The 72,089-nt window shown below is 48.6% G+C and overlaps 1 protein-coding gene across 1 annotated transcript; it reads left to right on the forward strand.

The window, feature by feature from the left end:
- The first annotated feature begins 44,379 nt into the window (after positions 1-44,379).
- Positions 44,380-45,759, forward strand: LOC138354647 (uncharacterized). Its single transcript, XM_069309004.1, has one exon. The coding sequence runs from the start codon at positions 44,380-44,382 to the stop codon at positions 45,757-45,759; it is 1,380 nt and encodes a 459-aa protein (XP_069165105.1).
- The last annotated feature ends 26,330 nt before the right edge of the window (positions 45,760-72,089 follow it).

Here is a 72,089-nt window from a genome sequence, read left to right on the forward strand (position 1 = left end):
ATGCAGGTTGAGGTAGGCTTATGGAGGCTTACTGGAGCTTACTGGCGGGAGCCCTCGTCCAGCCTGTGTGGTGGTTGACGCTTCATTATTTACCCTCAACACTATTGTGACTATATAAGTGTTGCTGCCTCTGGTGTAGTGTTGCTGCCTCTGGTGTAGTGTGTTGCTGTCTCTGGTGTAGTGTGTTGCTGCCTCTGGTGTAGTGTAAGTGTTGCTGCCTCTGGTGTAGTGTAAGTGTTGCTGCCTCTGGTGTAGTGTAAGTGTTGCTGCCTCTGGTGTAGTGTAAGTGTTGCTGCCTCTGGTGTTGTGTAAGTGTTGCTGCCTCTGGTGTAGTGTTGCTGCCTCTGGTGTAAGTGTTGCTGCCTCTGGTGTAGTGTAAGTGTTGCTGCCTCTGGTGTAGTGTAAGTGTTGCTGCCTCTGGTGTAGTGTAAGTGTTGCTGCCTCTGGTGTAGTGTAAGTGTTGCTGCCTCTGGTGTAGTGTAAGTGTTGCTGCCTCTGGTGTTGTGTAAGTGTTGCTGCCTCTGGTGTTGTGTAAGTGTTGCTGCCTCTGGTGTAGTGTAAGTGTTGCTGCCTCTGGTGTTGTGTAAGTGTTGCTGCCTCTGGTGTAGTGTAAGTGTTGCTGCCTCTGGTGTAGTGTAAGTGTTGCTGCCTCTGGTGTAGTGTTGCTGCCTCTGGTGTAGTGTAAGTGTTGCTGCCTCTGGTGTTGTGTAAGTGTTGCTGCCTCTGGTGTAGTGTTGCTGCCTCTGGTGTAAGTGTTGCTGCCTCTGGTGTAGTGTAAGTGTTGCTGCCTCTGGTGTAGTGTAAGTGTTGCTGCCTCTGGTGTAGTGTAAGTGTTGCTGCCTCTGGTGCAGTGTTGCTGCCTCTGGTGTTGTGTAAGTGTTGCTGCCTCTGGTGTAGTGTAAGTGTTGCTGCCTCTGATGTAAGTGTTGCTGCCTCTGGTGCAGTGTTGCTGCCTCTGGTGTAGTGTAAGTGTTGCTGCCTCTGGTGTAGTGTTGCTGCCTCTGGTGTAGTGTTGCTGCCTCTGGTGTAGTGTTGCTGCCTCTGGTGTTGTGTAAGTGTTGCTGCCTCTGGTGTAAGTGTTGCTGCCTCTGGTGCAGTGTTGCTGCCTCTGGTGTAGTGTAAGTGTTGCTGCCTCTGGTGTAGTGTAAGTGTTGCTGCCTCTGGTGTAGTGTTGCTGCCTCTGGTGTAGTGTAAATGTTGCTGCCTCTGGTGCAGTGTAAGTGTTGCTGCCTCTGGTGTAGTGTTGCTGCCTCTGGTGTAGTGTAAGTGTTGCTGCCTCTGGTGTTGTGTTGCTGCCTCTGGTGTAGTGTAAGTGTTGCTGCCTCTGGTGTAGTGTTGCTGCCTCTGGTGTTGTGTTGCTGCCTCTGGTGTTGTGTTGCTGCCTCTGGTGTAGTGTAAGTGTTGCTGCCTCTGGTGTAAGTGTTGCTGCCTCTGGTGTAGTGTAAGTGTTGCTGCCTCTGGTGTAGTGTAAGTGTTGCTGCCTCTGGTGTAGTGTTGCTGCCTCTGGTGTTGTGTTGCTGCCTCTGGTGTTGTGTAAGTGTTGCTGCCTCTGGTGTTGTGTAAGTGTTGCTGCCTCTGGTGTTGTGTAAGTGTTGCTGCCTCTGGTGTAGTGTTGCTGCCTCTGGTGTAGTGTAAGTGTTGCTGCCTCTGGTGTAGTGTTGCTGCCTCTGGTGTAGTGTTGCTGCCTCTGGTGTAGTGTAAGTGTTGCTGCCTCTGGTGTTGTGTTGCTGCCTCTGGTGTAGTGTAAGTGTTGCTGCCTCTGGTGTAGTGTTGCTGCCTCTGGTGTTGTGTTGCTGCCTCTGGTGTAGTGTAAGTGTTGCTGCCTCTGGTGTAGTGTAAGTGTTGCTGCCTCTGGTGTTGTGTAAGTGTTGCTGCCTCTGGTGTTGTGTAAGTGTTGCTGCCTCTGGTGTAGTGTAAGTGTTGCTGCCTCTGGTGTAGTGTTGCTGCCTCTGGTGTAGTGTAAGTGTTGCTGCCTCTGGTGTAGTGTAAGTGTTGCTGCCTCTGGTGTAGTGTTGCTGCCTCTGGTGTAGTGTTGCTGCCTCTGGTGTAGTGTAAGTGTTGCTGCCTCTGGTGTTGTGTAAGTGTTGCTGCCTCTGGTGTTGTGTAAGTGTTGCTGCCTCTGGTGTAGTGTAAGTGTTGCTGCCTCTGGTGTAGTGTAAGTGTTGCTGCCTCTGGTGTTGTGTAAGTGTTGCTGCCTCTGGTGTTGTGTAAGTGTTGCTGCCTCTGGTGTTGTGTAAGTGTTGCTGCCTCTGGTGTTGTGTAAGTGTTGCTGCCTCGGGTGTTGTGTAAGTGTTGCTGCCTCTGGTGTTGTGTAAGTGTTGCTGCCTCTGGTGTTGTGTAAGTGTTGCTGCCTCTGGTGTTGTGTAAGTGTTGCTGCCTCTGGTGTTGTGTAAGTGTTGCTGCCTCTGGTGTAGTGTAAGTGTTGCTGCCTCTGGTGTAGTGTAAGTGTTGCTGCCTCTGGTGTTGTGTAAGTGTTGCTGCCTCTGGTGTTGTGTAAGTGTTGCTGCCTCTGGTGTAGTGTTGCTGCCTCTGGTGTAGTGTTGCTGCCTCTGGTGTAGTGTAAGTGTTGCTGCCTCTGGTGTAGTGTAAGTGTTGCTGCCTCTGTAGTGTTGCTGCCTCTGGTGTAGTGTAAGTGTTGCTGCCTCTGGTGTAGTGTTGCTGCCTCTGGTGTAGTGTAAGTGTTGCTGCCTCTGGTGTTGTGTAAGTGTTGCTGCCTCTGGTGTTGTGTAAGTGTTGCTGCCTCTGGTGTAGTGTTGCTGCCTCTGGTGTAGTGTAAGTGTTGCTGCCTCTGGTGTAGTGTTGCTGCCTCTGGTGTAGTGTAAGTGTTGCTGCCTCTGGTGTAGTGTAAGTGTTGCTGCCTCTGGTGTAGTGTTGCTGCCTCTGGTGTAGTGTAAGTGTTGCTGCCTCTGGTGTAGTGTTGCTGCCTCTGGTGTAGTGTAAGTGTTGCTGCCTCTGGTGTTGTGTAAGTGTTGCTGCCTCTGGTGTTGTGTAAGTGTTGCTGCCTCTGGTGTAGTGTAAGTGTTGCTGCCTCTGGTGTAGTGTAAGTGTTGCTGCCTCTGGTGTTGTGTAAGTGTTGCTGCCTCTGGTGTAGTGTTGCTGCCTCTGGTGTAGTGTAAGTGTTGCTGCCTCTGGTGTAGTGTAAGTGTTGCTGCCTCTGGTGTAGTGTTGCTGCCTCTGGTGTTGTGTAAGTGTTGCTGCCTCTGGTGTTGTGTAAGTGTTGCTGCCTCTGGTGTAGTGTAAGTGTTGCTGCCTCTGGTGTTGTGTAAGTGTTGCTGCCTCTGGTGTAGTGTTGCTGCCTCTGGTGTTGTGTAAGTGTTGCTGCCTCTGGTGTTGTGTAAGTGTTGCTGCCTCTGGTGTAGTGTAAGTGTTGCTGCCTCTGGTGTAGTGTAAGTGTTGCTGCCTCTGGTGTTGTGTAAGTGTTGCTGCCTCTGGTGTTGTGTAAGTGTTGCTGCCTCTGGTGTAGTGTAAGTGTTGCTGCCTCTGGTGTTGTGTAAGTGTTGCTGCCTCTGGTGTAGTGTTGCTGCCTCTGGTGTAGTGTAAGTGTTGCTGCCTCTGGTGTTGTGTAAGTGTTGCTGCCTCTGGTGTAGTGTAAGTGTTGCTGCCTCTGGTGTAGTGTAAGTGTTGTTGCCTCTGGTGTAGTGTAAGTGTTGCTGCCTCTGGTGTAGTGTAAGTGTTGCTGCCTCTGGTGTTGTGTAAGTGTTGCTGCCTCTGGTGTAGTGTTGCTGCCTCTGGTGTAGTATAATTGTACGCGGCCTTGACAAGCAGCATACTCTACAACAGCGGCCTTGACAAGCAGCATACTCTACCACCGCGGCCTTGACAAGCAGCATACTTTACCACCGCGGCCTTGACAAGCAGCATACTCTACCACCGCGGCCTTGACAAGCAGCATACTCTACCACCGCGGCCTTGACAAGCAGCATACTCTACCACCGCGGCCTTGACAAGCAGCATACTCTACCACCGCGGCCTTGACAAGCAGCATACTCTACCACCGCGGCCTTGACAAGCAGCATACTCTACCACCGCGGCCTTGACAAGCAGCATACTCTACCACCGCGGCCTTGACAAGCACAATACTCTACCACCGCGGCCTTGACAAGCACAATACTCTACCACCGCGGCCTTGACAAGCACAATACTCTACCACCGCGGCCTTGACAAGCAGCATACTCTACCACCGCGGCCTTGACAAGCAGCTTACTCTACCACCGCGGCCTTGACAAACAGCATACTCTACCACCGCGGCCTTGACAAACAGCATACTCTACCACCGCAGCCTTGACAAGCAGCATACTCTACCACCGCGGTCTTGACAAGCAGCATACTCTACCACCGCTGCCTTGACAAGCAGCATACTCCACCACCGCGGCCTTGACAAGCACAATACTCTACCACCGCGACCTTGACAAGCAGCATACTCTACCACCGCGGCCTTGACAAGCAGCATACTCTACCACCGCGGCCTTGACAAGCAGCATACTCTACCACCGCGACCTTGACAAGCAGCCTACTCTACCACCGCGACCTTGACAAGCAGCCTACTCTACCACCGCGGCCTTGACAAGCAGCATACTCTACCACCGCGGCCTTGACAAGCAGCATACTCTACCACCGCGGCCTTGACAAGCAGCATACTCTACCACCGCGGCCTTGACAAGCAGCATACTCTACCACCGCGACCTTGACAAGCAGCATACTCTACCACCGCGACCTTGACAAGCAGCATACTCTACCACCGCGGCCTAGACAAGCAGCATACTCTACTACCGCGGCCTAGACAAGCAGCATACTCTACCACCGCGGCCTTGACAAGCAGCATACTCTACCACCGCGGCCTTGACAAGCAGCATACTCTACCACCGCGGCCTAGACAAGCAGCATACTCTACCACCGCGGCCTTGACAAGCCGCATACTCTACCACCGCGGCCCTGCCAAGCCGCATACTCTACCACCGCGGCCTTGACAAGCCGCATACTCTACCACCGCGGCCTTGACAAGCCGCATACTCTACCACCGCGGCCTTGACAAGCCGCATACTCTACCACCGCGGCCCTGCCAAGCCGCATACTCTACCACCGCGGCCTAGACAAGCAGCATTCTCTACCACCGCGGCCTGCCAAGCCGCATACTCTACCACCGCGGCCCTGCCAAACCGCATACTCTACCACCGCGGCCTAGACAAGCAGCATACTCTACCACTGCGGCCTTGACAAGCAGCATACTCTACCACCGCGGCCTTGACAAGCCGCATACTCTACCACCGCGGCCTAGACAAGCAGCATACTCTACCACCGCGGCCTAGACAAGCAGCATACTCTACCACCGCGGCCTAGACAAGCAGCATACTCTACCACCGCGGCCTAGACAAGCAGCATACTCTACCACCGCGGCCTAGACAAGCAGCATACTCTACCACCGCGGCCTTGACAAGCCGCATACTCTACCACCGCGGCCTTGACAAGCCGCATACTCTACCACCGCGGCCTTGACAAGCAGCATACTCTACCACCGCTTGCCTTGACAAGCCGCATACTCTACCACCGCGGCCCTGCCAAGCCGCATACTCTACCACCGCGGCCTTGACAAGCCGCATACTCTACCACCGCGGCCTAGACAAGCAGCATACTCTACCACCGCGGCCTTGACAAGCAGCATACTCTACCACCGCGGCCTTGACAAGCCGCATACTCTACCACCGCGGCCTTGACAAGCCGCATACTCTACCACCGCGGCCTTGACAAGCCGCATACTCTACCACTGTAACACCCAGGACCTCCCCCCCCCTTAGAGTTCACACCCAGGGAAGCCTTCTCCAAGAGGTCAGCCCAGATGACCTCCGGTTTATCTTGTATATTGATTAAAAATTCCTGGGTTAGTCTTAGTCAGCATAGTTTCAAGTATGTAATATTTCATGCAAGGAAATTAGACTCCAGATTCTTATGTGTAAACATCCCTGGATCTCCCCCTTTTGGCCAGGTCAGAGGTTAGCCACACACGTAATTAATAACTCCTCTCTTGAAGAGTGTATGGTGAATGTCAAACAAGCTTTTTGAAATATTTCTTGAGTGTTTGTACACTCTTGGTGGGTAGCAACAGCAGATCTCCCCCTCCCCCCTGTGGGGGTTGTATATAGAGGGCCTGTAGGAACATAGGAAGGGGAGAGTGTGGTACACCGGGATCGAAAGCGGGGCTGTGAAGAACATCTCAGCCCGGGAGAGAGATAGCTTAAGGTAATGTGTGTGATCTCTGAGTTTTTGTTCCATGTCCAAATTTCTTAACTTTTTGCCAGTGTTAGTGTAGCATGTATAAGTAGTGATTGACATAATTTTGGTCTCAATAAACTCGTTAAATTTCCCGTCTGTGTCAATTGTTGAATCCTCTTAGCCTTTTGGATATAGTGGCTGACAACCGTTTTCAAAATTAATGACAGTCATAGAAAGTACTCTCCAAGTCAAGCAATGTTTCTTGCCTCGTTGCTTGATATAGTTTCAATGGTCAAAGGCAGATGGTGGCAGCGTATTTAATCTCTGTGTTAGCATTTCCTTATTGGCAGTGTACCTTTGGTTCCGGTGTAACCATCATATGTCAGCTCATAACAGTGTTATCAAGTGCAACCGATGAGGAAGTGTTACTCAGGATAGTTTAGTGTTCCATTATAGTGGTGTTCCATGATAGTGGTACATTTTAGTGGTGTTACAATAGGGCGGTGTTACACCACCGCGGCCTAGACAAGCCGCATACTCTACCACCGCGGCCTAGACAAGCCGCATACTCTACCACCGCGGCCTAGACAAGCCGCATACTCTACCACCGCGGCCTAGACAAGCCGCATACTCTACCACCGCGGCCTTGACAAGCCGCATACTCTACCACCGCGGCCTTGACAAGCCGCATACTCTACCACCGCGGCCTTGACAAGCCGCATACTCTACCACCGCGGCCCTGCCAAGCCGCATACTCTACCACCGCGGCCTTGACAAGCCGCATACTCTACCACCGCGGCCCTGCCAAGCCGCATACTCTACCACCGGTGACCTGTAGGTCATACAGGAGACAGAGGTCAGCTGTGGTCACAGACCCGCCATTTAGTAGCGGTATATGTATACATACATATAACGTTAATTTGATTTGTGTGTGTTTACTATAGTGGTATATAGCGGGAAGTTACATAACTTTCATTCACTTGGTCCCAACGGGTCTCGAACCAGCGACCCCAAGAGCGGGAGACATTAGCTCTTATCAACCACGCTATGAACGGCCACAATAAGGTAGTATTGTAGGAGCAACTAACTGCTGCCCAACTGGAACTTTTAAGCCTTCCTAAGGCTGCCGCTAGAACATGGAGTGGCAGCCCTGAGGAAGGCTCGAGGCTCTGGTTGGGCAGCGTTAGTTGCTTGTGGAGTCCTTCCTGATTGTGGCAGTTCATAGTGTGGCTGATAGAGCTACCGTCCCCCGCTCTTGCTGGACTAATTGTTGCTAATGGCCTCGTCACGATATTTCATCAATGCAAGTTTTAGGACAATTATGCGAGTGTTGACTAGAGGTTCATCAACCACATTATATGAGCCAGGTTGGAGAGCGTCTTGAGAGATACATTCACTGTTGTTCAGTGTTTACCCACACACACAACACGCCCATTTCCTCCCCACCTTCATAATAAACAAAACTGAAAACAAACTTTTTATATGAAAAAATTAGACAATTGGAAAACAGAGTTGATCACAGGAAATGGATTACAGACTTAACTTGAGCACATTGGAACTATATATGTGGGACCAGCGTGAACCCTTAGCCTGAAGCATGACACGAGCCCATATATATATATATCCTGAGAGCCTCAGTTTCATTGCTTCTTAATAACACATTCTGATAGCTGGGGGAGAGGGTGGATGGGGGAGAAGATGGGGGGAGGACACATGGAGCGGACGAGGGGGGGAGAGGGGGGACATGGTGTGGGGAAGAGGAGGAAAGGGCGGAAACAGAGAGACCCGGGTGCAGCCGGGTAGTCCTTCTATATATAACATTGGAAATGTCTGTTAGATGTTGCGAGAGAGAAGAGGATGATGGGGAGGAGGGGGGGGGGGGAAGGGGAGATGGGGGGGCCTTGAGAGAGAAGAGCGAGAGAGGAGAGGGGGCAGCAAAGTGGGGAACATGAGGGGGGGGGATGTGGGTAGAACGGGAAAGAGAGGGGTGGAATGGGGGGTTGTGGGGCGAGAGACTACCCCGGGCACCGTTGGGTGTCCTCAGAGTAATCTGTAAGACAGAATATGTCAGAGGTTGGAGGCCAGATGCTTACTGCTAGTCTCGGTAAACTTTCCAGGATTAAATGTGATTGTATTGGGAGTGTCAGGGGGAGGGGTCGGTCCAGACCGGGGGGGGTGGGGACCCGGTCCTAAAGCCCGTCCTTACGAAGTCTGTGGATATGAAATATTCAGCCTCGAGTCCATAGACTTTAACCATACTAGAGAGAATAATGCAAGTTAACACTACCTTTTGCCTTAAAGTCATGAGAAATCCTAAATCTCCTGCATTGCTCAGAGACAAATTATTTAGTGCTGTTAACACCCTTTTGACTAATGCCGACATACCAACTCGCTCCTTTTATGATAATTGGCTGAGAAACAATGCTTACAATCTCATTAAACTTAACATTCCTTTTAAGTGCAATCTACCTGTCTCTGATATTCCTCTTTATCTATGCCCCACCATTCAAGTATCATACACACCTGTCACCAAGAAAGATAATGAGAATCTTTCTCTACTCAAAGCTGTCACTCTTGAAACAATTGCCTCCTCCATCGAGAGTCTAAGATCTCACGAGCACTGTGTCTACACCGACGGCTCAGTCCAGTCTTCTACTGGACGGACTGCAGCGGCATGTAGGTTTTATAGAAATAATATTTGCACAAAGACTGTCAGTGTCAGGTTAAACAACTGGCTGACCTCCACACAAGCAGAACTAGCAGCATTACATTTAGCAACCAGCACATTAAAAAACATTGGAGGAGGAATAATATTCTGCGATTCAAAGTCTGCTCTTCAAGCAATCGAAAACTTCTCTTGGAAGATCGACAGCAAGAACCTCATACTCCCAATTATAAATGACCTAATTGATGCACAGAGTAAAGGGTCTCGAATCTCCTTTGTATGGATACCTTCACACATAAATATAACCCATCATAATGAGACAGACATTGCAGCCAAATTAGCGTGTAACAAGTTTGAAGTTGAATTAGATCTAGGTATCCCCATCTCTGCTGTCAAAACTGTATTGATCCAAACATTCAGATCTGATAGGAAAGAACTTACTGACTCCCAACGACCTGAAAGTACTAGTATAAAAAGCTATGATTTGTTCAGATCTGAAACCTACATTCTATGGACAGCACAAAACGTCCACTAGACTGTGCGACACAGTGGTTGCAAGGATCAGGTTGGGTTACCGTTACCTGTGGCAGGTGGCTGCAGGTGACGGGTCTCCCAATCCTGAGCACTCCAGTTGCAAACTCTGTGAGCAGGAACTACGGCATGATCTCCCGCACTACATCACTGAATGCCCAGTTATTAGACCTTTCAGACCAGTTGGCATGAGGTACCTGGAGCTTTGAAATTACTTTATTCACTCTCGTATTCTTGAAGATATCCTCACAGTATACCCAAAATTTGCCAGTGCAGGCTATTAAACACATGGCTCTGTATGACTAACCATCCTGCGAGATGGGGACTTGTATTACCACTGCTACCTTATTCAATCTTGTGGTGTTGATATTCTCAAAATGCATCCGGAGTCTGCCAGTGCAGACTGCTTATCACATGCCTCTGTATGACTAACCATCCTGTGTGATGGGGATTTTTTAGCATCACCTAGTTAGCTTTTTTGACACACGGTACTCGACTTCATATAGTGTAGGGTAGCTGCACTAATGCACATGTACCTCAGGTATTAATAAATAAAAAAGACAAATTTATGTTCTAGGGGGCAGCCATCTGGTTACAGTGATTGAGATAATGTATAGGGAAATGGGTCACTGTGATGGAGATGGGGAGAGAGATGGGCTGGGTGTGGAGAGGGAGGAGGTGGAGAGGGAGGGGGGGGGGGTGTGGAGAGGGGAGGGAGATTTGGGTAATTAGATTGAAGGTCTGTCTAATTACCTAAAGCTAGCAAAATCTACCCAAAGTTACCCAAATCTACTCAAATCTACCCAAAGCCTCCTAGCATTACGTAAATAATGAAAACTGTGATATATTTACTCACTATAATGTTGGTGCTGAATGTTGAACATGAAAAAAGTTATTTTTACTCCGAAATATCATTTTTATAACAAAATTAGAGGGAACTAATTGGGAGGAGGCGCCACAGGAAGTCGACGCTCCGAGCGACAGTGTTGTGGCTGCGGGTAATTAGATGGATCCAATTTCGTTATAACATAATATTGTTTCAGAGTAAAGATATGTTTTTTCATGTTGTACATTCAGTACCAACATTATATGAGCAAATACATCACAGTTGTTTATTACTTACGTAATGCAAGGAGGCTTTGGGTAGATTTTGGTAATTAGACAGAGCCTTATCAACCTGCGTGAAAGAAGAGGGTTTGCCGCAGCAGCAACAGCCTGTTGGACCATGCTTGGGGAGAAGAAGAATGCCCAGAACCCCCATTCAGGTACAGACATATATAAGATGAGAGCAGGTAGGCTCTACACCAGGGGTCTCCAAACTTCTCAATGTAAGCGCCACATTATATACTTCCCATATTTATGCGGGCCGGAGGAATAAAAAATGAAAAAAAACAAAAAACAAATCAGTGCCAGTAATTTAATTTCCTCAAATATTAAAGTATAAACATGGAAAAATTAAAACATATCTTTTTGGAAAAAATCAGGGTAAACTAAATAGATTCCTGCCTTTAGTTTTATGCAACCAAATTAGTGTGACGAATGATACTGTCGTTTTGACTTCAAAATTTCATTAAAATCAGGTTCCAGATTAGATGAGCCAATTGTAAGAATTGATTTCAAGTGATCATCAGACAAATTTGCTCGATACTTAGATTTCACATACTTCATTTTGGAAACAGTTTGTTCACACAAGTATGTTGAACCAAAAATGGACACAAAACTACAAGCAAACTTTATCAAATTTGGAAACTGATCTGGCTGCAGGCATTTATAAAACTCAATCAGATTTCCTTCTCTATACTTATCTTTCAGTCTGTCATCTGCCTGGAGATCAATAATTTCCATTTGAAATTGAGTTGGAAGATTTTCAGCATTGCAGTCAAATGGATTATGAAAGAGCCTGATTTCACTTGCTTTGGCATCAAGGTCAGCAAATCGCTTCTGAAACTGTTTTTTCAAATCTGAAATTATTTCATTTGCAAATGAAAAAGGAAATTCAACTTTACTTTCTGCATGAAATTTTTCACAACATTTTCATACCTCTCCTGCTGCTTCCACTATACACTCTTTTATGATACTACCATCAGTGAAAGGTTTTCCTTTTTTAGCCAACACATAGGCAACTTTGTAACTGGCTCTAGTTGAATTTTCATTTTCTGATTTTTTCTTACTGAAAACAGCTTGTTGAGAATGCAGACTGTGCTGAAATGATTCAAACTTTTTAGTGCGTTCTGCTCCTGTGATGTGAGAATAACTTGAGCCATGTTTAGATTCATAGTGCCGACGAATATTGTATTCCTTCAGAACAGCAACACTGTCTCTACATATTATGCATAAAGCTTTATCATTTGCTATCACAAAAAAGTACTTTATCTTCCATTCGTCATTGAACCGACGGCACTCACTGTCCACTTTTCTTTTCTTTATCTTTTCCATATCTGAAAACATAAGGGTAAAATAAATGAAATAAATTCTACAGGAAAAAAACAGCTTGTATGTGGTGTTAAAAAGCATAGCATATTATTATAAAGTGGTAAATATTATGGCAACAGCTTTCGTTGATAAACTTAATGGTTACCATTTTAACTATTTTAAACATGCAATATTTTTGGCTACAATAGTATTATTGCTATTTTGTATAACTAAGATAAAGGCATTGTCAAAGTACAGAGAAAAGAATATTGTACAGTGTTTGTGCTCCCTGAAACGGAAGCAGCGAAGCCCCACTCGCCCTCCATCCCCACAACATAGTTATACACAACTGATTGGTTGTAATGCACAACACATACCTACCAGTATTAGTATCTGTGCGTCACACTATCGAGAGAGAGGAAAACTGACTCGGGTTGAGCGCCACCAGTCAGCAGCCCCAGCTTTGAATAATTCTGCGATGCCATTCGTACGATAATTATTTTTTCAAGGCCACCACACAGGGATTTGTTTGGAGGGCCGGATGAAATTATGTGGCGGGCCGGATGTGGCCCGCGGGCCATAGTTTGGAGACCCCTGCTCTAGGGAGCCGGTCGGCCGAGCGGACAGCACGCTGGACTTGTGATCCTGTGGTCCTGGGTTCGATCCCAGGCGCCGGCGAGAAACAATGGGCAGAGTTTCTTTCACCCTATGCCCCTGTTACCTAGCAGTATAATAGGTACCTGGGAGTTAGTCAGCTGTCACGGGCTGCTTCCTGGGGGTGGAGGCCTGGTCGAGGACCGGGCCGCGGGGACACTAAAAGCCCCGAAATCATCTCAAGATAACCTCAAGATAGGCTGTAGGCTATTCTTACCACCACCACAAGGTGAGGAGCAGGTAAGAACAAAAAAAGATGTAAGAAAGGTTGACCATAACGGTATGCGTGCTAGTCTGTACAAGAATATAAGAACGCTTGTGTATAAAATAAAATAAAAGAACAAGAGGAAGATAAGAATAAGAAAAGGGGTAGGAATAAGCAAAAAGCTCAAAGCTCAAGTCAGGTCACGTTTGTTAAGAAGGTTGGAACATGCGAGTATGTACTGTGAAAGGCAAGAGTCAACAGCAACAAAGCCTGGACTCAAGTTCATGTTGGGTATCAGAGCAGAGTCAACAAGACGGCGTCTGCGTAGAGTAGAGGCAGGAAAGATTATTTTAGAGGAAGACCAATCAATAGGGTGATTAAGAGTCCCTAACATGACAGAAGAGAACATTGTTTGTATCTGCACACTTGCAGACTCCTGAAACCTTTTTAGTTTCTCACACACCTCTTTGTCGTTTTCTGTAAGACTTCCCCTTGCCTCCTTAGCCTTATCACGTGGTCTCTAGCTGTTGTTTTTCTCCTTATATGGCTATAAAAGATCTAAAGCTAAAAGATCTTTAGCTTTTGCTGCTTTATCATTTTCAAACTGTCTCTCGGCTTCCCTCCAGACACCTGTGTTATCATTTCTGACTCTCTTAGTGCATCTCTATTTTCCTCTGATCCTCGCTCTCTATTTTGTCCTTGCTTTCTTGTTCTTGTCTTTTGCTTCTCTGCGCTGACTCTTACACCAAGGGTTAACTTTGCCTTCTCCTCCACCTCCTCCTTGAGTGGGATGTACAGGCTCCGTTGCATCTGTACATTTCTGAGCAATAACTTCCACCATTTCATTTGTCGTCTTCCTTTGCAGTTCCCTCTCCCACTGGACTTGACTCAGAAAATCCTTCACCTTACTGTAGTCTCCACGTCTGTAGTCTCTTGTATTCCTGAGAGTGTTTCTTGGTCTATCCAGTTCCTTTAGCTGCATTATGTACTGCAGCACGATAATGCAGTGATGCCTTGTTCCTCGGGACAGCTCATACTCTATCTTCACCACATCTGACTCATGTTGGGTGAACACCAAATGTATAGTGTTGATGGTGGATCATCTCCCCTTACTCTTGCTGGCTCTGTAATATGTGGTTTCAAGAAATGCTTATCTGCTGTATCTATCAATTTTGTTCTCCATGTCTCATCATCTCTGTGAGGGTCCTTACTTATCCAGTCTGTTTCTCTGTGATTAAAATCCCCAAGTATTAGCATTGTTGCTCTCGCTACCCTTGACACTGTGGCTGCTTTTTATATTACCTTTAGGCAAGTCTCAGTGAGTTTGTCATATTCTTCCCTAGGCTTTCTGTTGTTTAGTGGGGGATTGTATCACCGCTACCACCTTCATGTCCCCCAAACCTTGCTATTCCTAGTGTGTACTCTTGCTGATCAGGTTCCTCCAACACTTTCACTTGTACCAGATGGTAGCCTAGCTGGTACATATAGCAGCCTAGCTGGTACATATAGCAGATTAGCTGGTACATATAGCAGCCTGGTAGCCTAGCTCGTACATATAGCAGCCTAGCTGGTTACATATAGCAGCCTAGCTGGTACATATAGCAGATTAGCTGGTACATATAGCAGCCTGGTAGCCTAGCTGGTACATATAGCAGCCTAGCTGGTACATATAGCAGCCTAGCTGGTACATATAGCAGCCTAGCTGGTACATATAGCAGCCTAGCTGGTACATATAGCAGCCTAGCTGGTACATATAGCAGCCTAGCTGGTACATATAGCAGCCTAGCTGGTACATATAGCAGCCTAGCTGGTACATATAGCAGCCTAGCTGGTACATATAGCAGCCTAGCTGGTACATATAGCAGCCTAGCTGGTACATATAGCAGCCTAGCTGGTACATATAGCAGCCTAGCTGGTACATATAGCAGCCTAGCTGGTACATATAGCAGCCTAGCTGGTACATATAGCAGCCTAGCTGGTACATATAGCAGCCTAGCTGGTACATATAGCAGCCTAGCTGGTACATATAGCAGCCTAGCTGGTACATATAGCAGCCTAGCTGGTACATATAGCAGCCTGGTAGCCTAGCTGGTACATTTAGCAGTCTAGCTGGTACATATAGCAGCCTGGTAGCCTAGCTGGTACATATAGCAGCCTAGCTGGTACATATAGCAGCCTGGTAGCCTAGCTGGTACATATAACAGCCTAGCTGGTACATATAGCAGCCTAGCTAGGCTGCTATATGTACCACCTAGGCTGCCATTTGTACCAGCTAGGTTACCAGGCTGCTATATGTAACATTTGGTTGTCATCATGTATCAGTTGGCTGCTATATTGCCAACCTGTCCTCTTAAATAACGTCGCTTTTGGCCGTTTGCCCGTATGGCCGAAAGTGGACGTAATTTGAAAATGAAAATAAATTTAGGATTTTTTTTTTTTAACAATAAGTTAATGGTCCTCTGATAGGTTAGGTGGGCAGGAAATTCTCATAAAGTTTCATAACGTTATGAAAAACGTTAATTGAAAGTTTCCTCTTCTCACCTTACGGAGTAAGCCGGACGACTCAAACAGAAAACGGGACAATACGTCACTTTTGTGAGTCAATTTCATTTCAACTTGCGTCCAAATTTGGCCATAGTGAACATACGAGCCAAAAGTGACGTTATTTTTAAGAGGACGGGTTGAGCTGGTACATATAGCAGACATGAACTAGGTATTGAACGTCTGGTATTGATCAGGACGGGTGAACATATTCGCTGCTGTCATAATGTGTTCCCGACTCGGATAGACATTTACAACTGTCAGAAGATTGCCTGACGTAGTGTAATGCTGAAACATGTATGGTTCTAACCCTGGGAGGTTATATCAGTAGCCTCGTATCAACTGGACAATTCTGAATTAGTGATTCTAGATGCGGGAGATCTGAGTCGTCGTTAGTTGGAATTTTGAGGCAAATGGGTTTTGTTATTTAAAATAGGGTCCTTGGATTCATATCTATAAGCCTTATGTAAAATACAAGTACAGTATATATTTATTCATATTTATCTTGTTAGTTTCGGTCACCAAGTGTATAGTTATAATCATACCGAAGAATGATTATAACTTGATGAGTGTTGATGGGTGGGTGGGGGAGACGGCCCCAACACGGGCCAGGCGGCCAGGCACACCAGGGGACTCGCTCACCTACAAACTGTAGGGGAGGTCACCTTTAACACCCCCCTCCCCCCCACCCCCACCTCCGTGACGCGGGGGGGAGGGCCCATGACCCTCCCCCCCCCCACCTGCCAGCCTGGCGCACTCTGGCAATGATGAGGCTCACAAGTGAATGGCTGTATGTACTCGCCTAGTTGTGCTTGCGGGGGGTTAAGCTCTGGCTCTTTGGTCCCGCCTCTCAACTGTCAATCAACTGGTGTACAGGTTCCTGAGCCTGCTGGGCTCTATCATATCTACATTTGGAACTGTGTATGGGGTCAACCTCCACCACATCACTGCCTAATGCATTCCATCTGTTAACTACTCTGGTACTGAAAAAATTCTTTCTAATGTCCCTGTGGCTCATGTGGGTACTCAGGGGACCTGTGTCCCCTTGTTCACCTACCACCAGTGTTAAACAGTTTATCCTTATCTACCTTGTCAATTCCTCTGAGAATTTTGTAGGTCGTGACCATGTCACCTCTTACTCTTCTGTCTTCCAGGGTCGTGAGGCGCATCTCACGCAGCCTGTCCTCGTAACTCATGCCTCTTAGTTCTGGGACCAGTCTAGTGGCATACCTCTGAACTTTTTCCAGCTTCGTCTTGTGCTTGACAAGGTACGGGCTCCATGCTGGGGCCGCATACTACAGGAATGGTCTTAAAAGATTCTGTGGTATACAAGATTCTGAATGCTTCCTTACACAGGTTCCTGAAGGCAGTTCTGATGTTAGCCAGCTTCGCATACGCCGCAGTTGTCATTCTTTTGATGTTGGCTTCAGGAGACAGGTTTGGTGTGATATCAACTCCTAGATCTCTCTGTCCGTTTCATCAAGTACTTCATCTCCTATTCTGTATCCTGTGTCTGGCCTGTTGTCTCCGCCGCCTTGTTTCATTACCTTACATTTACTCTGGGTTGAACTTTAGTAGCAGTTTGGTGGACCATTCATTCATGTAACAAATACATGTCCTTACCTTGTGTTACTGCCACACCTCAGCTGATGGTCACCCCTTCCTCCCACGCCCTCCCCCTTCCTTCCACGCCCTCCCCCCTTCCTTCCACGCCCTCCCCCTTCCTTCCACGCCCTCCCCCCCTTCCTCCCACGCCCTCCCCCCTTCCTCCCACGCCCTCCCCCTTCCTTCCACGCCCTCCCCCTTCCTTCCACGCCCTCCCCCCTTCCTTCCACGCCCTCCCCCTTCCTTCCACGCCCTCCCCCCCTTCCTCCCACGCCCTCCCCCTTCCTTCCACGCCCTCCCCCCCTTCCTTCCACGCCCTCCCCCCCTTCCTCCCACGCCCTCCCCCTTCCTTCCACGCCCTCCCCCCTTCCTTCCGCGCCCTCCCCCCCTTCCTCCTACGCCCTTCCCCTTCCTTCCACGCCCTCCCCCCTTCCTTCCACGCCCTCCCCCCTTCCTTCCACGCCCTCCCCCCTTCCTTCCGCGCCCTCCCCCCTTCCTCCCACGCCCTTCCCCTTTCCTCCCACGCCCTTCCCCTTCCTCCCACGCCCTCCCACGCCCTCCCCCCCTTCCTCCCACGCCCTCCCCCTTCCTTCCACGCCCTACCCCCTTCCTTCCGCGCCCTCCCCCCCTTCCTCCCACGCCCTTCCCCTTCCTCCCACGCCCTCCCCCCTTCCTCCCACGCCCTCCCACGACCTCCCCCCTTCCTCCCACGCCCTCCCCCTTCCTTCCACGCCCTCCCCCCTTCCTTCCGCGCCCTCCCCCCCTTCCTCCCGCGCCCTTCCCCTTCCTCCCACGCCCTCCCACGCCCTCCCCCCTTCCTCCCACGCTCTCCCCCCTTCCTCCCACGCCCTCCCCCTTTCCTCCCACGCCCTCCCCCCTTCCACGCCCTCCCACGCCCTCCCCCTTCCTCCCACGCCCGCCCCCCTTCCTCCCACGCCCTTCCCCCTTCCTCCCACGCCCTCCCCCTTCCTCCCACGCCCTCCCACGCCCTCCCCCCTTCCTCCCACGCCCTCCCCCTTCCTTCCACGCCATCCCACGCCCTCTCCCCTTCCTCCCACGCCCTCTCCCTTCCTCCCACGCCCTCCCACGCCCTCTCCCCTTCCTCCCACGCCCTCCCCCCCTTCCTTCCACGCCCTCTCCCCTTCCTCCCACGCCCTCTCCCTTCCTCCACGCCCTCCCACGCCCTATCCCCTTCCTCCCACGCCCTCTCCCCTTCCTCCCACGTTCTCCCACGCCCTCTCCCCTTCCTCCCACGCCCTCTCCCCTTCCTCCCACGCCCTCCCCCTTCCTCCCACGCCCTCTCCCCTTCCTCCCACGCCCTCTCCCCTTCCTCCCACGCCCTCCCACGCCCTCCCCCCTTCCACGCCCTCCTCCCACGCCCTCCCCCCTTCCACGCCCTCCTCCCACGCCCTCCCCCTTCCTCCCACGCCCTTTCCCCTTCCTCCCACGTTCTCCCACGCCCTCTCCCCTTCCTCCCACGCCCTCCCACGCCCTCTCCCCTTCCTCCCACGCCCTCCCACGCCCTCCCCCTTCCTCCCACGCCCTCCCCCTTCCTCCCACGCCCTCTCCCCTTTCTCCCACGCCCTCCCCCTTCCTCCCACGCCCTCCCCCTTCCTCCCACGCCCTCTCCCCTTCCTCCCACGCCCTCCCCCTTCCTTCCACGCCCTCCTCCCACGCCCTCCCCCTTCCTCCCACGCCCTCTCCCCTTCCTCCCACGCCCTCCCACGCCCTCCCCCCTTCCTTCCACGCCCTCCTCCCACGCCCTCCCCCTTCCTCCCACGCCCTCCCCCTTCCTCCCACGCCCTCTCCCCTTCCTCCCACGCCCTCCCACGCCCTCCCCCCTTCCACGCCCTCCTCCCACGCCCTCCCCCTTCCTCCCACGCCCTCTCCCCTTCCTCCCACGCCCTCCCACGCCCTCCCCCCTTCCTTCCACGCCCTCCTCCCACGCCCTCCCCCTTCCTCCCACGCCCTCCCCCTTCCTCCCACGCCCTCTCCCCTTCCTCCCACGCCCTCCCACGCCCTCCCCCTTCCTTCCACGCCCTCCTCCCGCGCCCTCCCCCTTCCTCCCGCGCCCTCCCCCCCCCTTCCTCCCGCACCCTCCCCCCCTTCCTCCCGCACCCTCCCCCCCTTCCTCCCGCACCCTCCCCCCCTTCCTCCCGCACCCTCCCCCCCTTCCTCCCGCACCCTCCCCCCCTTCCTCCCACGCCCTCCCCCCCTTCCTCCCACGCCCTCCCCCCTTCCTCCCGCACCCTCCCCCCCTTCCTCCCGCACCCTCCCCCCCTTCCTCCCGCACCCTCCCCCCCTTCCTCCCGCACCCTCCCCCCCTTCCTCCCGCACCCTCCCCCCCTTCCTCCCGCACCCTCCCCCCCTTCCTCCCGCACCCTCCCCCCCTTCCTCCCGCACCCTCCCCCCTTCCTCCCACGCCCTCCCCCCCTTCCCACGCCCTCCCCCCCTTCCTCCCACGCCCTCCCCCCCTTCCTCCCACGCCCTCCCCCCCTTCCTCCCGCACCCTCCCCCCCTTCCTCCCACGCCCTCCCCCCCTTCCTCCCGCACCCTCCCCCCTTCCTCCCGCACCCTCCCCCCCTTCCTCCCACGCCCTCCCCCCCTTCCTCCCGCGCCCTCCCCCCTTCCTCCCACGCCCTCCCCCCCTTCCTCCCACGCCCTCCCCCCCTTTCCTCCCGCGAAAAAGTTTTTCACCCTGATGCCTCTGTTACCTAGCAGTAAATAGGTACCCGGGAGTTAGACAGCTGCCACGGGCTGCTTCCTGGGGGTGTGTAACGAAAAGGAGGCCTGGTCGAGGACCGGGCCGCGGGGACGCTAAGCCCCGAAATAATCTCAAGATAATGTGAAGATAGTGACGGGCCATGAGGAACACCACACGGGTAGTGACGGGATTTAGTTGATATCACACTGAACCTGTCTCCTGAAGCCCACATCAAAATGATATCATGAGCGTCGCATGCAAGGCTTCTTGACATCACAACTGTCTTTAGAAATTTGAGTAAGGAGTCATTTAGAACCTTGTGTACCACATATGTCAGACCAATCCTGGAGAATGCAGCTCCAGCATAGCGTCCATACCTTGTCAAACACAAGGCGAAGTTGGAGAAGGTTCAAAGCTATGCCATCAGGCTAGTTCCAGAACTAAGAGGCAGGAGTTACGAGGAAAGGCCGCGCCATACTGGAGTGAACGATATGGAAGAAAATGCAGAATAGAACCAGTGAAGAGCAGAGGTGCCATAGCCACAATCAGAGAACACTGTATAAACATCAGAGGTCCGCGGTTGTTCAACGTCCTCCCAGCGAGCATAAGAAATATTGCCGGAACAACCGTGGACATCTTCCCAGCTTAAAGATTATGCATCTTGAACATTTCGACCCCGTGAAATATATATAATATTACTGGTGTAGTGATGACACTAACGCCAGATGTGAGGTTATCCCCCCTGGTGCAATACATATGTCAGTCACTGGTGTAGTGATGACACTAACGCCAGATGTGAGGTTATCCCCCCTGGTGCAATACATATATCAGTCACTGGTGTAGTGATGACACTAACGCCAGATGTGAGGTTATCCCCCCTGGTGCAATACATATATCAGTCACTGGTGTAGTGATGACACTAACGCCAGATGTGAGGTTATCCCCCCTGGTGCAATACATATGTCAGTCACTGGTGTAGTGAGGACACTAACGCCAGATGTGAGGTTATCCCCCCTGGTGCAATACATATGTCAGTCACTGGTGTAGTGATGACACTAACGCCAGATGTGAGGTTATCCCCCCTGGTGCAATACATACATCAATCACTGGTGTAGTGATGACACTAACGCCAGATGTGAGGTTATCCCCCCTGGTGCAATACATATGTCAGTCACTGGTGTAGTGATGACACTAACGCCAGATGTGAGGTTATCCCCCCTGGTGCAATACATATATCAGTCACTGGTGTAGTGATGACACTAACGCCAGATGTGAGGTTATCCCCCCTGGTGCAATACATACATCAATCACTGGTGTAGTGATGACACTAACGCCAGATGTGAGGTTATCCCCCCTGGTGCAATACATATATCAGTCACTGGTGTAGTGATGACACTAACGCCAGATGTGAGGTTATCCCCCCTGGTGCAATACATACATCAATCACTGGTGTAGTGATGACACTAACGCCAGATGTGAGGTTATCCCCCCTGGTGCAATACATATATCAATCACTGGTGTAGTGAGGACACTTACAAGTGACCTCGCTCAGAAAGGACGGCACTAGCAACAGACAAGTGCTGTAATGACAGCTTATTACTTAAGACTGCGCAAGGAGGCGGAGAGCCGCCGCCTGAGTCCAAATCCTTGGCATTCCTGATCCCCTGGGTGGTGGAGCTTCCGTAACTACTGAAGGCAGTTGTCAAAGTGGCACGATGGTGTCTCACACCTAATATTTATATTGGTGTGTGTGTGTGTGTGTGTGTGTGTGTGTGTGTGTGTGTGTGTGTGTGGCTATGAAATTAGTCCAAGTATCCAGAGTAACGCGAAATATCACTTTAAGCATAATGGCAGAGTTAATAAATGGTACGAGGGTCTTAGAAGGTGTAAAGGGAAAGGCAGTTGTAGTTTCAACAATAACAATTTATTCAACAAACTTAATAGTAGCAATACAAGGCAATAATAGTTTAATGTTACGTTAATGTCCGTGGTGGCGCTGTCAACACTAGACAGGCCGGAAGAAACACTCCCAGTAGAGGCTGCTCGCGGTGCCAACACAACACAGTGGTCGACCACTCCAGACACAAGTGGCAGCTCGTCACGACGACAACCAGACAGACCAGTCCTCTGTGCAACACACCATTAATTACGTTAAGGCTCGTTTCTCAAGACCACAGTCAAACAATCAATTACCTTATAACACACAGACTGACCGATGACATTTGATCTAATCAATTTCAATGAAGCATGATTCGTGCCCGTGGGAGCACGAACCCTGTGAGGTTCAGTCTCACACGAACAACTAAACACTCCAACAAGAGTGAAAAAATGAGCATCTCTGGAAATTACTAAAGTCGTCTGGAAGGAATTAGACGGCAGTGATGGCGGGGCTGGAGCAGCACTGTACTTAGGACTAACGTCTTTCAGGTCCATAATTAAGAAAGCTGGTGTTGAGAACTTCGTCTCTTCATTGCAACAAGAGCTAACAGCCATTGTTGGTGTGTTAGGGGCCCTGACAGCTGAGTGGATAGCGCTTCGGATTCGTAGTCATGAGGTTCCGGGTTCAATCCCCGGAAAACAAATGGGCAGAGTTTCTTTCACCCTGATGCCACTGTTACCTAGCAGTAAATTGGTATGTACCTGGAAGTTAGACAGCTGCTACAGGCTGCTTCCCGGGTGTGGGAACCTCACGTCCCTGGAAAACAGAAGAATAAGGGGAGACATGATAACTACCTACAAAATTCTCGGGGGAATTGACAGAGTGGACAAAGACAAACTCTTCAGCACGGGAGGAACACGAACAAGAAAACACAGGTGGAAACTGAGTACCCACATGAGCCACAGGGACGTTAGAAAGAACTTTTTCAATACCAGAGTAGTTAACAAAAGGAATGCATTAGGCAGTGATGTGGTGGAGGCTGACTCCATACACAGTTTACAATGTTGATATGATAGTGCCCAATAGGCTCAGGGATCTGTACACCAGTTGATTGACGGTTGAGAGGCGGGACCAAAGAACCAGAGCTCAACCTCCGCAAGCACAACTAGGCGAGTAAGACTAGGTGAGTACACACCCACGTTCTGTGAAGAGTAGTGAAGAAGGGTAAAGAGGCACATGAAGGACTCGGGAACTGAACCCCAAAATTGGCTTAGCTAAAGGAGTAAGTCTTCATAAGCCAGTTAGACAGCTTAATGGGTCCATATCGACCGCAAGCTGACTTAATAAGCAAAGCAGCTTACAAAATGCAGCAGCTAGTTTCATGATTTGATTTGCTTATCATAGCAGTGATAAGGGTTTAAGTCGCTGGCATATACGACCTGGCCTTCATAAACGCGGTACTTAAATTTCTGGTACATCATTTTGAATTAAAATGGGAGACGCTGCCCAATACTGTCACTATGGCGGTGTGTCCACTCACAGGATGAGTGACGCTGCCCAATACTGTCACTATGGCGGTGTGTCCACTCACAGGATGAGTGACGCTGCCCAATACTGTCACTATGGCGATGTGTCCACTCACAGGATGAGTGGCGCTGCCCAATACTGTCACTATGGCGGTGTGTCCACTCACAGGATGAGTGGCGCTGCCCAATACTGTCACTATGGCGGTGTGTCCACTCACAGGATGAGTGACGCTGCCCAATACTGTCACTATGGCGGTGTGTCCACTCACAGGATGAGTGACGCTGCCCAATACTGTCACTATGGCGGTGTGTACACTCACAGGATGAGTGGCGCTGCCCAATACTGTCACTATGGCGGTGTGTCCACTCACAGGATGAGTGACGCTGCCCAATACTGTCACTATGGCGGTGTGTCCACTCACAGGATGAGTGACGCTGCCCAATACTGTCACTATGGCGGTGTGTCCACTCACAGGATGAGTGGCGCTGCCCAATACTGTCACTATGGCGGTGTGTCCACTCACAGGATGAGTGGCGCTGCCCAATACTGTCACTATGGCGGTGTGTCCACTCACAGGATGAGTGACGCCAGCAACACCCTACTTGAGCTGGGCTTTTCTTTCGGTAGAGAGAGTAAAGAGGAAGGAGAGGCACAGGTGAAGGGAAGTATAGAAGTGGGAAATACAGTGAGAGGTATGAAAGCAGGCGGCGGGCTGTCCGCCTTGCTGACACCATGTGTGGGTGTTGGCAGCTAAGCTAAGCTGGCTCCCTCTTGTCAGGGAGCTGTGAGTGTGAGAGGTTCTTCACACGTGTTTCACCATATATGGATGTCTATAGATGAATACTGTGTAGCATTCATATATACACACATATGGATGTCCATAGATGAATACTGTGTAGCAGTCATATATACACACTCCGATGCTTCCACACATGTTGGTCTGTTTAAGGCTATTTATATATATATATATATATATATATATATATATATATATATATATATATATATATATATATATATATATATATATATATATATATATATATATATATATATGTCGTACCTAGTAGCCAGAACGCACTTTTCGGCCTACTATGGAAGGCCCGATTTGCCTAATAAGCCAAGTTTTCCTGAATTAATATATTTTCTCTAATTTTTTTCTTATGAAATGATAAAGCTACCCATTTCATTATGTATGAGGTCAATTTTTTTTATTGAAGTTAAAATTAACGTAGATATATGACCGAACCTAACCAACCTAACCTAACCTATCTTTATAGGTTAGGTTAGGTAGCCTAAAAAGTTAGGTTAGGTAGGTTAGGTTGCCGAAAAACAATTATTTCATGAAAACTTGGCTTATTAGGCAAATTGGGCCTTGCATAGTAGGCTGAGAAGGACGTTCTGGCTACTAGGTACGACATATATATATATATATATATATATATATATATATATATATATATGTCGTACCTAATAGCCAGAACGCACTTCTCAGCCTACTATTCAAGGCCCGATTTGCCTAATAAGCCAAGTTTTCCTGAATTAATGTTTTTTCGTCTACCTAACCTAACCTAACCTAGCTTTTTTTGGCTACCTAACCTAACCTTACCTATAAATATAGGTTAGGTTAGGTTAGGTAGGGTTGGGTAGGTTCGGTCATATATCTACGTTAATTTTAACTCCATTTAAAAAGAATTGACCTCATACGTAATGAAATGGGTTGCTTTATCATTTCATAAGAAAAAAATTATAGTAAATATATTAATTCAGGAAAACTTGGCTTATTAGGCAAATCTGGCCTTGAATAGTAGGCTGAGAAGTGAGTTCTGGCTACTAGGTACGACATATATATATATATATATATATATATATATATATATATATATATATATATATATATATATATATATATATATATATATATATATATATATATATATATAATATAGTGTGTGTATATATTTAACTATTTTAAAATTACATTACACAAAAAGGGTTACAACATCGGCCCGAGGCCAGGCTCGACTTGTGAGAGTTTGGTCCAACAGGCTGTTGCTTGGAGCGGTCAGCAGGCCCACATACCCACCACAGCCCGGTTGGTCCGTCACTCCTTGAAGAAAATCGTCTAGTTTTCTTTTGAAGATGTCCACGGTTGTTCCGGCAATATTTCTTACACTCGCTGGGAGGACGTTGAACAACCGCGGACCTCTGATGTTTATACAGTGTTCTCTGATTGTGCCTATGGCACCTCTGCTCTTCACTGGTTCTATTCTGCATTTTCTTCCATATCGTTCACTCCAGTACGTTGTTATTTTACTGTGTAGATTTGGGACCTGTCCCTCCAGTATTTTCCACGTGTATAATATTTGGTATCTCTCTCGTCTCCTTTCTAGTGAGTACATTTGGAGAGCTTTGAGACGATCCCAATAATTTAGGTGCTTTATCTCGTCTATGCGTGCCGTATGTGTTCTCTGTATTCCCTCCATTTCAGCAATTTTTCCTGCTCTGAAGGGGGAAGCGAGTACTGGACAACACAAGTGACTTGAAGAGTACAACCGTTGTGATGGAATCCCTGGATTTGAAAGTTCTCGTAATCCATCCTATAATTTTTCTGGCTGACGCAATATTTGCTTGGTTATGCTCCCTAAACGTTAGGTCGTCGGACATCATTATTCCTAAATCCTTTACATGCTGCTTTCCTACTAAGGGCAAATTTCAGTGTATTTTGTACCTTGTATTATGTTTAAGGTCCTCATTTTTACCGCACCTGAGTACCTGGAATTTATCACTGTTAAACATAATGTTATTTTCTGTTGCCCAGTCGAAAACTTTAATATCTGTTTGTAGTTTATCAATGTCTTCAGAAGAGGTAATTTTCATGTTGATGTTTGTGTCATCTGCAAAGGATGATACGAAGCTGTGACTTGTATTTGAGTCTATATCCGATATGAAAATAAGGAAAAGCAGTGGTGCAAGGACTGTACCCTGAGGTACTTTTAACTGCGCTTGAACTCGATTTTATATGGTTGACTGTTACTCTTTGTGTTCTGTTCGACTGAAAACTGAGTATCCAGCGTCCTACTTTACCAGTTATTCCCATTGACCTCATTTTTTTGTGCTATCACTCTATGCTCACATTTATCTAATGCCTTTGGGAAGTCCGTGTATACCACATCAGCATTCTGTTTTTTTTTTCTCATGCCTCAGTGACTGTCGTAGTGATTAAGTAGCTGTGAGAGACATGATCTTCCCGCTCCTAATCCATGTTAGCCTGGATTGTGGAGGTCATTGGTCTCCATTAAACTAGTGACCTGACTCCTGATCACTCTCTCAAATACTTTTATTATGTGCGACATTAGTGCAACTGGTCTAATTCTTGCCAATGCTTTGCTCCCTCCCTTGTGTAGAGGGGCAATGTCTGCTACTTTAAGTGCATCTGGTATCTCCCCCGTGTCCAAGCTCTTCCTCCACACTATACTGAGTGCCTGTGCTACTGGCACCTTGCATTTCTTTATAAATATTGAATTGCATGAATTTGGACCCGGAGCCGAGTGCATGGGTATGTTTTCAATTTCTCTCTAAAAATCTGCCAGGCTCGTGTTGATATCAGTTATATTTACAGGTGTTTGGCTGGAGTGTATTGATGGAGTGCATTCACCGGTAGGTTGGTTAATACATCTTATTTATCCTGCTGTTGCTCGGCGCCTTGTTCTTGAAACCTATAATTGTTTTATGGACCTCTGCAATGGTTATGTGTTTCATAAGGTGGCATTCTGGAGGAGTGGGCCGTCTTATATTGGGATAAAGGGTGAGGGGGAGGATAGAGAGGGGGGGGAGAGGGTGGTGAAGGGGGAGAAAAAGGGGGTGAGGGGATGGAGAAGGGGGAGAAAAAGGGGGTGAGGGGGTGGAGAAGGGGGAGAAAAAGGGGGTAAGGGAGGAGTGAAGAGGGGGGAGGAGGGGGGAGGGGTTAAGGGTGAGAGGAGGGAAGAGGGTGAGACAGAGGAAAGAGGGGGAGGGGGATTGGGTTCATGTGGGTGGGGTGGGGGGGGGGAGGAGAGTTGATGAGTAGGTTGTATTACTGTGAGTCATCCACCAGACACTTCCCACCCACCCACTCTCATGCCCACTCTCGTGCCCCCACTCTCGTGCCCCCCACTCTCGTGCCCCCCACTCTCGTGCCCCCCACTCTCGTGGCCCCCCCACTCTCGTGGCCCCCCCACTCTCGTGGCCCCCCCACTCTCGTGGCCCCCCCACTCTCGTGGCCCCCCCACTCTCGTGGCCCCCCCACTCTCGTGGCCCCCCCACTCTCGTGGCCCCCCCACTCTCGTGGCCCCCCCACTCTCGTGGCCCCCCCACTCTCGTGGCCCCCCCCACTCTCGTGGCCCCCCACTCTCGTGGCCCCCCCCCACTCTCGTGGCCCCCCCCACTCTCGTGCCCCCCCCCCCCCACTCGTGCCCCCCCCCCCACTCGTGGCCCCCCCCCACTCTCGTGGCCCCCCCACTCTCGTGGCCCCCCCCACTCTCGTGGCCCCCCCCCCCCACTCGTGCCCCCCCCCCCACTCTCGTGGCCCCCCCCCACTCTCGTGGCCCCCCCACTCTCGTGGCCCCCCCCACTCTCGTGGCCCCCCACTCTCGTGGCCCCCCCCACTCTCGTGGCCCCCCCCACTCTCGTGGCCCCCCCACTCTCGTGGCCCCCCCCACTCTCGTGGCCCCCCCCACTCTCGTGGCCCCCCCCACTCTCGTGGCCCCCCCCACTCTCGTGGCCCCCCCCACTCTCGTGGCCCCCCCCCACTCTCGTGGCCCCCCCCACTCTCGTGGCCCCCCCCACTCTCGTGGCCCCCCCCACTCTCGTGGCCCCCCCCACTCTCGTGGCCCCCCCCCACTCTCGTGGCCCCCCCCCACTCTCGTGGCCCCCCCCACTCTCGTGGCCCCCCCCCACTCTCGTGGCCCCCCCCCACTCTCGTGGCCCCCCCCACTCTCGTGGCCCCCCCCACTCTCGTGGCCCCCCCACTCTCGTGGCCCCCCCACTCTCGTGGCCCCCCCACTCTCGTGGCCCCCCCACTCTCGTGGCCCCCCCACTCTCGTGGCCCCCCCACTCTCGTGGCCCCCCCACTCTCGTGGCCCCTCCACTCTCTTGGCCCCCCCACTCTCGTGGCCCCCCCACTCTCGTGGCCCCCCCACTCTCGTGGCCCCCCCACTCTCGTGGCCCCCCCCACTCTCGTGGCCCCCCCCACTCTCGTGGCCCCCCCCACTCTCGTGGCCCCCCCCACTCTCGTGGCCCCCCCCCACTCTCGTGGCCCCCCCCACTCTCGTGGCCCCCCCACTCTCGTGGCCCCCCCACTCTCGTGGCCCCCCCACTCTCATGCTTGTGCAGGCTGCCTCGTCCCACACCTGCTTGATGGGGTTCTGGGAGTTGTTCTACTCCCCAAGCCCGGCTTGAGGCCAGGCTTGACTTGAGAGTTTGGTCCACCAGGCTGTTGCTTGGAGCGGCCCGCAGGCCCACATACCCACCACAGCCCGGTTGGTCCGGCACTCCTTGGAGGAAACAATCAAGTTTCCTCTTGAAGATGTCCACGGTTGTTCCGGCAATATTTCTTATGCCCGCTGGGAGGACGTTGAACAACCGTGGATCTCTAATGTTTATACAGTGTTCTCTGATTGTGCCTATGGCACCTCTGCTCTTCACTGGTTCGCAGTTTTGCAGTTTCAAGACCATGGGACTGCTAAGTCGGGAAGAGAAGGCTGGGGGAGGATGCAGAAATCCTGAGCTAGGAGCTGGAGACAAGTCGAAGAGGGGGGGACAAAAGCGGTGGCCCAACCACCGTTGGTGAGAATTGCAGCTGGTACTGTGGTTTGGTGGTAGGGTGGAATATCCATGGTTGCTCGCTGATGAGTCTTGCAGGAGGCCGGTCTTCTCGTTGTGGTGTTCTTTACTGCATATCGTCGGAGTTCTTCTGCTTACCTGATTTTCTCAGGCGCAGATCGTCGGTGTCGTTCTTCTTCCCCGGTTTTCTGGCCGGTCTGTCGATCTTGCTTCGTGTTGACATGGCTACGCTGTCGTTGTAGGTCATGTTCAGCAGGAAATCTTCAGTTGTGTAGGGGTGCTTCCGTGGAGGTGTTGGTGTTCCAACCGAGACGTCCTCATCCGATGAGTCGGCTGACTCAGAAGCAGAGGCGGTGGATCTTGAGGGGATGAGTCCTTGCACGTTGAGTCTCCATGGGCCCTGCCGCCGATGTAGATCGCTCAAATGGTTCGCACGCGAGAGGTGGAACTGTTGCAGTTGTCATCGGAGGCGGCGTCGGCGTCTGGGTGGCTTATGATGCTGTTGCAGGAGCAGCAGGCATTGTAGCTGTTGACAGTAGATCTGTCAGCACGGCGGCGTTCACAGTGATGTCAGGGACCGGATCCGGATCGTGAGAACTTGAGGGTGAAGTGGTAGTGTTGCAAACTTCCTCAGGAACGTTGAAAGTTGGAAGACCATTTGCCTTGTAGAGAATATTTAGAATCCTAACATATTCTCGGGGGGGGGGGGGGGGCCAGCTGTCATACTGGCCGCCGATGTCAATGCTTGTACAGTGCTGTACAGTGAGTGGTCGAGGTGGGCTGGAGTTGGCGCCGGCTGGCTTGATGCGTTGCTGGTTGGTTGGGAGCTGGGCCCCCAGTGACTAGCAGTAGCAGTTGTTTGTACTCCCGGAATCTCCCTGAAAATGGTGGCTTGGACGTTGAAATTCGGAGTTGTGGTAGTCGCTGGTTGGTTGGTTGCTTGCTGCAGATGAACTGGCTCCGGCAGGTGTGGTTTTCTGCATGTTCTTGATGATTTCTTGTCTATGAGGACAATGAATGGAGATTGCTGGATGATCGCCCTTGCAAAGCAAACAGCATTTTGTTTTTGACGTGCAAATAGAATAGTGGTGATTGGCAGAGCAGATGCTGCACTTCTAAATGGTCTGTTGGCATTTGCTGGTGTGGTGGGAGTACTCATAGCATCGGAAGCATTGGTTAAATTTGTAGTATCGTTCCCTCTTCACCATGAATGGAGGAATCTGGATACCAAAACTACGGAAGTTTGCAACATTATTTAATATGAGTGGGTTGGGGTCCGAATACATGAGAGTAGTATCATCAGCAAACAATATAGGTTTAAGCACGTTAGAGACATTAGGCAGCTCATTGATGTATATAAGAAATAGGAGGGGTCTTAGGATACTGCCCTCTGGCACCCCTACGGTTAATGGTAGTGGGAGAGGTTATATCATTGATGGCTACATATTGGTGTCTGTCACTAAGATAGGATCAGATAGAGTTCAGGGCAAGGCCTCGGATTCCATGATGGTGGAGTTTAAGTAAGAGGTAGTTATGGTTAACTGTATCAAAAGCCTTTCTCGGGTCAATGAAGAGTCCAATCGGAAACTCACTCTTGTCAAAGGCTGAGTAGATTAAGTCAAGCAGACTGACAATTGCATCATTGGTACTCTCTTTGGGAGTGGAAGCCAAACTGACAGTGACTTAGCATGTTGAATTTTACGAGATAGGAGTAGAACTATTTGTAAATCATATTTTCTGATATTTTTCATAATGTAGTGTTATGATCTCAGCCTACAGGAGAAACGAGTCTCCCTTCTTGAGAGTTATTCAGCAAGCCTGACCTAACTAGAAGGTCTAGCAAATATTGAGGTGATAACCCATATGTAAAATGGCTGGTTGGATATGTATAACAATTTGAGATTATGGGCAATGAAGAAGAAAACGGATAAATGACTGGCTAGGAGATGTGGACATTTTGCTGGAGGCGTGAGGCTCGCTTCTGGAAGGGCTTTGACCTCACTTGAGTGCCAGACATCGCAGGGGGAAGCCGCGCTCCGTTTGAGCTCCCGCCAGAAGGGAACCCCTAGTGATATATCTCTAAGAGAAGAGAAGTGTGCAGACGTGCCAGCTGTGGAATTGAGCTGAGAACGTTGTGGTGTCAAGTCTTGGACGGCGAGGAGAGTTTAATAAGCTGCTCAGAGGCATTTTCGTGGGCTGTGTGGAGCGCCCTGACCAGACGCCGTCAGAGGGAAAGCGCCCTCGATCAATTAATCTGTGGTAAGCACGATATACGCCAGTTCATAGTGATCACTTGTAGTTGGTCGTGTGCCCAGCGACAGTAGCGATGTTTATTTTATAAGTTAGACATGTTTTAATAAGGCAGAAAGCCTGAAATAAGAGAGTGGAGAGGGAGGAACACGGAGCGACGTCCGCCCCCTCTGAGCGCTGGCGGACGACTGAGGGAGCCTGGCTCTTGACGGAGGAAGACCCTCCCAGCGAGTGAGGACCGCCGCCAGGCGAGGTGGAGTATGGACCCGCCCAAAGCGGGGGAGTCCACTCTCGCTGTATGTAGAGGACAGATAGAGGTTTGAGGCAAGCATATTGTGTGGTTATTTTTGTTTATGTGTTAAAGGGGAACATTTTATTGGAGTGTCGATGGGTTGCAGGTTTGTCTTTTGGGGAAGAAGTTGCTGAGAACTTCGAAGCCAGCAGATGAAGTAGCTGATGAGATTCCAAGGTAGTGGAGCAGAGGACCTCGAGCTGTGAGGAGAAGCAGCAGTGAAGAGGAGTGTCACGTGCTTTTGTAGAAGTGGAGAAGCACCATAGTTGCTCGGGGAAACTTCATGGTGTAGCAGCCAAGAGAGCTGTGGAGGACCCTAGCAGAAGGGTGAAGCACCGTAGTTGCTCAAGGAAACTTCATGATAGCAGCCTGGAGGAGCTGCAGAGGATCCTGGTAGTGAAGCCCGGAAGAACCTAAGGATATTAGGGTAGTGAACTTCCAGAGGTGGAAGGGGAAGTTCTGGTGGATTACTTATAGGGAGTTGATAGTGTTTGGTTGTCATTAGCGTGCAAGACGCAGTGAGAGGTGAGTGACTGTTTGCATTCGTATGTCAAGGAGTGATTTATTCTGAAGCTTAGAGTTGCAGTCGTAGGCTTGATTACCTACAGATGTATGTGCTCGAGGACTGACAGTGATCGATTAATCATTGTTGTGTATCAATGAACATTTATACTGATATATGTTATTGCATTCAAATGCTGGTTTTCTATATATACATTATCTTGCTGATAGTGCAACAGTGTATGTAGGCTTGATCAACTTGAGGAGGTTAATAGTATCAGGTGGTGAACCAGGAGATAGGATACCACTTGATAAGCTGATAATAGAGTTCTGATGGTGTTGGAGTGCAACCTGATTGTGATATTATAGAGTATAGGATTCATTATTATTATATGTGTGTATGTATCGTGTATGTGCTTTGTCCAGTAAATGTGTCACAATTTGCTGGTGTTTGCCCTTGTCCTAGTGAGGCTTCCCAGGAGGTAGTAAAGAAGGAGAGAGAGAGAGAAAGAACCAAGAACCACTGCTGTGGACAGGGTAGGAGGTAATACTAGTAAGTCATAGGGGATTGAGGAGATCATATCTCATAAGGAGAGAGTGGGGAGTCACAGCGGCTCGAGTGGGTGTGTGCACGTGACAACGAGGCTAAGTGTTGGAGCCGCATCCCCTAAACGTGTGACGTTGAGCCCCTCTCCAAGAGCCAGAAGCGCCAAGGGTGATCTCCTAGTATAAGCACTCTGCCGAGTTGTGGGTTGGGTTGTCCATAGAGAAGGATCGACGACGACAACACCAACCAACCCACAGTCTAATAAATTGGGGGCCTGTGTCCGGGAGAGTGAACTGACACACCCACACCCTGTCCAAGAGTGGATTTGTACACCCTTGCTGAGATAAACTGTGTGACCGCAGGTGTATAATCTCTCTTGGGAAGACTCACAGGACAAGATGGATAAGGTGCAAGCATTTGTGGAGTCAGGCAAGCATGAGGACTTGGAAGGTTGCACGAGGGATCAATTGAAACAAATAGCAGAAAAATGTGGCATCAGGTTGAAAGCATCTAAAGTAGCTGGGATGAAGGATGAGATCCTGAGGCAGTTAAGAGCCAAAAGTGAAGCGGCAGAGCAAGGAGCCCAAAAAGGAGCTGAAAGTGGAAAGGAGGATGATGGGCAGGATGAAGTGAGATCCCAGGGATCGAGTAGGAGCAGCAAGAGTAGCCGCAGTAGTAGGAGTAGCCGAAATAGGAGCTTGGAGAGATTCCAGTTAGAGCTCCAGATCCAACAACAGCGTGAGGAGAGACAGTTCCAGCTGGAAAAGATGAAGTTAGAACTCCAGATGAAAAATGAAGCAGAGAAGGAAAAAGAAAAAACCAGGCTGGAAGTAGAAAAAGAAAAAACCAGGCTGGAAGTAGAAAAAGAGAAAACCAGACTGGAAGTAGAAAAAGAGAAAACCAGAATAAGGGAACTGGAGTTGGAACAAGAGAAAGAAAAAGAGAAAACCAGAGTAAGAGAACTGGAGTTGGAACAGGAGAAAGAAAAAGCCCAGGTCGAAAAAGAAAAAGAGAGAACAAAACAAATGCAGATAGAAGCGAATAGAACCTTGGCTGAGCAAAGGATTGAACATGGGTTGCCAGAGAGCACCACCCAGGTATCACACCCACCAGATGTTAGGGTTAGGGAGAAGGACATTCCCTTGTTTGTTCCCGAAGAGGCAGAGAGCTTTTTCGAGCACTTTGAAAAAGTAGCCAGCATCAAGGAGTGGCCACAGGAGGAATGGGCCCAGCTGGTCCAGTTAAGATTGACCGGTGCAGCCAGGGAGGCATACACCCAATTGTCACTGGAAGAGTGCCAGGATTATGCCACAGTAAAGAGCAGCATATTGCGCTCGTTTCAGTTAACCCCAGAAGCTTATAGAAAGCGCTTCAGAGAGATGATCAAAGTTGGAGCATGTACGTTTGCTGAGACAGCAAGAGATCTGGAAAGACGATTCCAGAAGTGGATTGAGGCTGCTGGAGTTGGATCTTACGCTGACCTGAAGCAACTGATGGTCATGGAGAAGTTCTTGGAGATGATGCATCCCGAAACAAAGTTCAAGATCCAAGAAGCAGGGATAAAGGAGGTGAAAGATGCCGCAGACAGGGCAGATATGATTACTGAAGCGTACAAGAGCTTGAGGGAGAACAGAGTGAGAAGCGAGGTGAGACGCAGCAATGGCAGATCCAATGGAGTCTGGGGAGGAAGAAGTTTTGGGGGGCAGACAAGCAGACCAGCTAGTTTTAAGCCCCAGGAAGGAAAGTTGCCGAGTCCGCCTGCTGGAGGTAAGCAGGAAAATAAGTGTGCAGAGGAGACAAGAGTCCAATGAAGCTCCACAGAGTATGAGTAGTACATCTGGCCCAAGGAACTCCAATACGAGTGGGCAGAGTCAGAGCTACTCGGGGGCGTATAGGAGAGATTTCTCCCAAATGAGATGCTACAAGTGCAACAGATCAGGTCACATGATGCGAGATTGTCGGCAGGGCAAGAGAGTCGTGACCCTGACGACATGTGATCCCCGGAAGAAGTACGTTGATGTACAACAAGACAAACCACAGAAGGTAGATTTGATGAACGAGCGGTATAGGCCGTTCATTAGTAAAGGTTGGGTCGGCATAGAAGGTCAACCCGAGGTGGAGGTTAGCATCCTCAGGGATACTGGAGCCAATCAGAGCTTGATTCTGAGAGGCCTAATAAGAAATGATCGACTGTTAGCTGGCAGTAGGAGGATAAAGGTTCATGGGTTGTTGTCTAAGAGTGACATGCCCGTGTGTGCTGTCCAGTTGAAGTCAGATTATTTGTCGGCGGAGGTGATGTTGGGAGTGTGCCCCAACATACCTGTTCCAGGAGTCCAAGTGATCCTGGGGAACGACTTGTGTGGGTCCAAGGTGCTGCCAGAGCTGATAGTAAAAGCTGTGCCGGAGGTGAACCAGAAGGACCGCGGTACAAGTGGAACGCCAGACAAGATAGATCTAGCCAGCATCCTTGAAGATGAGGCAGAGGACAGTCAAGTCATCGTATACCCGGCCTGTGTAGTGACAGAGTCGGACGTAGACGCCGAGGAAGACATTGGAGATGATATGGCAGTGTCGACTCCACCAAGGGAGGAGGTCAACATGGACATGTCTGGGCTGTTCGACGAAGATCGAGCTCAGAAGAATGAGGATTCGAGGAGACAGGAAGTGAAAATGACCCTACCTGAAAAGTTCAGCGTGAACCGAGCGGACCTGATTAGGGCTCAGAAAGAGGAGTTTATAGATCTAATCAGGGAGGCAAAAGGGGGAAATTCATGTCCGGAGTCCCCCGTGTATTACTACTTGGACGATGATGTACTAATGAGGAAATGGCGACCGGACAAAGCCGGCGCAGATAAGGTATGGTTGGAGAAGCACCAAGTGTTAGTGCCGAAGGAGTTTAGGGCGGCTGTGTTAGAACTAGCCCACTCCGTAGATATGGCAGGGCACTTGGGGGTGAAGAAGACCTTAAATAAGGTGCAGGAGCACTTCTACTGGCCGAACGTGTGGAAGGAGGTAAAGAAATATTGTAGGACATGTTTGGCGTGCCAACGTGCAGGTAAGCCGGCTCCGGCTATACCAAAGGCACCCTTAAAGCCCATACCGGCATTTGGCGAGCCTTTTGAGAGAGTCTTGATAGACTGTGTAGGTCCGTTGCCGAGAACCAGAAAAGGCCACGAGTACTTACTGACCATAATGTGCACGGCCACCCGTTTCCCTGAAGCAATCCCTCTGAGAAGAGTGACGTCGAGAGCCGTTCTGGATAGACTACAGAACTACATTGCGTGGGTAGGAATGCCCAAGGTTATCCAGACGGACCAGGGGAGTGTCTTCCAGTCGAAGTTGTTTAGGGAAACTGTGAAAGGATGGAGAGTAGAGCAAGTGCGCTCGTCACCGTATCACCCTCAGTCGCAGGGAGCATTGGAGCGTTTCCATGGAACGCTAAAGAGCTTGTTGAGGATATACTGCGCTGAGGAAGGGAGTAGCTGAGGAAGGGAGTAGTTGGGACGAGGCATTACCATCCGTGTTGTTCGCCATCAGGGATGCGGTAGTAGAATCACTCGGATTCACCCCATTTCAACTGGTGTACGGACACTCCGTGAGGAGCCCAGTGGGCGCGCTGAAGGAGCAGCTCACCGTGGATAGGCCTAAGGTGGACGTGGGAAAATATGTGAAGACCTTTAGAGAGCGACTCTCTAGGGCCAGAGATTTGGCCAAGGAAAATTTGAGGACATCCCAGGCAGAGATGGTAAGGTACCACGACAGGAAGGCGAAGGGCAGGAAATTTCAAGAAGGAGATCAGGTGTTAGTCCTGCTACCGGTAAAAGGAAGTATATACGAGTCCAGATTTTGTGGACCATATACCATCCAGAAGGCATTAGGGGAGGTGAATTATGTAATCCACATGCCAGATCGTCCGAGGAAGTCACAGGTTTGCCACGTGAACATGATGAAGAGGTACTATGACAGAGATAAGCCTCTAGGCGATGAAGAACCGATGGAAACCCCATTGCAGGCGACGGTGCTGTGTGGAGACGGCAAAGGGATAGAAGAGGAGAACTGTAAGTTAGAGATGGCCGACGGCGCGAAGATATCAAATACAGAAAGCCTGGCCAAGATAGGTGAGCGTCTGGGTCATTTGGAGGATGACCAACGCCAGGAGCTAGTGGAGATCCTACGGAGGAATAAGTCGTTATTCACGGACGTGCCTAGAAGACACCGCGGAACGGTGCACGAAGTGAATGTAGGGAGTGCTGAGCCCATAAAGCAGCACCCTTACAGAGTTAACCCGGAGAAAGCAGCGGCAATGAGAGCAGAAGTAAAGTATCTGCTAGATAACGACTTGGCAGAGGTTAGCGACAGTGACTGGAGTTCGCCGTGCCTCCTAGTGAAGAAGAGTGATGGCACGTACCGGTTCTGTACCGATTATAGGAAAGTGAATGCACTCACGGTCGCTGACTCGTTTCCGATACCGCGCATTGACGATTGCATAGATCGGATCGGGAGTGCACGGTATGTCTCGAAGATAGACCTGTTGAAGGGATACTACCAGATTCCCCTGTCTGAGGAGGCCAAGAGGATCTCAGCGTTCGTGACACCCGACGGCTTGTACCAATATAAAGTGGTGCCGTTCGGAATGAAGAATAGTGGTAGTTGTTTTCAACGAGTAATGAATCAGGTATTACAAGGCGCGACTGGATGTGCAGTGTACATCGATGATATTGTGGTGTTCGCTGATTCCTGGAAGGATCACGTGGATCGACTTTTAGATTTGTTCGATCGGTTGGAGAAGGCCAACATGACGATCAACTTGGCAAAAAGCGAGTTCGGGAGAGCCCGCCTGGAGTACCTTGGATATATAGTAGGGCAAGGCGAGGTTGCTCCGGTAAGAACAAAGGTGGAGGCCATTGACAACTTCCCGGTGCCCAGGAGTAAGAAAGAATTGTTGAGATACCTCGGTATGATTGGGTATTACCGGAAGTTCTGTGAAAATTTCTCCACCATAGCCGCTCCTATGACGAGTTTGCTATCAAAGAGCAAGAAGTGGGAGTGGAATGGAACAGCACAAGAAGCGTTTGAGAAGACCAAAAGACTGTTGACTGAGGCACCTGTACTAGTGTCGCCAGATTTTGAAGCGCCGTTTACGTTATTTGTAGATGCCAGTGATATAGGGGCCGGAGCTGTACTGACGCAGCAGAATGATGGAATTTACCGCCCCGTGTCCTTCTTCTCGAAGAAGTTCGTTAAGCACCAGAGGTCGTACAGTACAGTCGAGAAAGAGACTTTGGCCCTGGTGATGGCATTGAAACATTTTGAAGTGTATGTGAGTGGGGGAGGACACCCAGTAACGGTGTATACAGACCATAATCCCCTAGTTTTCCTGAAGAAAATGAAGCATGCAAACCAGAGATTAACCAGATGGTTTTTATCGCTCCAAGAGTATGACCTGGTGATAACGCACATAAGAGGGCGAGACAATGTAGTGGCTGATGCGTTATCTCGAGCCTAGCCATTAGAATAACTCTCAAAAATAAGGGGAGGGGAGTGTTATGATCTCAGCCTACAGGAGAAACGAGTCTCCCTTCTTGAGAGTTATTCAGCAAGCCTGACCTAACTAGAAGGTCTAGCAAATATTGAGGTGATAACCCATATGTAAAATGGCTGGTTGGATATGTATAACAATTTGAGATTATGGGCAATGAAGAAGAAAACGGATAAATGACTGGCTAGGAGATGTGGACATTTTGCTGGAGGCGTGAGGCTCGCTTCTGGAAGGGCTTTGACCTCACTTGAGTGCCAGACATCGCAGGGGGAAGCCGCGCTCCGTTTGAGCTCCCGCCAGAAGGGAACCCCTAGTGATATATCTCTAAGAGAAGAGAAGTGTGCAGACGTGCCAGCTGTGGAATTGAGCTGAGAACGTTGTGGTGTCAAGTCTTGGACGGCGAGGAGAGTTTAATAAGCTGCTCAGAGGCATTTTCGTGGGCTGTGTGGAGCGCCCTGACCAGACGCCGTCAGAGGGAAAGCGCCCTCGATCAATTAATCTGTGGTAAGCACGATATACGCCAGTTCATAGTGATCACTTGTAGTTGGTCGTGTGCCCAGCGACAGTAGCGATGTTTATTTTATAAGTTAGACATGTTTTAATAAGGCAGAAAGCCTGAAATAAGAGAGTGGAGAGGGAGGAACACGGAGCGACGTCCGCCCCCTCTGAGCGCTGGCGGACGACTGAGGGAGCCTGGCTCTTGACGGAGGAAGACCCTCCCAGCGAGTGAGGACCGCCGCCAGGCGAGGTGGAGTATGGACCCGCCCAAAGCGGGGGAGTCCACTCTCGCTGTATGTAGAGGACAGATAGAGGTTTGAGGCAAGCATATTGTGTGGTTATTTTTGTTTATGTGTTAAAGGGGAACATTTTATTGGAGTGTCGATGGGTTGCAGGTTTGTCTTTTGGGGAAGAAGTTGCTGAGAACTTCGAAGCCAGCAGATGAAGTAGCTGATGAGATTCCAAGGTAGTGGAGCAGAGGACCTCGAGCTGTGAGGAGAAGCAGCAGTGAAGAGGAGTGTCACGTGCTTTTGTAGAAGTGGAGAAGCACCATAGTTGCTCGGGGAAACTTCATGGTGTAGCAGCCAAGAGAGCTGTGGAGGACCCTAGCAGAAGGGTGAAGCACCGTAGTTGCTCAAGGAAACTTCATGATAGCAGCCTGGAGGAGCTGCAGAGGATCCTGGTAGTGAAGCCCGGAAGAACCTAAGGATATTAGGGTAGTGAACTTCCAGAGGTGGAAGGGGAAGTTCTGGTGGATTACTTATAGGGAGTTGATAGTGTTTGGTTGTCATTAGCGTGCAAGACGCAGTGAGAGGTGAGTGACTGTTTGCATTCGTATGTCAAGGAGTGATTTATTCTGAAGCTTAGTTGCAGTCGTAGGCTTGATTACCTACAGATGTATGTGCTCGAGGACTGACAGTGATCGATTAATCATTGTTGTGTATCAATGAACATTTATACTGATATATGTTATTGCATTCAAATGCTGGTTTTCTATATATACATTATCTTGCTGATAGTGCAACAGTTTATGTAGGCTTGATCAACTTGAGGAGGTTAATAGTATCAGGTGGTGAACCAGGAGATAGGATACCACTTGATAAGCTGATAATAGAGTTCTGATGGTGTTGGAGTGCAACCTGATTGTGATATTATAGAGTATAGGATTCATTATTATTATATGTGTGTATGTATCGTGTATGTGCTTTGTCCAGTAAATGTGTCACAATTTGCTGGTGTTTGCCCTTGTCCTAGTGAGGCTTCCCAGGAGGTAGTAAAGGAGGAGAGAGAGAGAGAGAGAACCAAGAACCACTGCTGTGGACAGGGTAGGAGGTAATACTAGTAAGTCATAGGGGATTGAGGAGATCATATCTCATAAGGAGAGAGTGGGGAGTCACAGCGGCTCGAGTGGGTGTGTGCACGTGACAACGAGGCTAAGTGTTGGAGCCGCATCCCCTAAACGTGTGACGTTGAGCCCCTCTCCAAGAGCCAGAAGCGCCAAGGGTGATCTCCTAGTATAAGCACTCTGCCGAGTTGTGGGTTGGGTTGTCCATAGAGAAGGATCAACGACGACAACACCAACCAACCCAGTCTATAATAGTAGGTAGATTTGATATGGGTCTGTAATTGTTTGTCTGCCGTATTGCCTCCTTTATGAACTGGCGTTACTCTTGCTTTTTTAAGGGTATCAGGGAAGGTATGACACTCCAGAGATTTGTTGAACAGCAGAGCTATGGGCGGTGCAAGGACATGGGAGGCGCTCGTGTATACCATGGATGGTATTTCACTAATGTTCCCAGCTTTGGTTTTTAGTGAGTGAATGATGGACACAACATCTGTAGGGGTGACTGGTGAAAGGAGAAGAGAGTTTGGATATCTGCCTGAGAGATATGTGGTAACATGTGTCTGGGTCTGTGGGATTTTTTGGACAAGGTTAGCACCAATCGATGAAAAGAAGCTATTAAATTCAGTTGTTCTTTCTAGATCTGTTGCAGGTGTATAACCATCCTTGGAGGTTTTTATCTGGTTATGTGAGTGTTGTTTAGCTCCCAGGATGGTAGAGATGGCTCTCTGTGTGCACTTTTCATGTTGCCTTTTGCTTCTTTGAATTTGTTCTCATAATAGGAAAGTTTTGCTTTTTTTATTATACTGGTAAGCACTGACGAGTACCTCTTAACTACTTCCTTTGCAATTAAGTCAATCCTAAGTTTTTTTTTATCATATTCATGTTTCTTGTCGATTGCTTTGAGTATGCCACTAGTGAACCAGGGATTATTTAATCTTTTGCCAGTTACTTGCTTGGTGAGGAGAGGACAGTAAGTATTGCACAGGCATAGAATTTTGGAGAGTAAGAGGCTAGTTAACGAATATATACATCCTGTGTATTATTCAATTCAGATTCCCAGTTTATATAGTGGAGGGCATTTGTGAGATTGCCTATTGCTGCTTCACTGTGTAACCTAAGGGTAAGTTCCTTGTTAGCTAGTGGTCTATGTCCGCTACAAGGAAGGTAGGATAGTGGTCAGTTGTTCTGTCAATTATTATACCTGGTGTAAGGGGGAGCTGTTATGTTGGTCCATAAGTGATCCAGGGTAGTAGCGGATGTTTGAGGGACTCGGGTGGGCTTGGTGATTGTGAGGATTAGCATACAGGAGTTCATGCTGCTTAGGAAATAGTCGACTTAAGGGCTATTTTGTTGCCTTAGGTCAATATTGAAGTCACCTCCCAGAATGATGTGATTTTTGTTCTGATTATTGTTTATGATAAGATTCCTTAAGTTATCTGAGAATGCAGCTACGTTTGTATTGGGAAATCTATAGATGGCTCCAATAGTCAAGGAGAATTTAAGGGATTTAATTGAAAATTGATCAAAGGTATATTCACAGTAGTCATCTCTATCACTAATGACACTGTTGCAGATGAAGGGTCTTGGTAATATATAGCTGTGCCATCACCTTTTTTGTTAGGCCTACAGTTGTGAATGGCTCTATGGCGTAACCTCTATATCGGTGATGCACCCCATACCATGGGGTGCATCACCGCCCACGGGATGGGGTGCATAATGAATGACTAACATTAGTCATCGTTGTCGGCTCTTCCCCTTCCTCTTCTCTCCCATATTCCCCCCTCCCCCACACCCCATGCCCCCCAGGCCCACGCCTCCCACACTGTGGGAGGCGTGGGCCTCCCCGGCCTTCCCCTCCTCTCCGTGCATGAGTCATCACGAGGGGTCGCAGGGAGGGGAGACGGGAGAGTGCAAGCAATGAATTCTAATGAGGTGAGAGGGAGAGGGGCTGGACAAGTGGGAGGGGGGGGGGCGAGAGGGGCTGGGACCCCTCCCTCACCCCTAGACAAATAATCTATGTTTACTACATAATTTAATTAAAATGAATTACAATTTTGCCTAATCTGAGTAATTCAATTAAGTCTTATTAGAGTGAGGATAATGGTGGTATTCACTGTCACACAGGACAGAGGGTCATACACAAGACAATAGATCTAAACTGTAGGCTGAACCACACATATCATGGTTACAGTCAACTACATTAGACTACACATTTCAGTGTACGAATATGTAAATACAACTTTCTATTGTGCGCTGCCACACAAGGACACGGATGGGTTCATAAGAGATGCAATTTAAAAAAAAATGTTCTTCATTTTTCAAAATGAACAAGGAAATTTTGGATAAATTGTTAGGATGTCGTCCAGAACACCTGAGTCAATGAAATAGTTACACAGTTGGTGGTACAAGAGGCCAGGAGGTCTAAAGTCCTTTACGGTTTCACATTCAACAATATAGTGTTCAATGTAATGTAATTATCAGGGGAAAGCTCTAAGCCAGTATGGTCATGTAGCACTTGGAAAAGATATGTGAATAAGGATTTTGGATAGGACGGAGGGAAGGAATGGAGCACACCCACTAGGACGGTCGGGGATTGAAGTACGACCTGCAGGAAGCGTGACCGTCGCTCTACCGTCCAGCCCAAGTGGTAGATATAGTATTCTAGTGAATGCATTAAAGGCCTGTCACAGAGTTTACAATCTGAGTATTCTGGTAGTGGCTCAGCCTCGCTAACCTGCCAGATGTGACTATAGCCAAGGTGAATCACCACAATGACTACACCACATTGTCTGGTCCGGTTACTGTGCTGACCATACAAATACCTATGATAGGGGATTAATCTGGAAACTAATTAAAAATCACAGGAGCGATAGTATACATTATACAAAATCTAAATTGTAGACTGCAAATAGTCATACCCTATTGTATAATATACATGCACGATGTATTGTACTTGAAGCAGACCTGCAGTAGGCAGAGGAGAGGAGCACTGCAGTAGGCAGTCCACATAGTGCAGTAGTAACACACTCGCCCTGCGCTTCGCCAGTGATTTGGCCTGGGTTCATATCCTGGCCGGGGAGGATTGATTAGGCACCAATCCTTAACTGTACGCTCCTGTTCACCCAGCTGTGAATGGGTACCTGGATTCACGAAGCAGTTACGCAAGTACTTAGGAACGTTTTTGTTCTTCCCATCTTCGTGGCGGCTTCGTCGGGACTGAGGTAGACATTAAGAGTAGGGTAAGCACCCAAGTCGTCGCCTTGGGTGACACAGTAACTGTAGACTTGGTGTGTCCCAACGTCCTCCCAGCGACTATAAGAAATATTGCCGGAACAACCGTGGATATTTTCAAGAGAAAACTGGACTGTTTTCTAAAAGTAGTTCCGGACCAACCGAGCTGTGGTGGGTATGTGGGCCTGCGGGCCGCTCCAACCAACAGCCTGGTGGACCAAACTCTCTCAAGTCAAGTCTGGCCTCGGGCCGGGCTTGGGGAGTAGAACAACTCCCAGAACCCCATCAACCAGGTATCAACCAACAGCCTGGTGGACCAAACTCTCACAAGTCAAGCCTGGCCTCGGGCCGGGCTTGGGGAGTAGAACAACTCCCAGAACCCCATCAAGCAGGTATCAAGAAGGCGTGTAAGTGCCCACACTGCCATTGTTCCACTTTGGTGTGGGAATAGATTGTTTAGATTTAGTTGGAGTACTTGTTGTACTCTTGGGTTTATTATTATTAGTTGGGTCCTCTATGGACTTCGTTGGTTTTGACTTGTCAGTTGAAGAACTCGTTGTTGGTACTATTGTCTCGTGTGCTCTCGTTCCGTTCACCGTCATCCTCAACCCTTCATATATTTCATCGAGGGTGAGTATCTTGAGGTTATCTTGAGGTTATCTTGAGATGATTTCGGGGCTTTTTAGTGTCCCCGCGGCCCAGGCCTCGACCAGGCCTCCACCCCCCAGGCCTCGACCAGGCCTCGACCAGGCCTCCACCCCCAGGTAGCAGCCCGTGACAGCTGACTAACACCCAGGTACCTATTTTACTGCTAGGTAACAGCGCCCGGTATGTCTGTCCAATAATGAGAACAGATGGAGGCTAGAATGTCTATGGGGAATTTCCTATGAATCTCTAATTTTAACAGCCATTCTGCTCTAAGTACATCTGCCTTGGCAGCAAGAGCTTTGTCTAGAGACTCCACTTGGAGTCTAAATTCTTGAAGAGCTTCAGGTGTTGGTATTGCTCTCAGGTTATAGTAGAGGTTAGCTATAGCAATATCCTTGTTGCTATACTTCACTTCTAACAACTGTATGGCAGTATCATAGTCGTAATCACTTTGAATCACATGATCAATAACTGCCTTTGCTTCTCCCTTAAGCGTACTATATATATAAAGGAATTTTTTGGTTTATTAATGGAACTTTTAGCGTTCACTAGTGAATCGAACGTGTTCCAGTAACATTCCAAGTTTCTGTCATCTTTGCCATGAAATTAAGGTAAATCAATGGCAGGAAGACGAACTTCATTAAATGGTTCAAATATATTAACTCCACTTGATGTTGGAGCATTGTGAGAAACTGTTTATATTGAATTGTTGCAAGAAGTGTGTTAATTTACCCAGACGACCTTGGACAGCCTTCTCATATTGTCCCGTGTCGGCATGGAAGGCGGCTCTTGTAAACGTGTCGGCATGGAAGGCGGCTCTTGTAAACGTGTCGGCATGGAAGGCGGCTCTTGTAAACGTGTCGGCATGGAAGGCGGCTCTTGTAAACGTGTCGGCATGGAAGGCGGCTCTTGTAAACGTGTCGGGATGGAAGGCGGCTCTTGTAAACGTGTCGGCATGGAAGGCGGCTCTTGTAAACGTGTCGGCATGGAAGGCGGCTCTTGTAAACGTGTCGGCATGGAAGGCGGCTCTTGTAAACGTGTCGGCATGGAAGGCGGCTCTTGTAAACGTGTCGGCATGGAAGGCGGCTCTTGTAAACGTGTCGGGATGGAAGGCGGCTCTTGTAAACGTGTCGGCATGGAAGGCGGCTCTTGTAAACGTGTCGGCATGGAAGGCGGCTCTTGTAAAAGTGTCGGCATGGAAGGCGGCTCTTGTAAACGTGTCGGGATGGAAGGCGGCTCTTGTAAACGTGTCGGCATGGAAGGCGGCTCTTGTAAACGTGTCGGCATGGAAGGCGGCTCTTGTAAACGTGTCGGCATGGAAGGCGGCTCTTGTAAACGTGTCGGCATGGAAGGCGGCTCTTGTAAACGTGTCGGCATGGAAGGCGGCTCTTGTAAACGTGTCGGGATGGAAGGCGGCTCTTGTAAACGTGTCGGCATGGAAGGCGGCTCTTGTAAACGTGTCGGCATGGAAGGCGGCTCTTGTAAACGTGTCGGCATGGAAGGCGGCTCTTGTAAACGTGTCGGCATGGAAGGCGGCTCTTGTAAACGTGTCGGCATGGAAGGCGGCTCTTGTAAACGTGTCGGCATGGAAGGCGGCTCTTGTAAACGTGTCGGCATGGAAGGCGGCTCTTGTAAACGTGTCGGCATGGAAGGCGGCTCTTGTAAACGTGTCGGCATGGAAGGCGGCTCTTGTAAACGTGTCGGCATGGAAGGCGGCTCTTGTAAACGTGTCGGCATGGAAGGCGGCTCTTGTAAACGTGTCGGCATGGAAGGCGGCTCTTGTAAACGTGTCGGCATGGAAGGCGGCTCTTGTAAACGTGTCGGCATGGAAGGCGGCTCTTGTAAACGTGTCGGCATGGAAGGCGGCTCTTGTAAACGTATCGGCATGGAAGGCGGCTCTTGTAAACGTGTCGGGATGGAAGGCGGCTCTTGTAAACGTGTCGGCATGGAAGGCGGCTCTTGTAAACGTGTCGGCATGGAAGGCGGCTCTTGTAAACGTGTCGGCATGGAAGGCGGCTCTTGTAAACGTGTCGGCATGGAAGGCGGCTCTTGTAAACGTGTCGGCATGGAAGGCGGCTCTTGTAAACGTGTCAGCATGGAAGGCGGCTCTTGTAAACGTGTCGGCATGGAAGGCGGCTCTTGTAAACTAATGTAAATATCATCTCCAATATTGTAAATCATTTACAGAAAAATAAGTATAACATTTAGGGGTTTAACGTTCATGCTCTATGATAATGAAACACTGGTTTATTGAGAACTATACTACTGTATATGTAATGTAGTATTGCCTTGTAAAATTTATGTATATATGATTTATATTGTATTTTATTAAAAATATAGTTCAGTATTTTGTTGAATGAGGATTTGAAGATAATTATTCAGAGCCTCATTAATTTTTTGTAAAGTTTGTTTAGCCACCTCTATGTGGCTTTCTGGTACTTTTTGAGTGTACTTTGGAGCCGGTCGGCCGAGCGGACAGCACACTGGACTTGTGATCCTTTGGTCCCAGGTTTGATCCCGGGCGCCGGCGAGAAAAAAAATGGGCAGAGTTTTTCACCCTATGCCCCTGTTACCTAGCAGTAAAATAGGTACCTGAGTGTTAGTCAGCTGTCACGGGCTGCTTCCTGGGGGTGGAGGCCTGGTCGAGGACCGGGCCGCGGGGACACTAAAAAAAAAAAAAAAAAGAAATCATCTCAAGATAATGTCAAGTGTCACATTTGACCGAATTAATTGATCACACTTTTTCAGTTGTTGAGTCACATGTCCTTTGTGACTCCCGTATGATCTGAGGTACAGTATACTGTTACCAGACATTTCATCTGTTGTACTGCTTGTTGAATTTGCTTTGGTTGGCCCCCATCATTTTTTAGTGGAAATAATTCGGGTATTGGCTCATAAATTGTGAGCAAATATTTAGTAATAATAGCCTAGGGTTATATTTAAATTACTAGGCTTGAATCCTATTTCTTACAGAGGTTGGCACATAAAATATTAAATTGAATATCTATACAATGTTTTGATTTGAGTGGTAATTCGTGTTACTATAAAGATTTTCCGAAAGCTAGCTCATCTTTATCACCGTTGGATGGATAGCAACACTTTTTATCACTCAAAGAAGAAATAATTACATACAATTTTTTATAATACGGTATAATAGAATGATTATATGTGAAACACAATTCGTGATGCAAATGAATCTCGCCCTATTTAGGGTCTGCACAGTTGTTTAAATGGTGTTATGTTGGACAATTTTAAGTTCAGCTTTATGCAAGTAATATTATCCTATCCTGACACTGTTCAGCACAAGTAATTGGACTGGACTAGTCTGGACAATGTTTAGTTCTAAACCAGCCCAATATTGTCCTAACCAGCATAAGGGTTGGCACAAGTAAATTAAATATAATGTGCAGTAAATAGAATGGTGCAATATTTTATTTGATTGTTTTATATTAAATGACTTATTTAGAGAAATGTATATATAATTAGTATTGATAACGTCTTATCAACTCTGGTAATTAATTAGAATTTATTAATTAATGTGTAAGTGAGATGCCCCTGCAGGCATCGCAGAGACCAGAAGCCCCGGGTCTACCACTAGCAACTCTGGACGGTGTGGCTACAGTGTTTGCCCTAATCTGGATGGCATGAACAAAATCTCCTCCACTTAGCAGACGGGTACCGGATGAGACCCACTTGTGACAGGAAGGAACCTCACAAGCAAGGCCGGCACCGTCAACCATGCTGTACAGTTTTGCTTTCTAACTCCTAGAGCGCTCAGACGTTCTGTTAGAAGGGGTTCCGGCGCCCGTGGTCGGGTCTACCCATCGACGCCAGTATGACAGAGATTAGTCATCCCATCCACAATCCACACTACCCATCAACAAAGAAATTAGTGAAATTCTAAGAAGCCAGTATGAGGCCATGTTTAGCACACCAATAAACATGAAAGTTGATGACCCAGACAGCTTCTTTATGAATGACATTCAAGCAGCAGATAATATAACGGATATTACCACAAACTCGGAAGACTTTGAAAGAGAAATTGACAATATGCCCATGCACTCAGCTTCTGGGCTTGACTCATGGAATTCAATATTCATAAAGAAATGTAAAGTACCAGTAGCGAGAGCACTCAGCGTAATATGGAGAAAGAGCCTGGATACAGGGGAGATACCAGCAGCACTTAAATCTGCAGATATAGCTCCGTTGCACAAAAGGAGGAGTAAAGCCTTGGCAAAAAATTATAGGCCAGTTGCACTAACATCACACATAATAAGTGTTTGAAAGAGTGATTAGGAATCAAATTTCTAGTTTTATGGAAAACAATGAATTGCACAACCCAGAACAACATGGATTTAGAGCGGGAAGATCCTGTCTGTCACAGTTACTCAACCACTATGACAAAATCACAGAAGCCCTAGAAGAAAAGCAAAATGCAGATTTTGTATACACAGACTTTGCAAAGGCGTTCGACAAATGTGACCATGGGGTGATAGCTCACAAAATGAGGTCAATGGGAATAACTGGAAAAGTAGGACGCTGGATACTCAATTTTCTGTCGAACAGAACACAGAGTAACAGTCAATCAGATAAAATAGAGTCCAAGTGCAGTTAAAAGCTCTGTACCTCAAGGTACAGTCCTTGTACCGCTACTGTTCCTTATTCTCATATCTGATATAGACAAAAATATACGTCACAGCTTCGTGTCGTCCTTTGCAGATGACACAAAAATCAGCATGAAAATTACCTCTGCTGAAGACATTGAAAAACTACAAGCAGGTGTCAACAAAGTTTTCGATTGGGCAGCAGAAAATAACATGATGTTTAACAGTGATAAATTTCAGGTACTCAGGTACGTCAAAAATGAGGATCTGGAACATAATACAGGGTACAAAACACAATCGAATCTTCCCATAGTAGAAAAACAGCATGTCAAGGGTTTGGGAATAATGATGTCTGACGACCTAACGTTTAGGGAGCATAACCAAGCAAATATTGCGTCAGCCAGAAAAATGATCGGATGGATTACGAGAACTTTCAAATCCAGGGATCCCATCACAATGGTTGTACTCTTCAAGTCACTTGTGTTGTCCCATCTTGAGTACTGCTCAGTACTCACTTCCCCCTTCAGAGCAGGAGAGATTGTTGAAATAGAGGGAATACAGAGAACATACACGGCACGCATAGACGAGAAACCTAAATTAAAAATTAATTAAAAAATTATTTAATAAAAAATTAACAAATAAATTAAAAAACACCTAAATTATTGGGATCGCCTCAAAGCTCTCCAAATGTACTCTCTAGAAAGGAGACGAGAGAGATACCAAATAATATACACCTGGAAAATACTGGAGGGACAGGTCCCAAATCTACACAGTAAAATAACAACGTACTGGAGTGAACGATATGGAAGAAAATGCAGAATAGAACCAGTGAAGAGCAGAGGTGCCATAGGCACAATCAGAGAACACTGTATAAACATCAGAGGTCCGCGGTTGTTCAACATCCTCCCAGCAAGCATAAGAAATATTGCCGGAACAACCGTGGACATCTTCAAGAGGAAACTGGGCTGTTTTCTAAGAGAAGTTCCGGACCAACCGGGCTGTGGTGGGTATGTGGGCCTGCGGGCCGCTCCAACCAACAGCCTGGTGGACCAAACTCTCACAAGTCGAGCCTGGCCTCGGGCCGGGCTTGGGGAGTAGAACCCCATCAAGTAGGTATCAAGCAGGACACATTCACGCTTAGAAGCGGGTAGGAGAGCCGCTGCCACTATCACCGGATCCTCCGACTCTACCAACGTCCCGAGCCGCTTGTTCTTTTGTAGGCGGATTGATGCAGCAAAGTCTTGAATTCCTAGTCCACCGTCCTTTATGTCGGTATGAAAGAAGGCATTAGGGGTATCATGAGGCAGTTGTAGCCAGCCACGAATACCGAGCCGCAACCGCCTGTCAAGCCTCGCTAATTCCGTCTTGAACACGCGTCCGAGAACAAGCCGGTGGTTCATCTTTGGGGATTAACTGGTGTTTAAGTAAGTATAACCTCTGCTGGGGTTTGAGGGGGGGGGGGGCCTGGGTGGTGATAGTCAAACCATCCTCAAACAAGCAACCGTAGGATAATAGTCTGCCTCTGGCCCCGATAAGTATGCCATAGTACTTGTACTCATCTGCCACACTCATACTGCCAATGTCATCACCTCTGACAGTATATTTCCATGTAGTGGGAACATGGCAAGTCTTGCGATGAGCATCAATCGCTAAGCATAGCGTACTTCACTTAGCAGCGTTCACCTTAAGGCCAGAGCCACGCAGTGTGGCACAGATGTTGTTTATAAGGGTCTGTAGTCCTGGAGCCGTTTCTTCTTCTTATTATTAATATCTTTATTGACAAAATTAATTACAATTTTGCCTAAGCTGAGGATTTTGATAAAGCCATATTAGAGTGAGGATAATGGTGGTATTCACTGTCACGCAGGACAGAGGGTCATTCACAAGACAATAGGTCTAAACTGTAGGCTGAAGCACATATATATCATGGTTACAATCAATGTTTTAATGTATGGATATGTGAAAACAACTTTCTATTGTGCACTGCCACACAAGGGCAGGGATGGGTTCTGCCACTACCAAATCGTTCGTGAATGCCAGGGCTGATACCTTTTCACCCCCCCCCCCCCCCCCCCGTTCAATTCCTAGCTCCATTTCCTTAGCCCAAGTAATTGCCTCATCAATTATTAGGTTGAAGAGAAACGGAGATAAGGATTTGTGTTCAACCCCTCTTCAACCCCACCCCCTAGTAATCAGGATGTCCTTCGACTTCTCCCCTTGGCTGGTAATTATGGCGGAGGACTGTTCATAGCCCGACATGATGTATGTCCTTAAAGGCTTTGGCCTTTACATTTCATGGCCTGCTGGATGGCCGGATGGGAGACGCTGTCGAAAGTCTTCTCGATATTCAGAAATGAGACAAGAGATCTGTAGTGGGAAAATTACGGAATCTAGGACGCCAGGGGGAGGGGAGCCCTGGGTGAAGGGTGAGAGGGGGGGCCCAGGGTGAGGGGTGAGAGGGGGGCCCCAAGGTGAGGGGGGCCCCTGGGTGAGGGGTGAGAGGGGAGCCCCAGGGTGAGGGGTGAGAGGGGGGCCCCTGGGTGAGGGGTGAGAGGGGGGCCCCTGGGCTCCAACCTGTCCTCTTAAAAAGAACGTCGCTTTTGGCCGTTTGCCCGTATGGCCGAATTTGGACGTAATTTGAAATTGAAAAAAAAATTTAAATAAATGTGGGATTTTTTTTTTCACCAACAGTAAGTTAAGGGTCCTCTGGTAGGTTAGGTGGGCAGGAAATTCTCATAAAGTTTCAAAACGTTATGAAAAACGTTAATGTAAAGTGTCCTCTCATAACGTCTGCGCGTAGGCGGGACGACTCAAATAGAAAACGGAACAGAACGTCACTTTTGTGAGTCGATTTCATTTCAAATTACGTCCAAATTTAGCCATAGTGCGCATACGAGCCAAAAGTGACGTTCTTTTTAGGAGGACGGGTTGGGGTGAGGGGTGAGAGGGGGGCTCCAAGGTGAGGGGGTGAGAGGGGGGCCCCTGGGTGAGGGGTGAGAGGGGGGGCCCCTGGGTGAGAGGGGGGCCCCTGGGTGAGGGGGTGAGAGGTGGGGCCCCTGGGTGAGGGGGTGAGAGGGGGGGCCCCTGGGTGAGGGGTGAGAGGGGGGGCCCCTGGGTGAGGGGTGAGAGGGGGGCCCCAAGGTGAGGGGTGAGAGGGGGGCCCCTGGGTGAGGGGTGAGAGGGGAGCCCCAGGGTGAGGGGTGAGAGGGGGGGCCCCAAGGTGAGGGGTGAGAGGGGGGGCCCCAAGGTGAGGGGTGAGAGGGGGGGCCCCTGGGTGAGGGGTGAGAGGGGGGCCCCTGGGTGAGGGGTGAGAGGGGGGCCCCTGGATGAGGGGTGAGAGGGGGGGCCCCTGGGTGAGGGGTGAGAGGGGGGCCCCTGGGTGAGGGGTGAGAGGGGGGCCCAAGGTGAGGGGTGAGAGGGGGGCCCAAGGTGAGGGGTGAGAGGGGGGCCCAAGGTGAGGGGTGAGAGGGGGGCCCCAAGGTGAGGGGTGAGAGGGGGGCCCCTGGGTGAGGGGTGAGAGGGGAGCCCCAGGGTGAGGGGTGAGAGGGGAGCCCCAGGGTGAGGGGTGAGAGGGGGGCCCCAAGGTGAGGGGTGAGAGGGGGGCCCCAAGGTGAGGGGTGAGAGGGGGGCCCCAAGGTGAGGGGTGAGAGGGGGCCCCAAGGTGAGGGGTGAGAGGGGGGCCCCTGGGTGAGGGGTGAGAGGGGAGCCCCAGGGTGAGGGGTGAGAGGGGAGCCCCAGGGTGAGGGGTGAGAGGGGGGCCCCAAGGTGAGGGGGTGAGAGGAGGGGCCCCTGGGTGAGGGGTGAGAGGGGGGCCTCAAGGTGAGGGGTGAGAGGGGGGGCCCCTGGGTGAGGGGTGAGAGGGGGGGCCCCTGGGTGAGGGGTGAGAGGGGGGCCCCTGGGTGAGGGGTGAGAGGGGGGGCCCCTGGGTGAGGGGGTGAGAGGGGGGCCCCTGGGTGAGGGGGTGAGAGGGGGGGCCCCTGGGTGAGGGGGTGAGAGGGGGGCCCCTGGGTGAGGGGTGAGAAGGGAGCCCCGGGGTGAGGGGGGAGCCCCAGGGTGAGAGGGGAGCCCCAGGGTGAGGGGAGATCGGGGGGGGGGGCAGGGAAGGGGGAGGGTGAAGACTGTAAAAATTACACCACACAAAAGGTTGGCATGAGAACTAGCAGCGCCGTAATGAGGACAATTGCCTGATAACGGGGCAGATAAAAACAGCTGTGTTACACTACTCATACGAGGATGTGTGTACTCGCCTAATTGTACTCACCTAATTGTGCTTGTGGGGGTTGAGCTTTTGCTCTTTGGTCCCGCCTCTCAACCGTCAATCAACTGGTGTACAGATTCCTGAGCTTCTCGAGCTCTATCATGTCTATATTTGAAACTGTGTATGGAGTCAGCCTCCACCACATCACTTCCTAGTGCATTCCATTTACTAACTACTCTGACATTGAAAATGTTCTTTCTAATATGTCTGTGGTTCATTTGAGTACTCAGCTTCCACCTGTGTCCCCTTGTACGTGTATCTCTCGAGTTAAATAATCCATCCTTGTCTACCCTGTCAATTCCCCTGAGAATTTTTTATGTGGTGATCATGTCTCCCCCAAGCTCTTCTGTCTTCTAGCGACGTGAGGTGCAGTTCATTCAGCCTTTCCTCGTTACTCATGGCTCTTAGTTCTGGGACTAGCCTAGTGGCATACCTCTGAACTTTGTCCAGCTTCGTCTTGTGTTTGACATGGAACGAGCTCCATGCTGGGGCCGCATACTCTAGGATTAGACTTTCATGTCCCTTAAGTGTCATTAGACGAGAACTCCTGGATGAATTTGAAGAAAGTAGAACAGTGCAAACTGGAACTAGCAGGTCCATTGTTCATCACAATGAAATGTGTGAAGTAAAACATGTGTATGGGGCAAGTAACAAAGTCAGTAGACTAACAGATGTTGTCACAGCTCGTATAACACTTGGCTACAAGTATCTCTGGCAGTTCGGCTTGTATAGGGATCTAGATGAAGTAAAGTGTAAAGTGTGTGGACATAGGCAGGGACACACACTCGAACACTATATCTCGGAGTGTAGTAAAATTGAGCCATTTAGAGACAAATCTGTGCTCACTCTGTATGATATGGCAACCTATCTTATTACCATGGATTAAATACCTGAAATCCTTTCACTGTGTTCATATTTTTTTGAGAGATATATACAAGAGTTGTTACATTGTTGTAGAGCCACTAGTACGCGTAGCGTTTCGGGCAGGTCCCTGGAATACGATCCCCACCGCGAAGAATCGTTGTTACAACCAAGTACACATTTTACTGTTGCGTTAAACAGAGGCTACAGTTAAGGAATTGCGCCCAGTAAATCCTCCCCGGCCAGGATACGAACCCATGACAGCGCTCGCGGAACGCCAGGCGAGTGTCTTACTACTACACCACGGAGACTGTAGATTTCGCTCCAAGTAGATAAGTGACATATGAGAATAAGAAACAAGTAGTGTATTGTGAAGACCAATAATAAACACCTGTTCCCCTATGACTGTAATATCTCCATTGGTCAAACTATTATGTATTAGCGATAAGACCTACCATTAATGTATAATGACTTACTGTAAATATACAGCTCTTGAAATAGAACATTCTCTAACTTGCTGACATTGTAACTATAAGGTGTGAAGGATAGATGAAATTGTTTATGTAATAATCTAAGATGAGGTCTGATAAAGACCTTTTGTGCCCTCTGTAATGCTTTTAGCGCTACCGCTCACAGGATGAGTATGGGGTGCACAATAAACTACCCGCCTAAATTGACAGTTCTAATGTTAGCCAGCTTCGCATACGCCGCCGATGTTATTCTTTTGATGTGGGCTTCAGGAGACAGGTTTGGTGTGATATCAACTCCTAGATCTTTCTCTCCGTGCGTTTCATGACGGACTTCATCTCCCATTCGGTATCCAGTGTCTGGCCTCCTGTTTCATCTGCCTAGTTTCATTACCTTACATTTACTTGGGTTGAACTTTCCTTCAGTTTGTCTAGGTCATCTTGTAGCCTCATACTATCTTCCTCTGTCTTAATCCTCCTCATAATTTTTGCATCGTCATCAAACGTTGAGAGAAACGAGTCTATACCCTCTGGAAGATCATTTACATATATTAGAAACGGTATAAATCCAAGGACTGATCCCTGGGGGACTTAACTGGTAACGCCTCGAGACACCTCGCCCCTCAGTGACTCGCTGTCTTCTGTTGCATCGGTACTCCCTTATTGTAGTGGAGTACCTTCCCTTGTGCAATGGTCACTTACGTGGTACGGTGTCTAAGGCTATCTGGCAATCCAAAAATATGCAGTCTGTCCAGCCCTCTCTTTCCTGATTTTTGTTGCCTGGTCACAGAATCCAATTAATCCTGTGAGGTATGATTTGCCATCCCTGAACCCATGCTGATGTTGTGTTACAAAGTTCTTTCGCTCCAGATGTTCCACTAATTTTTTCGCACAATCTTTTCCATCATTTTCCATGGTATGCAAGTTAGTGACACTGGCCTGTAATTTAGTGCCTCCTGTCTATCACCCTCTTGAATATTGGAACTACATGGGCATCTTCCAAATTTTTGGCAGTTCACCTGTTACAAGTGATTTGTTACACACCATGGAGTTTTTTTTATTATTATTTCCTAAAAAAAAAAAAAAAAAAACTCCATAGTATGTAACAAATCACTGGTAACAGGTGAACTGCCAAAAATTTGGAAGATGCCCATGTAGTTCCAATACTATGGAGAGTGGCAGGCACAGAGTTTCTGCGCCTTCCTTCAGTATCCATGGCCTATAGCCTTTGTCACATCTAACTCTAGCAGATGCTTTCTCACCTCCTCACTGGTAGTCACAAACTCATCTAGTGATGTTTGGTTAGATATTTCCTCCCTTATTTCGGGGACTTTTCCTTGCTCTACTGTGAAGACCTTCTGGAATTTCTTATTGAGTTCCTCGCACACACCTTAGTCGTTTGTAGTGAATCCGTCTGCCCCTATCCTCGGTTTCATTACCTGTTCCTTCACTGTTGTTTTTCTCCTGATGTGGCTGTGCAGTAATTTAGGTTGAGTGTTTGCCTTGCTTGCTATGTCATTTTCATACTGTCTTTCTGCCTCTTTTCACCCTGATGTATTATCGGTGCTCTGGTATCTTCCTCTGCTCTCTAGTGTCCTGTTATTTCTATAGTTTCTTCATGCACTTGTACTTGGTTGCTTTGCTAGCTTACATCTAATTAAACCATGGGGATCTCATCTGCATTTCATTTTTTTTTCATTTTGAACTGGGACGAACTTGTTTGCTGCCTCCTTACACTTCTGTGTGATGTGGTCAGTCATGTCTTGGGCCATCTTTCCTCTGACCAAGCTTTAGCTGTGTTTACCAAGTTTTAGCTGTTGGGAATTTTCTTATCTCCTCATAGTTTCCTGTTTGGAATGCCAGCCTTTTGTTTTCTGGTCCCTTCTTTGAGTGCAATAACCCTACTTCGACCAGTTACTCAAATATCAGTACACTGATCATGCATTCCCACGGGGAAGGGGGGGGAGGGCTTCGAAACCGATTTTCCTTACATCGAAGTCGTTCAGAGTGAAGACTAGGTCGTTTCTTGCTGGTTCATCGTTGCCTCATTCTCGTGGGACCCTTGACATGCCGACTTAAAAAGTTCTTGTCGTCGCTTCCAACAGTTTAGCTCTCCATGTTTCCTCACCTCCATGAGGTTACTTGTTTTCCTAGTCTATCCTTCCATGATTAAAGTCCCCCATGATGAGCAGATGGGATCGATTTCTACAGGCAGCAGCGACTTCCTCAATTAAAGTGTTAGCTGCCATGTTGTTTTTGTCATACTCTTTCCTGGGTCTTCTGTTGTTTGACGGAGAGTTATATACCACTGTTACTACTATTACTCTAGGTCCTCCTATTGTCATGGTGCCTGTTATGTAGTCACTGAACTTCTTGCAGCCCGGGATAACCATCTTGAAACTCCATTCCTTTCTCGTCAGTAGGGCCACTCCACTTCCTCCCCTTCCTTCCCTCTTTCCTTATTACAGTGTAGTCCTGGGGAAACACTGCACTCATTATGATTCCTCAGAGTTTTATTTCCGTGAGTCCAATTACATCCTGGTTCACTTCTTGTGCTTTTCCCCGAGTTCACCTTCCTTGCTCTAAATCCCATTTATGTTCGAGTACATGACCTTGAAGCTGTCCATCCTCAGTTGCTGTTGATTCCACTGGAGTAGGGGGACAAGGGGCGTCTGGGAAGGGAGGGCCTGGGAAGGAGGACCTTGGCGACCTGGGATGTGAAGGGAGCTTGGAGGATCTGGTATGGGGAAGCTAGGAGGGTCCGGTGTTGGTCAATTAGGGCATGGGATAGTGGAGCAGGGAGGGGGATGTGGTAGGAGGGAGGGGAAAGGGAAGTCATTGGTTGGGTAACGAAGGGAAGCCTGGGGGGGGGGGTGCATGGAGAGAGGGGGAGGGGGTTAGGAAGGAGAGCTTGGGGTGGGGGAACTGGGAAGGGCATGAGGTGGGGGAACAGGGAGGGCACTTTAGCAGCTCTGTACTGAGCTGCTAAACACCACAAATGATATGGTGGAAGTGCTGATAATCAAAATAGAGATCTTGAATGTAGTTATTGTCTTTGTATATAAGTCACCGGAGGCAAACCCTCAGCAGTTTAAAGACCAACTAACGAAAATAGAACACTGATTAGAAAACCTCACAAATCCAGCCCCAAACTTCATCCTTCTTGGGGACTTCAACCTACGGCACCTGAAATGGAAGCACCTGGCTAATACAGTAATATCAGAAAGAATACCAGGAAGTAGCCTAAATGAACAGGCACATGCAAATGACCTGCTACGGATGTGCGACAAGTTTGCCTTAAATCAGCAAAAAGTAGAACCAACTAGGAAGAACACGCTGGACCTCATTATCATTAATAATGATGAATTGATCAGCATCATAATGATTACAAATACCTGTTACTCAGATCACAACTTAATTGAAATTCTGACAAGCATTGGGAATAGACCTTAAAAACCAGTCCCGATTCCCAGTGGAGGAGACTTCAGTAAATTCAACTTCAGTAATAAACAGATAAACTGGGAGAAAATAAACCAAGACTTCGCAGAAATAAGCTGGGAAGAACAGCTAGAAAATGCCACACAATACAAAATGAGTGCCTGGAAAAAATGAGCTGAGTAGCACTAAAAAATATGCTGAACCTGCATACCCCTAAGAAAAAGAGGAAGAGATGCAGATTGGAACGGGAACGTCGTTCCCTCTATAGGTGAAGAAAATGAATCGCAGAACAACTTGAGTCGCACCCTATCTCAAGAACGGCGAAGGCGACTAGGTAAAGAAATAGAAACAATTGAACTTAAGCGGAAGCTACACGCTTCCGCTACACATAAGGGGCATAACTGGCCGACCCCTCAGTGTTCAAGAGAGACCTGGATAAGCACCTCCAAAGGATACCTGATCAACCAGGCTGTGACTCATACGTCAGGCTGCGAGCAGCCGCGTCCAACAGCCTGGTTGATCAGTCCAGCAACCAGGAGGCCTGGTCGACGACCGGGCCGCGGGGACGCTAAGCCCCGGAAGCACCTCAAGGTAACCTCAAGGTAAGCTACAAGAATCATACAAAACCCAGGAGAGGCAAAGAGAGCAAAAGGCCATCAGTGAAATAGAGAGAAATCCGAAATATTTTTTCTCCTATGCAAAATAAAGATAAAAAACCACATCTAGTATCAGGCCCCAGCGAAAGGGAGATGGAACTTTCACCGATGATGACAAACAAATGAGCGAAATACTGAGGAATCAGTAAGACTGTTTTCAGCGAGCCACTAAACACACTAAAGATTGATAACCCAAATGAATTTTTCATGGATACGATACCAACATCAAATCATATATCAGACGTCACCCCATCCCCACTGGATTTTGAAGAAGCCATAGACAGTATGCCTATGCACTCTGCACCGGGCCCCGATTCTTGGAACTCCATATTCATCAAGAATTGTAAAAAAAAAAAAAAACTATTGCAGGCCCTTCTTATTCTTTGGAGACAAAGCCTAGATATTGGTGTTATCCCTGACATACTAAAAACAGCAGAGATAGCACCACTCCATTAAGGAAGAAATAAGGCAGAGGCAAAAAATTTGACAGATATCACTAACATCACACACAAAAAATCTTTGAGCGAGTGCTAAGAAGTAAGATCACAAAACGCATGGAATCACAGCATCTCCATAACTCCGGACAACATGGTTACAGAACAGGGTGCTCTTGCCTGTCGCAGTTGCTGGACCACTATGATATGGCATTAGATGCCATGGAAGACAAACAAAACGCTGATGTACTTTACACAGATTTCACAAAGGCCTTCGACAAATGTGACCATGGTGTTATTGCACATAAAATGCATTCAGAAGGAATTACCGGAAAAATAGGCAGATGGATCTACAATTTCCTGACTAACAGAACCCAATGTGTAATAGTCAACAAAATCAAATCCGGTCCATCAACTGTGAAGAGCTCAGTCCCCCAGGGTACTGTGCTTGCTCCAGTACTTTTTCTCATCCTCATATCGGACATAGACAAGAACACAATCTATAGTCATCCTTAGCAGATGACACTAGGATTTTTATGAGAATAGACAACATAGAGGACATGGCAAACCTCCAATCAGATATAAATCGGATCTTTCTATGGGCTACGGAAAATAATTTGCTATTTAACGAAGATAAGTTCCAGCTCATGCGGTACGGAAAAAAATAAAATATAAAAACGAAAACCACGTACAAAACTCAGTTAAATTACATTGCTTTTTCATTCTATGTTAAGGCTCTGGGTGTACTTATGTCGGAAGACCTTACCTTTAAAGAACACAATAAAGTAGCCGTCACAACTGCAAGAAAAATGACAGGTTGGATAACAAGAACTTTTCACACTAGAGATGCTATACCGATGATGACACTTTTCAAAACGCTTGTGCTCTCTAGAGTGGAGTACTGCTGCACAATGACAGCCCCTTTCAAAGCTGGAGAAATTGCTGACCTGGTGAGCGTGCAGAGATCCTTTACTGCTAGAATTCATTCAGTAAAACATTTTAACTATTGGGACCGACTAAAATGCCTAAATCAGTATTCTCTAGAGCGCAGGCGGGAAAGATACAAAATAATTTACACATGGAAAATATTAGAGGCTGGCCCCAAACCTGTACACAGAAATAACACCACATAAGACCAGGAGGCATGGCTGGATGTGCAGAGTACCCTCGTTGAAGAGCAGAGGTGCATAAGGTACTCTGAGAGAAATTCTCTCAACATCAGAGGCCTAAGACTGTTCAACACGCTTCCACTACACATAAGGGACATAACTGGCCGACCCCTCACAGTGTTCAAGAGAAAACTAGATAAGCACCTCCAAAGGATACCTGATCAACCAGGCTGTGATTCATACATCAGGCTGCGAGCAGCTGCACCCAACAGCCTGGTTGACTAGTCCAGCAACAAAGAGGCCTGTTGACCAGACCACACACTAGAAGTTGAAGGGACGACGACGTTTCGGTCCGTCCTGGACCATTCTCAAGTTGATTGAGAACATAAAATACTGGTCAACATACTTCAGCCACGTTATTGTGACTCATCGCCTGCAAAGAGGCCTGGTCAACGACCGGGCCGTGAGGACGCTAATCCCCAAAAACACCTCAAGGTAACTTCAAGGAAAGGCAAGGCATAGGGTGGGGAACATGGTGATAAATTCCAGCATGTCAAGGATTTGGGAATAATGTCTGACGACCTAACGTTTAGGGAGCATAACCAAGCAAATATTGTGTCAGCCAGAAAAATGATAGGATGGATTACGTGAACTTTCAAATCCACATATTCCATCACAATGGTTGTACTATTCAAATCACTTGTGCTGTCCTGTCTTGAGTACTGCTTAGTACTCGCTTCCCCCTTCAGAACAGGAAAGATGACTAAAATAGAGAGAGTTCAGAGAACATATACGGCATTTATAGACGCGATAAAGCACCTAAATTATTGGGATCGTCTCAAAGCTCTCCAAATGTACTCACTAGAAAGGAGATGAGAAAGATATCAAATAATATACACATGGAAAATACTGGAAGGCCAGGTCCCAAATGTACACAGTAAAATAACTTATTGGAGTGAACGATATTGAAGAAAATGCAGAATAGAACCTGTGAAGAGCAGAGGTGCCATAGGCACAATCAGAGAACACTGTATAAACATCAGAAGTCCGAGGTTGTTCATCCTCCCAGCGAGTATAAGAAATATTGCTGGAACAATCGTGGACATCTTCAGGAGAAAACTAGATAGTTTTCTTCAAGGAGTGCCAGACCAACTGGGCTGTGATGGATATGTGGGCCTGCGGGCTGCTTCAAGCAACAACCTGGTGGACAAAGCTCTCACAAATCAAGCCTGGCCTCGGGCCCGGCTTGGGCAGTAGAACTACTCCCACTACCCAATCAAGCATGTTAACATCATGCCTTCAGCCAAAGAAGTCTATGTGGGTTGGGAAGAGGACAGGTTGACTAATAGCATCCTCCCTGGCAACTGCTAAACTAATCAAATAGTGAAATTCAAGCCAAACTAATCCTCAGGGCCGGACGAAGTGTTTGCCAGGGTGCTTAAAGAATGCAAAGAGGAGCTTTGCGAGCCATTGTCTACCATATTTAATAGATCATTTAGAGTCAGGCATGTATGTTGACATTGGTTTCCTCTCTCTCCAGGACCGCTGTGATCGCTACTGTCTTGTTATCTGGCGTGGTCTTTGCAACATGCTTCCTCTCGCCTCTGTCGTGCTTTGACTTTTACCCCTCCTGTAGTTTCTGTTCCTCTTCACCACCTCCCTCTTTCTGTCCGGCTATCTCGCTTACAGGTCTCTTTCCATTCGTCCTTCTCATATTTCTCCTCGTATTGTTCCTTCCTTGCCCCCGTGGAGGGTCCCCCTTCTGAAGTTTTGTACATCCTTGACCTGCATTACTAAAGCTTTTACTCCTCCTACGGTTCTGAAACGCCTTTTTCTTGAGCACTTTTCTTCGCACTCCCGCTCTGTTTCCATCTTCACCGATGGGTCCAAGTCCGTGGACGGCGTGGGCTACTCCGTTGATTTTCCTGACTGCACTTATGTCACCTTCCTTCGGAGACATGCATCTTCACAGCGGAGCGTTATGCTATTCTCCATGCTCTCAATCTCCTGCTTTTTCGTTGTCAATCCTCCTTTGTGATTGTCGTTGACTCTCATAGTGTTCTCATGGCTCTCGGGTCCTTTAATTCTGTCCATCCTGTTGTCGTCGAGATTCAACATTGGCTGTTTCTTATCTCTAGTAAATTTAAATACGTGAAGTTTTGCTGGGTTCCCAGCCATATTGGTGTTTCTTTAAATGAGCGTGTGGATGTTGCAGCTAGAGAGGTTATCCGCTCTTGTCCCATTTCCTGTAAAGGTATTCCTTTTTCCGACTTTTATCCGGATATTCATTCCTCCATCCATGCCCGTTGGCAGGGTTGTTGGTCTTCTGTTGTTGGTAACAAACTACGTACTCTTAAGCATTGTGTCCCCCCGTGGCCTTCCTCCTGCCACCGTAACCGGTGGCAGGAGGAAACGGCTCTAGTGCGGTTGCATCTTGGCCATACTCGTTTAAGTCACGGTCACTTAATGGAACGCCACCCAGCTCCTTATTGTCCAAATTGCGTTGTCCCTCTTACCGTCGTTACTTCCAGGACTAGCGTGTGTCTTGTTTTCCGACCGTCCCCCGGTTGCTTGTCCCTCGATAGAATTCTTGGAGAATCGGATACTTTTGATATCGTGCGCCTTATGAGTTTCTGTTCTGGTATTGGCATCCTTGGTGATATTTAGCGCCCTCCGATTATTCCGCACATTTGATGGTGCTACATAGCCTTCCCGGTTTGGTGCCTTCTTTTAATTACTCGCTTAGTCAGGCAGAGTGCAGGCTTCCAAGTCAGTCTTGGAAAGTTGGTAATGTGGTACCAATTTTCAAGAAAGGAGATAGATCACTTGCATCAAACTATCGGCCAGTTAGCTTAACGTCTTTTGTGGGAAAGTTGCTTGAATCGATAATTGCAAATACCATTCGTCTTCATCTTGAAAAACATAAATTAATGATTCATAACATGGTTTTACAAATGGTCGTTCATGGTTTAACAAATTTGCTATTATTTTATTCCAACATAGTTGAGGCAGTTGATAGTGGTAAGGTTCGTGATGTTGTGTACCTTGACCTTAACCAAGCTTTTGATACAGTGCCACATGAAAGACTGATTTAAAAGATAGAGGCTCATGGTATTGGGGATGCTATATTAGGTTGGATTAGGGCATGGCTATACCAAAGGAAACAGAGTTAATACAAATGAGGCTATATTATATTACAAATGTAATATAATATAATACAAGTCAGAGTGGGAAAATGTAAGTGGAATGTCTCAAGGCTCTGTCCTGGGACCCCTGTTATTCATAATACATACAAATGATTTAGATTCAGGTTTGAGCAGCAATATTATCAAATTTGCCGATGATACAAAAAATCGGGAGGGAAATAAACATGGAAAAACTCTCTATCACATCAAAACGATCTAAATAGTTTTGAAATGGTCAAAAGATTGGCAGATGCAGTTTAATGCTGACAAATGTAAGATTTTGAGGCTCGGTAATGATGATAATTACAAGATACGAGCTAGTTGGTGTTGAGATTGCGAAGTCGGATTGCGAAAGGGATCTGGGAGTTATGATTAGTAAGAATTTAAAACCAAAAAACCAACGCATAAATGTTCGTAATAAGGAAAATAGGACACTGGGATTTATTAATCGAAGCGTTAGTAACAAGACACCTGGTGTGGTTCTTCAGCTATATCTTGCTCTGGGTAGGCCCCATTTAGATTATGCAGTTCAGTTTTGGTCGCCGCCGAATGGATACAAAGTCACTAGAATGCATCCAGCGTGGGATGACGAAGTTAATTCCGCTAATTAGAAAACTGTCATATGAAGAAAGATTGACAAAGCTTAAACTACAATACACAGAGAAATCACAATAGTGTGATGCATCAAATGAATAAATCCACAAGGGCCGTGATGAGGGCTCGAACTCACGCCTGGGATGTTCCCAGACGCTGCCTTAGTCGACTAGGCCATGACATGGTAAAAAGAATTGCAACCGGGAATTCCACTGATTTTGATTGTTGTCGCGGAGGCAGCTAGTTTATTGTGCACTCCATACTCATCCTGTGAGCAGTAGCGCAAAAAGCATTACAGAGGAACATATATTACAAAGGGTCTTTATCACACCTCATCTTAGATTATTACATAAACAACTTCATCTATCCTTCACACCTTATAGTTACATGTCAGCTAGTTACAGAGAATGTTCTATTTCAAGAGCAATATAATTCACACGAATCCTGCAGCCTCTCAGAGAGACAAACCAGGGTTTTACACAATTCCCCCATGCACTCGGGCTCTGTCAACACGCTGTTCTACCTCGTCGCCTTCACTTCAATATACATCTCGGCTCTTGTGGGCTGTCATCTCATCACGGCTCTTGTGGATTTATTCATAAGCTTAACTACATGTTCTAGAAAGGCGAAGAATTACGGGTGACATGATAGAGGTGTACAAGTGGATGAATGGACATAACAAAGGGGATATTAATAAGGTATTAAAAGTATCAACACAAAACATTGGGTATAAATTGGATAAGTTTAGATTTAGGAGAGACCTGGGTAAATACTGGTTCAGTAAGAGGGGTTGTTGATTTGTGGAATTACTGCATAACATAATAGAAGTAGGATCCTTCGATTATTTCAAGCGTAAGTTAGACATATATATGAATGAGATTGGGTGGATATAAATAGGAGCTGCCTCGTACACGCCAGTAGGCCTTCTGCAGTTACCTTCATTCATATGTTATGCATCTATTCACTTATCAGTACCTGGGAGTTAGACGGCTGCTCCGGGCTGCTTCTTGGTGTAACACTGCCTAATATTAAACCTTGATAGTTGACACTACGCCGGTAAGAATAAATGAATCAGACTGAGTGGGTCCGCCTGGTCAGCCAAAATACCCACCCAGTTGAGTTATGAGAGGTGGCAAGGGCCAGGTGTTAAAGATACTCTTGCAGTGTACTAAAGTCTGGCTAATTAATAATGTCACCAGTTTTTCAAGTTACTGCTGCCACCACTCTTGGTAATTACTTATTAGGCCCCTGAACTCTGTGGAGAGAAGTTCCAAGTAGAGTCTTTACTTTTTATAATTAATAGATGTAAATTAATTGAATTCTAATGTGATAATTACAGGGGGGTATATATATATATAATTATTAAACGCTCGGAGGATCACGGTGGTGCCAAAATTCACTCTTAAGTTTATATATCCAAGAAATAACTAAGGAAAGTTGACTAAAATGTAGAATAAAAATGTAATTATCAATTTATTTATTAATGTTAATCTAATAGTCCTATTGTAAAGCATTGTATTCCTGAGAGGCAAGGTGAGAGGATGTACAAGTTGTATAGCAACACTGACGTGTGCCTTAACCTCCACCCCCAGTCAGCCGGTGTTGGGGGGCGCCCGCACGTGTTGGGGGCGCCCGCACGTGTTGGGGGGCGCCCTCACACGTGTTGGGGGGCGCCCTCACACGTGTTGGGGCGCGCCCGCACGTGTTGGGGGGCGCCCTCACACGTGTTGGGGGGCGCCCTCACACGTGTTGGGGGGGGGGGCGCCACACATGTTGGGGGGGGGGGCGCCACACGTGTTGGGGGGGGGGGCGCCACACGTGTTGGGGGGCGCCCTCACACGTGTTGGGGGGGGGCGCCACACGTGTTGGGGGGCGCCCTCACACGTGTTGGGGGGGGGGCGCCACACGTGTTGGGGGGCGCCACACGTGTTGGGGGGGCCCCCACATGTGTTGGGGGGGGGGCACACTGATCACACCCACCCGCCCTTGTAGCACTCCCAAGGTCCGGATTCGGATTTGATGTCCAAAGGGCATGGAAAGGATTGGGAGGCAGAGGTATGAGGTGTGGAGAGAGGAGGTCACACTACCCCCTCCAATACTGCCTCCAGCCCCTTTACGTACAGGTACACCTCCCCTCCCTTATAGATAGGGGGAAAAAGATAAGGGGAATGTCTAATGGAGCCGGGGTCCCGGGTTTCACAGGACCTGGTACCAGGTCCCTTCTCGCAGGTCCTGGTACTGGTTCTCCAGTTCATAGTAGGTAAGTCAGCCCTGGAGCCCAGTCGGCCAGCAAAGCACCGTTCTTGTCGTGTGGGAAGCCATTGCCTCATCTTGTAAACACCAGCCTAAGCCTGCTGCTGCTGCTGAACTCATAACACACTAATCTTCTTGTTTGAGGAGCTGTTCACTTGAGACAGTTAAGCAAGTCCCAGCTGTGCCTGAGTACAAGTGACAGGATGACCAACCCAGCGGGTTTTCTTCCTATTGGGGAGTGTTGTACATGCTGCTATGGCGGTGTGTCCACTCACAGGATGAGTGACGCTGCCCAATACTGTCACTATGGCGGTGTGTCCACTCACAGGATGAGTGCCGCTGCCCAATACTGTCACTATGGCGGTGTGTCCACTCACAGGATGAGTGCCGCTGCCCAATACTGTCACTATGGCGGTGTGTCCACTCACAGGATGAGTGGCGCTGCCCAATACTGTCACTATGGCGGTGTGTCCACTCGCAGGATGAGTGGCGCTGCCCAATACTGTCACTATGGCGGTGTGTCCACTCGCAGGATGAGTGGCGCTGCCCAATACTGTCACTATGGCGGTGTGTCCACTCACAGGATGAATGACGCTGCCCAATACTGTCACTATGGCGGTGTGTCCACTCACAGGATGAGTGCCGCTGCCCAATACTGTCACTATGGCGGTGTGTCCACTCACAGGATGAGTGGCGCTGCCCAATACTGTCACTATGGCGGTGTGTCCACTCGCAGGATGAGTGGCGCTGCCCAATACTGTCACTATGGCGGTGTGTCCACTCGCAGGATGAGTGGCGCTGCCCAATACTGTCACTATGGCGGTGTGTCCACTCACAGGATGAATGACGCTGCCCAATACTGTCACTATGGCGGTGTGTCCACTCACAGGATGAGTGCCGCTGCCCAATACTGTCACTATGGCGGTGTGTCCACTCACAGGATGAGTGACGCTGCCCAATAAACTCGCCCCTCGGGGCAAAATTATTATTATTACACTCCCAAGACTCTGGCTGCTCAGGTTGCATAATCAATTAGTTTGAGAGACTGGCCGCGGCCACCCCTCGCTAACCAGCCAGCTGACCGTCCTTTTGACCTTTTCAAGGAGTGGTGAGGGAGGGGGAGGAGGAGTGGGGTGTAGTGAGAGGGGGAATGAGAGGAGAGAGAGAGGGTTACACTGGGGATGTGTGTGTATTCACCTAGTTGTATTTTGCGGGGATTGAGCTTTACTCTTTCGGCCCGCCTCTCAACTATTAATCAATTGTTTACTATCTTTTTTTCAACACTACACACTGCACACTGCACACTACACACTACACACTACACACTACACACTACACACTACACACTACACACTACACACACACTACACACACTACACACACTACACACACTACACACACTACACACACTACACACACTACACACACTACACACACTACACACACTACACACACACACACACACACACACACACACACACACACACACACACACGAGAGAGGGGGGGGAGGGGGGGAGGGAGAGGGGGAGGGAGAGAGAGAGAGAGAGCGAGCGAGCGAGCAGCCCCGTGACAGCTGACTAACTCCCAGATACCTATTTACTGCTAGGTAACAGGGGCATTCAGGGTGAAAGAAACTTTGCCCATTTGTTTCTGCCTGGTGCGGGAATCGAACCCACGCCACAGAATTAAGAATTAATCCTGCGCGCTATCCACCAGGCTACCAGGCCCTTTGTGTGTGTGTGTGTGTGTTTTGAGATATATAGAAGAGTTGTTACATTGTTGTAGAGCCACTAGTACGCGTAGCGTTTCGGGCAGGTCCCTGGAATACGATCCCCGCCGCGAAGAATCCTTGTTACAACCAAGTACACATTTTACTGTTGAGTTAAACAGAGGCTACAGTTAAGGATTTGCGCCCAGTAAATCCTCCCCGGCCAGGATACGAACCCATGAGAAAGCGCTCGCGGAACGCCAGGCGAGTGTCTTACCACTACACCATGGAGACTGGTTAGAGAGAGATGTATGTAGTAGATATAATAGAGAAGACAAATGTATTGGTTAGAGAGGCGGGGTCCAAGAACTCGATTCTGTAGGTACAGAGACGTGGAGAGGTACCCGGCGGTGCCCGGGTGCCCTCCCTTTCCCCTTCCCTCCCCTCATCACTACACATTTATGCCGCTCTTTTCCCCCCATCCCCGTTTCCAACTAGAGAGCGGGGGAGGGGGGGGTGAGGCTGGAAATAGAAGGGGGGGGGAGGAGGACATGAAGAGGAGAGGAGTGATGAGGGCGTCAGGAAAATGATGTCACCGGGGGGGGGGGGGGGACGGTGTTATTAGGTCACTCAGCTTACTCACTACGGTCTCTCACCCCCCCCCCCCCCTCCTCCTCCTCAGATATACAGTTACACAAGTATACATGGATACTCTACCCGGGGCAACTATACATATTCATTCATTGAGCGAGACGGCAGCCACACCGTGAGATGGTATAGCGGCTTGAATCCATTTACTGTTGGTATAAGACGGTGGGATTATAATAATGGACAGGTTAGGGAGTGTGATTCCCTTTATGGTAGCGGAGAAGAGGGTGTGATCCACTTTATGCTCCAGTAAACAACTCTGGCCATCTCTGCAAGTAAATAGGGCTCAATACTATTAATTTTCTGACCAAACACGGTTGGATTCTCCAGATTTTTAGGGCAAAGAAGGTCACATTCTACTAATTATAAAGGCAACTAGAGATGGATACTTCTGTTTCCTCAGAATGAAACAGTTAACTTGTCGGCCAGTTATGTCCCTTATGTGTAGTGGAAGCGTGTTGAACAGTCTCGGGCCTCTGATGTTGATAGTTCTCTCTTGAACACTGTGAGGGGTCGGCCAGTTATGTCCCTTATGTGTAGTGGAAGCGTGTTGAACAGTCTCGGGCCTCTGATGTTGATAGTTCTCTCTTGAACACTGTGAGGGGTCGGCCAGTTATGCCCCTTATGTGTAGTGGAAGCGTGTTGAACAGTCTCGGGCCTCTGATGTTGATAGTTCTCTCAGAGTACCTGTTGCACCTCTGCTCTTTAACGGGGGTATTCTGCACATCTTGCCATGCCTTCTGGTCTCATGTGGTGTTATTTCTGTGTGCAGGTTTGGGACCAGCCCCTCTACTATTTTCCACGTGTAAATTATTATGTATCTCTATCGCCTGCGCTCTAGAGAATACATACTTAGGCATTTTAGTCGGTCCCAACTGTTTAAATGTTTTACTGAGTGGATTCTAGTAGTAAAGGATCTCTGCACGCTCTCCAGGTCAGCAATTTCTCCAGCTTTGAAAGGTGCTGTCATTGTGCAGCAGTACTCCACTCTAGAGAGCACTAGCGTCTTGAAGAGTATCATCATTGGTATAGCATCTCTAGTGTGAAAAGTTCTTGTTAACAATCCAACCTGTCATTTTTTTTGCAGTTGTGACGGCTACTTTATTGTGTTCCTTAAAGGTAAGGTCTTCCGACATGAGTACACCCAGATCCTTTACATTGGTTTTTCTTTCTATTGTAAGATTTGACTGCGTTTTGTACGTGGTTTCCCTTTATATATATATTCATTTTTTCCGTAGCGCATGAGCTGAAACTTACCTTCATAAAATATAATTTTTTTTTTGTAGTCCATAGAAAGACCTGATCTACATCTGACTGGAGGTTCGCCGTGTCCTCTATGTTGCCTACTCTCATGAAAATCCTAGTATCATCTGCAAAGGATGATACAGTGCTATAGGTTGTGTTCTTGTCTATGTCCGATATGAGGAGAAAAAGTACTGGAGCAAGCACAGTACCCTGGGGGACTGAGCTCTTCACGGTTGATGGGCTGGATTTTATTTTGTTGACTATTACACATTGGGTTCTGTTAGTCAGGAAATTGTAGATCCATCTGCCTATTTTCCCGGTAATTCCTTTTGAACGCATTTTATGTGCAATAACGCCATGGTCACATTTATCAAAAGCTTTTGTGAAATCTGTGTAAATTACATCAGCGTTTTGTTTGTCTTCCATAGCATCTAATGCCATATCATAGTGGTCCAGCAACTGCGACAGGCAAGAGCGCCCTGTTCTGAAACCATGTTGTCCGGGGTTATGGAGATGCTGTGATTCCATGTATTTTGTGATCTTACTTCTTAGCACTCTCTCAAAATTTTTATGTGTGATGTTAGTGCTATCGGTCTGTAATTATTTGCCTCTGCCTTATTTCCTCCTTAATAGAATGGTGCTATCTCTGTTTTAGTACGTCAGGGATAACGCCAGTATCTAGGCTTTGTCTCCAAAGTCAACCACACAACAGTTGCTATCTCCCGATTACCTATTGAGTCCAAAGCAAATAGGCGTATTAGGTGAAAGGAAACAAGCCTAACTATATCCCACCAGGGAATCGAACTAGGGAACTCTGAGGTCGAGAAGGGTTTCTTCCCACCACCCATGACAACGTGTGCGCCTTAGAGAGTGCCAGGGGTGCTGACTCACCATATATGGCACTGTTCTCCCAAGACAGTGATCTTCCCACAGTGAGTCACCAGCCCGTGACCTCACCACTCTCCCTCACAACACTCATACACCGCTATGGGTCCAGGGTGACGGTGTTGTTACACTGGTGGTGGTGGTGGTGGTGTTACACTGGTGGTGGTGGTGGTGTTACACTGGTGGTGGTGGTGGTGTTACACTGGTGGTGGTGTTACACTGGTGGTGGTGTTACACTGGTGGTGGTGTTACACTGGTGGTGGTGGTGGTGGTGTTACACTGGTGTTGTTACACTGGTGGTGGTGGTGGTGGTGTTACACTGGTGTTGTTACACTGGTGGTGGTGGTGTTACACTGGTGGTGGTGGTGGTGGTGGTGTTACACTGGTGGTGGTGGTGGTGTTACACTGGTGGTGGTGGTGGTGGTGTTACACTGGTGGTGGTGGTGTTACACTGGTGTTGGTGGTGGTGTTACACTGGTGTTGGTGGTGGTGTTACACTGGTGTTGTTACACTGGTGGTGGTGGTGGTGGTGTTACACTGGTGGTGGTGTTACACTGGTGGTGGTGTTACACTGGTGTTGGTGGTGGTGTTACACTGGTGTTGTTACACTGGTGGTGGTGGTGGTGGTGTTACACTGGTGGTGGTGTTACACTGGTGTTGTTACACTGGTGGTGGTGGTGTTACACTGGTGTTGTTACACTGGTGGTGCTGGTGGTGGTGTTACACTGGTGGTGGTGTTACACTGGTGTTGTTACACTGGTGGTGGTGGTGTTACACTGGTGTTGTTACACTGGTGGTGGTGGTGTTACACTGGTGTTGTTACACTGGTGGTGCTGGTGGTGGTGTTACACTGGTGGTGGTGGTGGTGTTACACTGGTGGTGGTGTTACACTGGTGGTGGTGTTGTTACACTGGTGGTGGTGGTGTTGTTACACTGGTGGTGGTGGTGGTGTTACACTGGTGGTGGTGTTGTTACACTGGTGGTGGTGGTGTTACACTGGTGGTGGTGTTGTTACACTGGTGGTGGTGGTGTTACACTGGTGGTGGTGGTGGTGTTGTTACACTGGTGGTGGTGGTGTTACACTGGTGGTGGTGTTGTTACACTGGTGGTGGTGGTGTTACACTGGTGGTGGTGGTGTTACACTGGTGGTGGTGGTGTTACACTGGTGGTGGTGGTGTTACACTGGTGGTGGTGTTACACTGGTGGTGTTGTTACACTGGTGGTGGTGGTGTTACACTGGTGGTGGTGTTGTTACACTGGTGGTGGTGGTGTTACACTGGTGGTGGTGGTGTTACACTGGTGGTGTTGTTACACTGGTGGTGGTGTTACACTGGTGGTGGTGTTACACTGGTGGTGGTGGTGTTACACTGGTGGTGGTGTTGTTACACTGGTGGTGGTGGTGGTGTTACACTGGTGGTGGTGGTGGTGTTACACTGGTGGTGGTGTTGTTACACTGGTGGTGGTGGTGTTACACTGGTGGTGTTGTTACACTGGTGGTGGTGGTGGTGTTACACTGGTGGTGGTGGTGGTGTTACACTGGTGGTGTTGTTACACTGGTGGTGGTGGTGGTGTTACACTGGTGGTGTTACACTGGTGGTGGTGGTGGTGGTGTTACACTGGTGGTGGTGGTGGTGGTGGTGGTGGTGTTACACTGGTGGTGGTGGTGGTGTTACACTGGTGGTGGTGTTGTTACACTGGTGGTGGTGGTGGTGTTACACTGGTGGTGGTGGTGGTGGTGTTACACTGGTGGTGGTGTTACACTGGTGGTGGTGTTACACTGGTGGTGGTGGTGTTACACTGGTGGTGTTGTTACACTGGTGGTGGTGGTGTTACACTGGTGGTGGTGTTGTTACACTGGTGGTGGTGGTGGTGTTACACTGGTGGTGGTGTTGTTACACTGGTGGTGGTGGTGTTACACTGGTGGTGGTGGTGGTGGTGTTACACTGGTGGTGGTGTTGTTACACTGGTGGTGGTGGTGTTACACTGGTGGTGGTGTTGTTACACTGGTGGTGGTGGTGGTGTTGTTACACTGGTGGTGGTGTTGTTACACTGGTGGTGTTGTTACACTGGTGGTGGTGGTGTTACACTGGTGGTGGTGGTGGTGGTGTTACACTGGTGGTGGTGGTGTTACACTGGTG

The sequence above is a fragment of the Procambarus clarkii genome, chromosome 64 (assembly GCF_040958095.1).
Source record: "Procambarus clarkii isolate CNS0578487 chromosome 64, FALCON_Pclarkii_2.0, whole genome shotgun sequence".
In the NCBI taxonomy this organism is placed as follows: Eukaryota; Metazoa; Arthropoda; class Malacostraca; order Decapoda; family Cambaridae; genus Procambarus; species Procambarus clarkii.

What these genes read in the sequence shown, in the direction of transcription:
- LOC138354647 (XM_069309004.1), top strand. Translation starts at nt 44,380, where the DNA reads ATGGAAGGCGGCTCTTGTAAACGTGTCGGCATGGAAGGCGGCTCTTGT.